Source organism: Gobio gobio (assembly GCF_949357685.1).
Source record: "Gobio gobio genome assembly, chromosome: 1".
Taxonomy (NCBI): Eukaryota; Metazoa; Chordata; class Actinopteri; order Cypriniformes; family Gobionidae; genus Gobio; species Gobio gobio.
The window spans coordinates 53137739-53209364 of NC_137097.1; the positions used below are offsets into that span (position 1 = coordinate 53137739).

Sequence of the window (71626 nt, forward strand, 5' to 3'; positions counted from 1 at the left end):
TATATTTGCTGAAGTCGACAAATGGGGACCACATGTAATTCTGATTGTATAGACTGCTACTAGTCTGCTCTTCATCTTTATGCTTGGTTATAGCAACTTTATACCTAAAAGAAAGAAAGTGAATGTGAGAGAAGCTAAAGCTATAAAAAGCACTTCTAAAATATGCATGTGTCTCAGTATTGTGTGCATGACTCAAGACACTAAGGCCTTACCGTGCCCAGGACATGGACCTCTCTACAGACTCACTTTCAGGGAGGTGATCTCCAGCAAAGCTCACCACCTGAAGCCTGTAAGAGCGCTGGTGGCCCCAGCGATTAGTCTGATTACTGGCTATATGAAGGTAACGGGGCGTTTTGGCGCTATGGAGCATCGCTGCTTCTCTCTCTGTCCTGATTTGCTGCTCCACCAATTGCGGTATCTTTGCTTTCTCTGAGGGCATCCATGGCAATGGCACCTCCTCATATACCATGTCTTTAGTCTGAAATATATTCTTCACACCTTCAAAAAAGAAAGAAAAGTTTTTAAACTTAAACTTTCAACAGTATTCTTGTGGTATTAACATAATTAACGTTTCTATATATCTCTGTGAGATATGTTTTATTATGACCAACATGCAGGAAGCTACAGCAGCCAGACACCTGTAGACCTTTGTGAGATTTTTAAAGAAGCCCCCCCCCAAAAAAAAAAAAAAATTAAACATTCTATATAATTTAATAAGAGTCATAATTTACTCACCTGTATGTTGTTCCAGACCTGTATGAAGTTCTTTAATAAAATATGAATGAAAAAAATATCTGTATTTGTCCATAAATTGACTATCTTTTTTTTTTATATCATATATTTAGGGCAAGATATATACATATATTTAGGCATTTAATATTAATATTTAGGTTCCATTTGATAGTATGAGCATTCTATTTATATATCCTCCTGGGACCCAGGAATAGACTTTTGTCCACTGTAGTAAACATTATATTTTAGTGAATTTCTCTGACATCATACATGTCACATGTCATAGCAGGGATACAAAATGTTTGGAGGTTTCACCAGGACAACAACTTCTTCTTGGTCTTTAAAAATGGCTGACATTAATGTTTAGCACTCTTATGGAAAAATGTCAATATTTTGTAATTATAATTTAAATCAGATTAATTTTCAATTTTTTTTGTTATAAATCAACATCACAGGAAAATGTCATGGGGTTTCTAATCAAAATATGACTTTCTGTTACAAAACAGGGCATTGCTTTCATAAATGTCCACTGTAGTGGCGCCAGGACTTAAACCATGTTTATCAGGCATTCTGGGAGACAGAACAAGTGAAAGGGGAAAGAAATTACAAATCAATATTCCTTTGAAATATTAGATATCATTATGAAAATGTTGCCAATTATTCCTCCCATTATTACACTTCTATTTTCATTACATTGCGCCAAGAATACATTAATATGATAATTAGACGCAGTGTATAGATACATTGTATGGAATGGAAAATCCAATCATGGCCATTTTACCCACATATTGCATAAAGTAAAATGGTATATCAATGCATTCCGTCATATCTTTTATAACATAGTTCAGAGTCATCTTTAAACAAAGTTTGTTTTAGAAAAATCCTGAAACCTAAAAATTGGTGAATTAAAAAGAAATCCCATTGTTTTTGCCTATACATGCAATTTCATGTCATTTTATTTCATGTCATTTTATTTGAGTCCTGGTGTCAACTACAGAGGACATCATAACATGAATAAAATATAATTTTTCAAAAATGTTTTTTCCCCCCATTTGTTTCTTATGCTCTAAACAAAATAATGACATGAAAAAATACTAAATAATAATAATAATAAAATAAATAAAAAATCTGGGTCCCAGGGGATATACATATTAAAAAAATCGTTGTACCATTATGTTTGATCATTAAATAAAACAGATTATGATTAAGAACTTGATGAATGAAAACATCATTAATATAACTCATTTGTCATCTTTAAATCTTGGAACACCTGGCTGTAAGCCAAGCAAAAAGTGCGCATGGCATTTCTAGGACTTTTGCATATTTTACAATTAGCTCTAATCTATTCATGCCCACAGTAAATATGAGCAACTTACAGACAAAAGACAGCTTATATATCAAAGCAACAATTTGGATCTTATCTAAAATGCATATCATGCAAGATTGGGCAAGTTAGGCTACCTGCAACTATTAGCCTAAAGGTTTGATATTTTTGTACTTTTAAGATTTTTTAATGAACTGTTTTAGTGCCTAAAGTTTGCTTAAAAAGCCTATAATATGCTGGTTCCTTTGTTACAAATCCACCATTATAATGTGACAACTCGCTATTGGGGCATGTTGTCACAAAAAAATGTCAACATGTATTAAACAGTACCTATAGTTTTTTTTTCCCTCTTCTTTTTTCTAAATGTTCAATAGCGTTTTGTAATAACCATTTATAAAATGCAATCCATGTGTCTGTAATTAAATATGATTCTATGTTATTGCAACCCTCAACTAAATGTGCTCGATTATTTTATGTAGCTACTTTTTATGTATTTATTATTTATTATGTTATGCACTTACCTAAGATATCCAGGTCCACTTTAAAGTTAATAAAATGTGTGTGGATATTTCCAAGGACATTCTCTGCAACCTGGTGCCCGTACTTCAGATTTCCATCAACCTTAAAGGAGGATGATATGTAGCCCGTGGCGTGAACTCTCGCCTCCACGGAGCCGCTTTGATAGAAAATGAAGTCCCACACGTAATCGTAGTTCCCTATAGCAGTAATTGTACGGAAAACCAGAGCGCTGTTTGCCATCCCACCGAAACCATTATGAAAGAAATCTGAGAAGTGTCGTCGCAGAGGTCGCCCGATGTCATGCTCAAAAACGCAGATGGAGTTTCTGTAACGCTGCGTGATGTTTGTGTCAATATAGCGGTACGTGTCTACATAGGTGGCCGCGTACGGACAGTCGATCCCACGCACGAGCTCGTGAGCGAAGCGGCCGATTCCGATGCTGGAGTCGAGGAACTTCGTGAGCATCATCCCAGGCGTTACAGAACCGTAGACAGACATCGCCTCTTGCACGCTGAGTTCGTACGCAATCCTTTCTCCTTTAAAACGAATATCAAACGCCCTCATCCCAGTCAGAGAGCTCAAGCCAAACGCAAAGCTCCAGTCCAGATAAATCACCTGGTTGTTTTTAACGCTGAAACGTTTACCTTTAAGATAATACTGCTGTGGTCCTAAACCAGAAGGTTTTTCCCTCGGCTTCAGCGAGGCGTAGTTTTTGATTTCTTTGTAGACTATCTTTTTTAATTTGTTCGCATCGTAAGCTTTAATAAAAGCGTCAATGCCTTCGAAATACTGGCCGTTGTACAACAACCTGTCAATCGTCCATTGTGATGTGTTGGCGCTTTCGTGGTTGATCAGCATCTCGAAGCCCACAGGATGGATGTACATGCCACTGAAATCGCGAAAGAAAGAAATCCAGGTCGTGCGTTGACCACGTCTGATGCCCCTCGGCATACCCTCAAACGGCAGGAGTTCCCTTTCTCTTGCGATATAACCAAAACTTTCGTGTAGAGGTTTTTCAAGTTTTTTGAAGACTCGATGAAGCAGTGTGAAAAGCTGCACATACTCCCCAATTGTCACTGTTCGGGCTGCGAAGGGCAACGTCGGCGTTTTGTACTTCTCCTGAGTAACATCTCGATGCTGCAGTGGACCAGGTAACGGTCCCACCACATATTCTTTCAGGTGACCGCTTTTGCCAAAAAACACCACGACGCTCGCTATGCGCGCGGGCTTCTGTCCGTTGGCATCCAAGTAGCGCAGCACATCAGCTTTCTTTGGGAGCGAGAGGTCAATTAAAAAGATAAAATTCTCCGAGGGCTCTGCTGTCAACGATTTGGAGATCTTTAAGTCTGGTTGTGCCCACATATAGTCGCGAACAGACTTGTACTCCTCTGCTGTCAGGTCCGCAAAAACCAGACTTTTATCTGAATGATTAACTTGTAGGTATTCCTGCGGCTGGGACATACATTTCGGAAGCCTATTCGAATTGAAGCATATCAACACAATGTTGATGATCACTGAGATAAGTCCCAGAAGTATCAATAAGTATTTTAACAGAGAATTCATTATTGTAGCGACCACCGTGTCTGAGGGCAACTGTCTCGAGCGTGAGTGCGGAATGGATCTTAATCTCATACTACAGTAGGGTAGTAAGTTTTAGAACCACACCCCTATAGAGTGCTCCCCTAAAGTTCACACACAACCCAGTGTTATAATTCTATCAGCCTATGTTTATTCATTTGATATCAGTTACTTTTTTAATGCGTTGTATTTCAATTAGCCTAATAAAGTTATAGCCCCACTTTGTGCGTATTTAGCCATTCTTCCATATTTCAGCAACGTTATAAATTTAATCTGCACCTTTTTTTAAAGCATGTCAGAAGTAAATTTTTGTTTAAACGCCTTTTGACAGATATCTAGAATCTAATATACTAGTAATGAGATAATCCTTACATTAACAGATAATAAAATATGAACTGTTAAAGGGTGCATTTTATATAACACTAGATTGGTACAAAGTCTAAGTGTCTAAGCAATGTTAACTGAATCTAAAAATGTAACTGCTTAAAATATTTGTGGAGCCAGTATAGCATTCCATATTTTCATCAAATTAATCTAACTTCATTTCAATTGAGGGGAGGAACAATTCCTCAACAGTTCTGAGGTATGCAGCATTTGTGCTTCAGGAAAATAAGTAGATTTCTTGATAAGGTGTAAGTAATGCAGAAGTCATACCCCGCCACCCCAAACGCCCCACCCCACCCTGCCCTTTTTTTAAAAGCCCCTTTTTTAAACAATAATTGCTCTGATTTGGCCTGTAGTTCTTAGAAACACATTTGAATGGCTGGAAAACAGGATACAGGAAATGCCTTTGTGTAGAAAGAAAATGAATGCGACCATTCCAGAGTTTGCCTTATTGGAGGGTAATAATATAATGCAAATACGCTCTCACGCAGACAATTTTCATAAAGTAGTACGTTTCTATAGTATTTGTATGTATTTTGGATTTATGATATCTACCAATGCAAAAAGTCGTTGAGAGTCAATGAAAGTTTCATGCCTGAGGAAGATCGAAAGATCAAAAAGTTACAATGATAAAATAAAGCATTTTTAATTGCAAGTTGATAGTGTGCGGGACTTTTTGCATTGGTTGATAATTGGACTTTTTTGTCCTGCTCTCCTACGCACCTATCACACACAGGTGTGCAACGTTTATGAGATTTGATTTATGATATCTGCCAACCGAGTTCCTACACCTTCTCAAAACCTTCCTAAAACAAGACATTGAAGAACTTTTAAAGATAACGTTGAAAGCTCATCTTACTTATTTGTGAGTAAACCTCATTAAATTTGGTTTTAGAATGGTAATAACAACCCCAAGGTCAAAATTCCCAGGTATTGGAGATCCTGATAAGACAAAAATGTAGTAACAAATGCACTGTACTTCATAAAAGCAACTGTCAAATGCAAAGCATAAAATATAAGTCTTGTTTTAAGGATTTTTAAAAGCAGATAAATCCAGAGGATTCCCCCGAGAAATTCACTTCAACTACATTTTTGCACGGTCACCTTTTTACATAAATGTCTACTGAACATGTCTACTTTGATCCTATTCTGACAATTATCAGATAAACGGTACAGTACCTTTGTCCATTTAAATTTCAATCACAAATGTGGTAGAACAGAATTAAGATTCCTTGATAATCTTGATCGATTTCTGATAGATTTGTACACTATTTCTCTTCATAAAACGTAGAAATCAGGAAACATTTCTTTTTAAATCATAGTCAAGGTAGGGACTGTTGAAGTTAGAATATGTTTTACATTATTAACTGAATAGTGGTCAGCACACTGACCTTACAATTCCTTGTTTATTGCCAGCAGGAAAAGATTTCTCTTCCTGAATCTGCTTTTTGTTTGCAGCTTAATTACTCCATGCTCTAATGCCCCAGGGCTTTCTACAACAATGCTTTTTTTTATGAAGGCCTATTACTGTCCACTTGCAGCTCGAGCAGACTTAAGGTTAAACTCACAGGCTCAGATGTTCTGTGTGCCAACCGCTTCGCAGAGTCACCTTTCCTGAGACGTATCTGATTGCGTCACAATTGTTTAGAATTCATCTCTAAACATCTCTTGTGTGAACTCTTTGTCAATGGGCTGTGTTGTTTCCTCTATCACAAGGGGGAGCAGGAAAGAGCAGGATATCTTGTTGGGTAAAAAAGCATATTCATTGGCTCTGTTCTGAGTTCATCAACAAATACAGCCATAAAAAGTACAGAAAATATCAGTGCAAAATTATATTCACTATCCTGTTCTCCTGATGTGGAGTTTATGATTGTGAAATGCAGACCTTCTTATATACCATGTGAACTGTAAAGCAGGCGATGGGAGAACTTTATAACACTCTGAGTCAGTTACAGACTGCCCATCCTGATGCAGTTCATATCGTTGCTGGGGACCTTAACAAGGCTAACCTAAAGTCTGTTCTACCTTATTTCTTCCAGCATGTTACATGTGCAACAAGAGGGAATAATACACTGGATCATTTATACACAAATATCAAGAATGCTTACACTGCAGCCCCTTTATCTCACATTGGCAGTTCTGATCACCTGACTATCCTGATGAAGCCTGCCTACAGGCCCAGAGTGAGACAAGAGCCACAAGTGGTCAAGGACATTAGAGTGTGGCCACAGGAGGCATTTCCATCCTTTACAGGGCTGCAATGGGGTGTACGCAAAGGTGCATCTTCAAGAAGGCAGCAATGTCTGGGGACTGTATAGGGCTTGAGGAATATACAGAGATTGTGTTGGGATTTATTGGCAAATGCATTGGTGATATTACAAAAACTGTCAAGGTGCATCCCACTGATAAGTCTTGGCTTACATCAAAGGTTCGCTTCTGCATCTCTTCCTGGTAGAGGAGAGAAATAAACTGAAGTGAGAACCACTGAAAAAAAATCATTGGTGCCGCGTCTGCAGGACATCTACACAGAGCACTGCTTGCGCAGAGCAAATGGCATCATAAAGGACTCCACTCATTTCTCTCAAGGCATGTTCACACACTTCTGCAGTCCGGTAAAAGATTCAGAAGTATCATATCAAGGATGACTCAGCTGTTAAACAGCTTCTTTCCCACAGCTATCAGACTTCTCAATCAGAGAGTGTTGAACTGCACTTAAGAGACTTGTAATGGACAGCACATTCCAGGGCCCAGTTTATGGCCGGGCTATAAACAAGGTGGACAAAGGTTTGCTACATTTTGATTGGATATTGGTTGACTAACACAAACAAACTCTCCAACGCCATCAGATAAAGATACTAGGACAACAGCCAGACACCTCTTCGAGGGCAAGAAGAAGACCTCTGGTACCAAGCCCAGGAAGGAAAGGACTTCTCATTGGTCCACATACAGTTTCTGCCCTTCACCTATAGAGACTAATATCCTGAGCTGCGTTTCAACCACAACTATCCCCAGGAACTAGGAACTTTGGGGTGGTATTTGGTGTGTTTTGAACGCAGGAACCAGGGTCTAAATGAAGTTCCGGGTAAAGAGGTGGTACTTTTTCAAAGTTACGGAACTTCCGGGGGTGGGACTTGGGCGCTGAACATGCTGATCGGTTGAGCTCACGCAGCATTTTATTTCAACCGCCATTTTTTGAAGTCTTGCGAGGTTCGTTTTGCGTTCAGTAAATATCAGTCTTGCTCTTTCTGTCCGATGGCGCACGTTGTCTCAGCAATCCCACGGTCAATGTTTGCTAGCTTTACGAGCTTTCAGAATACGCTTTAGTATCAGTGCTCGTCTCTTTTCCGCCGTTTTGTTAATGACATATTAGTAAACCACATAACTAGCTAAAGCAGTGCTGCTTGAATCTCCTCCACACTTGTTATTGTTGCAGACAGTGTCGCACAAAAATGATTACTGTCCGTCGCTGACTGGGAGGAGCAGCCGCGCGGAGTCCCACGTCTCTGGACTAATTTGCCTAATCTTCACGGTACTTTAGACCGCAGTGGAAATGCAGACAGTAGCAGGTCTGGGGGAAAAAAGTTCCTGTAAAAGAAGTTCTGGTACAAATTGTTCCGGGTAATTTCTGTGGAAACGGGGCTCTGGTCTGTGACTGCCATAAAAATTCCTTAGGACCTCAGCAGTAGTTGGTGAAACAAAGAAAGACCACAATGATCCATCCAAATCCATTCGAAACTATGTTTGGGAACCTTAAGACTGATGTAAACTACACACATCCATTACTTATTCAGAGAAATAAGTATTCTCAGTGACAGCTATTTGTAATGCAACATCTTACACAGAATCAGCTGTTAATGCATAAATGAATGAACGCATGACAGTTTAATCTTTTTCCATCATGGTTGGTGTCTATTTGTTTAGAATATTGCCAAGGGTATTCTGATGGTGGTTTGGAAAGTGAGAAATGCATTGGTAAACTTTAAATACACTTTAAAGACTTCTAACTATATGCAAATGAGTTCCACAGGGGAAAGAAGGGTGTGCCCTCTCTGATGCCAGTAGCCAATCGCAACACTGGAATGGAGAAGCGCCAAATTGCAATCTCCTTCTTGTCGGAAAGGGATAAAGTTACCCTTTCAACAGACACTCCTTGTTCTGGGCCTCTCCTCGAAAGAGACAAACAGTTCACCAAGTTCTGAGTCTGTCCACCAAGGATGAGACATATCAGATACACCGTAACATTCTGAGCCTCTGGTTCATCCAGAGAGACAACAAAAGATCCGAAGATCTGAGTTTATGAGGCAGCAACAGATACGACCACGTTCTGAGCCTCCAGCCTGTGAGGAAAGAGACATTAACAAACACGTTCAGAGTTTTAGTCCAGCGAGACGACTACAGCACGTCCCGAGTCTCCATGCCAGAGAGACAAAAGCGGATTGACCAAGTCCTGAGTGTCTGACCTAGAGAGGCAGAAGACACACAGAGACATTTGCAACGAGGTTAAGCACAGGAGAGCAAACCTTCGCTTCAAGGTTCCTTCGTCTGCGTGTTCCAGATTAAGGATCTTTCTGCACCTACTTCAGGGCCTCATCTGCGTGTTCCAGAATTTAGGACCCTTTGGTGCTCCAGGAGATCAGCATCCCACAGATCTTCGTGTTCAAGACTGTTGAAACGGATTCCAGCTCCTTTTCCCACTGCATTGTCACCCAGCACAACCAGTGGATGAAGTCACTCCATCGGACTGCTTACTCAACTACGTGGAACGTAAATATCACTTAACCAAACCTCTTTCTAGAGACCTTGGCATTGATGTATATTATCAGTATATGATTTTACTGAATCATATAGTGCTAGTTAATGCTAGTTAATAACAAATAGTTAATAACAATGATGCTAGTTAATAACAAATAATCTTTTGTTTATTTGTTTGATGCATAATAAGGTTCTTCACCTTATTTTCAGAGAAACAACAGTTTATCTTATAAGATAACGCAACTCTTCCATAGCCAGACCATCAGACACTCAACTTAATCACATCCATCTTATGCACTTTATTCCTTTATCATTCATTGTATTCATTTAGTAGTTGTGTTAGTTATTCTTGTTTATCTTTGTTAATAAAATGTATTTTATTACAATTATGTCTTCCTTGTGCTCATAATACAGAAGAGGCTCTACAAGTTAGAAATCTCACCAATCTTTCAGATAAATCAGCTGACCAACTATCCCCACTTTACATTCATTCTAAATGATTGAACAGCCTCCTGTTTGGAGTGTTCTCATAGGGCCAAGGTAAAAGACCTTGACTAGTGTCCCAAACTAAGAGAGTGGGAAGGTGGTCATCTGATGTACTCATAACCACACCTTAAGTGACGGGTGATCTAAAAATCACAACGTCAGTGGTGACGTGAGTACCAGAGGTGGACAGTAACTAAGTACATTTACTTTAGTACTGTACTTAAGTACACTTTTTGAGTATCTGTACTTTACTTGAGTATTATTTCTTCTGGAAACTTATTATTTTAACTTCACTACATTTGAAAGACAAATATCTTACTTTTTACTCCACTACATTTCTATCAAGGTCCTCAAAGTCGAAAGTCGTTTCTCTAGCAGCTTTGAAAGTCAGAGGGTGATATTTTTCCTTCTTTAAAAGGTTTTTAAAGAAGGTTTGTTTTGTTTTTTTGTTGTTTTTTTTTGCAGACAGCCTATCAGTAATCACTCTTATAGGGTCATGTGAAGTTTCCCAACATTTTTTGAACACTGATCAGTTTAGAGCAAAATGAAAGAATACGGTTCCTCTGCACAGTGTGTGCACCCATGGCCATACTTAGAAAGTGTGTTTCAGTTTTACTTAAGTAAAAATCTGTTTTTAGAACTTTCACTTGTAACAGAGTAATATTTGACCAGTAGTACTTTTACTTTTACTCAAGTAATAGAGTTGTGTACTTTGTCCACCTTTGGTGAGTATACTTAGCGTCCTTGGATGGATGAAAGTAAAATCACTACAGACTGTTCCTTTAAAAATCTTTTAAAATTATAACTATTTTATTCTATTCTGTGTACTTCAGCTTAGTTATTAGTATTCTTATTACATTTTTTCCTTTTCTTTTTACCAATTGTTTTGCATTTAATTACTGAGAGATGGATGTGTGAAACACAATTTAGTTTTAATGTGGAGCATAAAAATGACAAATAAAGGAATCTGAAATGTATTCATTTACAAAACACAAAATTGTGCAATCAGAAAAATCCATAAAAATCCGACCAAAGAGCCAATGGAAATGGTGCCCTCTGCAGGTCAGAGAATTTACTTCCACGGAATTTACTTGGAAAACAATTCTGTTTTTTTTTTTCCTCAGGAAAAGTCTAAAATAGACACAAATGGGAAAATAAGCATACAGACACAGAGTAATACTACATTTACTTAAATTGATCAGATGAATGAATTACTGAATTGATTAGTGATCAACAAAGTAATAAAAACAGGCAGACATTGGTAACACTTAACAATAAGGTTCATTAGTTAACATTAGTTAACATTAACTAATAATGAACTTCACTTATACAGCATTTATTTATCTTTTTTAATTTCAACATTTACTAATACATTATTAAAATCTTGTTAACATTAGTTAAAGGTATAGTTCACCAAAAAATGAAAATTATGTGTTCATTTACTCACCCTCAAGTTGTTCCAAACCTGTATGAGTTTCTTTTTTCTGCTGAACACAAAAGAAGATATTTTGAAGAATGTTTGTAACCAAGCAGATAAAGCAACCATTGACTACCATAGTAGGGGGGAAAAAATACTATGGTAGTCAATGGTTGCTTTATCTGCTTTGTTAACAAACATTCTTCTAAATGTCTTCTTTTGTGTTCAGCAGAACAAAGAAACTCATACAGGTTTGGAACAACTTGAGGGTGAGTAAATGATGACAGAATTTTCATTTTTGAGTGAACTATCCCTTTAAGGCACTGTGCACTAACACGAACAAACCATGAACAGCTGTATTTTTATTCACCAACGTTAACAAAGATTAACTTATGCTGAACAGAGGTGTTGTTCATGGTTAGTTCTTGTTGGATTAACTAATGTTAACCTTATTGTAAAGTGTTCCCAAGATATTTTACAAAGGGGTAGATAAACTGGATAGATCACATAATTAATCTCTCAGTCTCACATAATATTCTTGTTGACAAAGAGCGACGCAAAAACATTGGTATGCTACTAAAAAGCATTATATTCCCTGACGTAGATCGTGCGTTGCTATGCAACAAAAACAAAAAAAAACTATGGGTGCTGCTACACAGAGATATGTTTCACGTCATAGCTGTTACCATCACTCTGTATTGACCAATCAGAAGCCTGGAAAGGAACTATCCTTTTTAAAATAACTAACTCATTTCAGACCTAGAAAGTACATTTATGTAAATATTTCGCGTTAACACAAGTTTGACCTATGCCCATTACAATTCGCTTTGAATGACGTCAGGCATTTTCCTGTCAGCTGATGCAGTGGGCGTGTCTACGTCGCTGATGTAAACAAAAAGGACCATTTTGATCAGAGAAATCTAGAAGACAGGGCACACTAACTCATCAAAGCTTTTCTGATTTCACCTATGCAACGCCTTAAATAATACTAGCGCCATGGACTTCTATATCAACCTGAAGGTGAATTTCCGAGGGAATGCGAAGAGTTTCTTGCTGTCTGGCTCAGAGACGAAGAGTTGGGAGTCTATGGAGGCCATGGTAAGCAGAGGAGGATGGGGTGATGTCAGTCTGAACACTCACCTTGATGCCGCAAAGCCTTTCTCCCAGAAGTCATCCGATGCCTGGCTCTTGCGATTAGTGTAGACGTCTGTCGTGATATTCGCTACTCCGTTTGCTGCTTCGACTAGCGCTTAATCAGAGAGAATGGGCCAAGCGACCATTTTGCCGAAAGCTCACGAATTACACAGCAGCCATATTTATATGTAATAAAGAATATTGTACCTGACGTGCGCAGGTCTTCCACCAATTAGACCATAATTACCAAGGTTTTTGGTACACTGTGAGGAAAGGGAACGCATGTCACGTCTGTAACTTATATCCCATCACTAAACTCTTGGTTAATGTTGACTCACTGACTGTATCTCAAAACCTAATAAGCTCCCTTACTAGACAGCATGATAGCCGCGTAGATACCCAGAATGGTATGCTGCTCAGGTTTTGAATCCGACATTGACTGGCCGTGTAATCGTGTCAGTTTGGACAGATGTACAGTCAGCCCTTCGCCATCGCAATTTAAACCTCGATAGGGCATTCGGGGTAACGTTATACCTATCGCCCTGAGGGGGTTTTCAGTACTACTGTACGTTGACCCTTATTACAATGCTACTAAGTACATTAGTATTATTAAATTATGATTTGAGTTGAAATTCATTTACTTGTGGAGACGGAGATGTGTAGAACAAATGTAGAATAACAAGGGTTCCCGGATGAGAGTTCGGTTTATAGCCTAGCCTTGTCGTGGATAACGGTCGTTATGTCACGATTGGCCAATCAGAATCAATCAAATTATTTGCAATTGCAAAGCTGGCATTGTGTTGACTTGATATCTTCCCCCTTTCAGGTGAAGAGGTCATTTGGCTTGTGTAATTTACAACTGACTTATTTCGATGAGGAAAACGAAGAGGTGAGAATGAAGTGCATATTTGCAATGTTAATTACTTTACTTTTGTCAAAGAAAACATCTGACATGCATCATAATGAATTATTAATATTGTTAGTTAATATTTGTTTGTGTGTGACTTTGTTCCAGGTATCAATCAACAGCCAATGTAAGTAAAAGGTCTTAATCTGTGTATAATTATACATTTATATTTAAATCATCAAGAAGAGGTAAATGCACAGACACTGACTGGAACTAGTTTTCTCTTTTTAGTGGAATATGAAGAAGCCCTGAAGGTAAATAATTATTGATTTCTCAATGTTTTTGTTGTTGTTGTTGTTGTTGCATATAATGTATTTAGAGCAGCGGTCCTCAACCAGGGGGCCGCAGCAACCCTTTAAATGTTGATATATGAACACAAACCTAATTAAAATTCTAAAATGCGATACAATAAATAAAGATGTACAACATTATACAGACATTATATTTTTAGTTTATTTTGATTACAACAGAAGTAAGTTGCTGTTGTTTGGAATTGTAGAGTGCAGCACGACAGGGGAACAGACTACAAATGAATGTGTATGAAACAAGGGGCAATAGAGCCACAGTGCCAGGGCCGGGCCCACCACCAGGGTCAGGGGTGGGCTTGGGCCAAGTGAAACCTGGTACTGTTGGAGAACCCAAGAAGGGATTCAGGCCTCCTCAGCACTGCCCTACTTTGGCACAAGTGGTGAGTCGCAAAGTTCAGGCCGCAGTCCCAGAGGAAGGATTGGTAAGATTTTATAACCCAATGGTTTTGCTTAATTACAGACGTAGCCACTATTGTTGTTTCAAATTCTAGACTGCAATTTATTAAGAATGGTGCATAATATTATAAATAATATTGCATGCAGTGTGATATACATCTGTTAACAGTGTCCAGATTGATCACCACAATTTTTCACTATTGTTAAGTTAGTTACTGGTATGTCACATGTTCTATTTTAATATCCTGCCTTTGTTTTAAAGGTAATTGTAAATGAACTCAAAGGTGGGAAAGCAGAGGATAAGACACCTCCAGCTTGGTTCACTTCATATATGGAAAAGGTATGAAAAACAAGACATTAAAGTAGGCATTTCTGCCCTTTCTTAAAATCAACTGCAAACTCATATTCAGATATACCTCCATCCAATCAACAGCCAATAGACAGAACCAAGTATTTACACCCTATATATACACCCTACTAATTTTTAAAACATTTGTATTATAATCTGTTTCTCTCAGATGTATGTCGCAATACAGAAAAAAAGATCTGTCGCTACTTTCATTTCGTTGTAAACTGACAAATGTTGTCCTGTGCCATAGTATTTAAGTTTCATACTGAAAGTTTTAGCAGTGGAGGCAAATCCTAATATTGCTAAGGAAACATTTGTCTCTCCATTTTTCTTCTTTCAAAAATACCATAACTGCCACAGTTTAAGGATCAGGTGGTTAGGGAGGCAGTAGAGAAGATTTGTAGGGAGTTCTCTGGACAATGCTGCATCCATAAGCCAGTGGGACCAGAAGTTCAGGTTCCTGAGGTCACCTCATCCACTCTGCCAGGAGCCCCAAGTTCAGCTCCAGCCTGCAGCAGCTGCCGGGGCCAGACCGCAGGCGGCGGATACCAATGCAGGTGAGAGAGATCTCTGTGAGGTGGATGTCTATATAAATATCTGCTCCTGTGGTGCATTTCAAAGGGAAACACATATTATGATTGAATGAGAGATATAATTTATTACTGGATGCCTGGTTTATTGGGCACCTTTCATTTTGTTGTTTCCCTTTGTATGTTTCATTTTGTTCGGTTTCTTTCTGCACAGTGTGTGTACCTCCTGCACTCTGTGTGAGCCTTGTAGCTTCTCACATGATCCAAGCCACAACCTTGTGAGAGCCAGAACTCCCCTGTCTATTCCTGAGCACGGCTCCCCAGCACCAGACCACAGCAGGTGGGCCTTTGTCCTCTGCTGTTTGGGATGTCTTGCTGTTAAAGTTCAGAATTGGCTAAGTTTTGCTCTCTCTCTCTCTCTCTCTTGCTCTCTCTGAAGGTTCTACAGAAGGGGTGACCGGAGCTTTCGCAAGGCAGAGAAGCAGCGTCTTAAAGCGGAGAAGCGTCAGCTCAAGGCGGAGGTGAAGGAGATCAGGAAGCAGCTGAGGATGGAGAGGAGAGGGCTGCAGTGGAGCACTGCCGGAGAAGGGAGCTCTTCACCCGTCCTGCTGCAGCCACGCGCCACACAGGCAAACAGCCCCGAGTAAGACTCCATTGCACTCCATTACCACCTGAGGAAGAGCATATTAAAGAGATAGTTCACCCAGACACCCTATGCTGTTATTTATTTCTGTGGAACACAATCTTTTATTATTTTGTTTTGGAAGAATAATTTCTGACATGATGCTTTGTCCCAAATGTGAGAACTGATGCATAACATGTTTTTCTGGTGTTCGAGAATAATATAATCTATTGTACTGATATCAGAGAGTTCTTTTTATTAAGAATTAATTACATGTAATAATTTATTAATAAATAATATGGCAATTAAAAACTTTTATTTTATTCGTTTGGGGTCAGTAGATGTTTTTTGGAATATATATATATATATATATATATATATATATATTACATATACACAGTATATATAGTAAATGTCTTCACCGTCACATTTGATACATTTAATGTACTAAAAAAAGTTAAATAAAATCCCTCACATTTTTATAAATATAAAAATGCTGTTCTCTTGAAAAGTTCAACTATGTCAGTCCCACAAAGAAATAACACCGCACCATATTAATTGGCTGAACTGATCACATCAGTTTAAAATGCAGTTAGTGATGATAAGATGCCATTTAATTTATACTGTCTTGCTTGCAGTCGCCCTAAACGTCCATGCCCGCTGGCTGTGCCAGCTATGACAGCTCTGCTCCTGGATGAAAACTTGCCTGATGGATCACGTCTGCGTCCTGGGACCAAGTTCATTAAATACTGGAAAATGAAGAACAGTGGCAGAGTGTGCTGGGACTCTGAGACCAAGGTACACTTTGACTCTTCAACAGACACTCACAAATTCCTAAACGCACACAATAATAATATGAACCTGATTTTGTCCCATTTCGTTCACAGTTGAAGTTCATGTGGGGAAACCTGGCAGTGGGCTCGGGTGAAAGATGGCGGGAGGTCGCAGTACCCACACTACAGCCAGGTCAGGTGGGTGTGGTCAGCGTGGCACTTTGTGCTCCAACATTGGAGGGCACCTATACGTCCCATTGGCGCCTGGCACACAGAGGAGAGCAGTTTGGGCCACGTGTTTGGTGCAGCATCGTTGTGGATCCACATGCTCCTACAGCCATCTGTGCTGACGGACTGCTGGTGTCTCCATGTGTCACCCCGCAGGTAAGACAATAGTCCGGAGACACCCTCAGCCACCACACAAATCTTTTATATGTGCAGCTATTCTAATGTACAAATTAGGGATGCACCGAATATTCGGCCACCGAAAATTTTCAGCCGAAAATGGCATTTTCTTTTATTATTTTGCATTTTGCATTTTCGGTTTTCGGCCGAAAGACTTTTATCACCGAAACAATACGGCCGAAATGTTGTGATGACGCAAACAGAAACCACGACCTGCACGTGCTTGTCTGAAGCAACATGTCTGCGTATTTCAGTATATCTGAGAAACACCCACGTCTGCTCCATGCACAAGCACTGACAGCGAGAGCTGTTCAGCAGCTCATGTTCTCGATGAGAAGAGGACCAGACTTCACTGTGAAACCGAACGGTTTCCGAATGCAATCTTTAACAGTGGGCATGTTTTAAGCGCGGAACACACTTCAATCTGAGTTCCCACACCAACATCGATCCACATGTATCAAGAAATTCAAACGATAAATGCCGTTTTGACACTCTTTAATGTGGCATCACTGATCACATCACAGTTCAAGCGGCGGCGCGTGCGCGTGAACGCGATCATCTGTGAGCACGATCGATCATCTCTTCCTTAAGAATAAACATGAATGAACATCTAAGGTGTGTTGAGGATACATTACAACTTACTGTCATGTATGTATGTGGTGTAATCGCTAAATCAGTGTTTCAACAGCGAAAAGACGTCAATATAATTGCTTGTAAACTAAACAATGTCATGTAACTTTAGCATCACATTTACCTCAGGCAGTCATTCAGTGTCCACAGAATTTTATTCACTAGAGTAAATCAACTTTCACTAAATATATGACCTATATTAGCTGTTATATTCATTATATTCTACTTAACCTGTTAATGATTTCTTGATTATTTCATGTATGTTTAAATAAACCTGTCATGAAAATGACAGACACTTTGTATAAATGATTATATTTCAACAACGAATTGGATAAAAAAATGTTATAATTAGATTTAGAAGTTATTGCAAATAGTACCTTATGTGAAGTTTACATGTTTGCGTACTATGTTATTTGAGTGTTGATTATTAGACCTAAAAATAAGTAGCAACTGAATTTAGGCTAATAGTTTGGGCTCTGTTGTTAACCTTTAATATTAATGTGCAAGTTAGGGCTCCCTATATAGTTTACAACAATATCTTCAATACACTTTTAGTTATAATTTAATTCATTTAAGGACAGATACTTTTTTTTTTTTCAGTAAACCAATACAAATGAATAAAAAGCCATTTTGTAAAACTGCTGTACCAAACCCTTACCGAACCGTCAGTTTTGTGTACAGTTACACCCCTATTCTACTGTTAACATATGGGCTATTGCAGTCTTTGTTTTGATACACTATTATGTTGAAGGCCTACAGAGAAAATAGTTGTATCTTTAAGCAAATGCATTTTCTTGTAGTAGTCCTACAGAGAAAAAAATTAAAATGCACTAGACCTAAATGCACTTTGTTTTTATGAGAGAACATTTAATTTTAAAACCTTTCTGTAGGCCTGTACACATGAGTGGGGTCAAGTTAAACATTTTAGTTTGAATTTTATTTTATACTATGCATTGTTGCAATGTGCTAAATAAATATTGTCATAATTTGTAATTGATTTATTCTTTGAAACTTTAATATTAATTTATGCAATTGCAATGCCTTGATTTTAGTAAATTTTATATTAATTTATGCAATTGCAATGCCTTGATTTTAGTAAAGTTAGTACACAGTCATAGCCATAAATGCAATGGTACTAATAATTGGCATAATTTCTTTCGGTGTTTCGGTTTTCGGTTTTCGGCCTTGGTTTCCTCTTTTTCGGTTTTCGGTTTCGGCCAAGAATTTTCATTTCGGTGCATCCCTAGTACAAATATGTAAATGGATCATATCAGTGTTGTTAATGTTTGCAAAAACTAAATGAAAGCATTTCTGTTAACTGAAATGAAAAACTAATGTAACAGAAGAAACACAAAAACTGCACTAAAATGCATTTTCATGACTCAATACTAACTAAAATATAAAATGGGCACACATTAGTAAGTTTGTTTTGATACGTGATATATTACACCACAACATACAACTTGAAACCTTTGGAAGCCCTGAAATGATTAAATTACTAAAACTAAAATGACATGAAACTACAAAACTGGCCATTTTCACCCTCGTTGGTCGTTTCAGGAGAAGTCTTCACGCACTCTTGAGAGAGAGGAGAAATGCCGGGCCTCAAGGGACCAACTAGTTTTGTCCGTGAACCAGGACTGTGATCAGGAATTCTACATTCCATCTGTTGATCTACTAACAGCTCAGGTATGAGCTATCGGCATGGACCACTAATTCCAACACGTTTCTCATTATGTTTCATGAAAACTTGCATACTCTCTTTTGCCTTTTACTTAGGACTTACTGTCTTTTGAGCTGCTGGATATCAACATTGTGCAGGAGCTGGAGAGCGTGCCCAACAACACTCCTGCAGGTCACTTTAAAACTGGAATAATTCTATCCAATGTGTTCCTAATAATTAGCATGGATGCCCTTTATTGGTTATGCTTATTAATTAAAACCATTATATTTTATTTTAATGTTCTCTCTTTTTGTCTGTAAATGTAAAAAGACATTACTCCATGTATATCGCCTTTGCCCCACGATGGACCTCTTCAGGAGAAACCAACATTGGGGCTGATCCAAGAAGAAACAGAAGCCCAAGGAGTCAGCAGCATCCTGGGTAAAATTTACAGCAGAACATTTCTGCACTTTTGTCTGTATATTTCTGTTGGTGATTTTTATAGCTGTTAACATTTCTGTACTTTCTCTGATGTGCTATTCACAGATGTGGCTCAGGGGACAGAGTTAGAGGGAGTCCCAGCACAAGAGAAAGGGCAGGAGAGCATCATTGGGCCTCAGTTTGTCAGTCCATCTGTTATCCGCTCTCTCACCCTTGAAGTGGCAGAGCATGGGATGCTTTGTGGGAGATTCCCAGCTAAAGGTTTGTGGTGTGAATATTTTCATAATAACTGCAAACCAGTCAATTTATGCGTGGCTCACTTGAAGTCAGACTTTGATTACAGCACATTTAGTTGGAACTCTGTACAACCAATAATGTAGGAAATATAATTGTTTACTTTTTTATTTTTACCTGGCAGTACTTTGAATATGTATAGTACGCATTTTATATTACATTTGACATCTATTACATCAAATCAGCATTTTAAAATTATTTATTAAAGGGATAGTTCACCCTGAAATGAAAATGGTCATCTTTTTTTCTCATCCTGCTGTTGTTCCAATCATTTTTGGACCTCAAAATGAGAATTTTGAAAAACGTCCTGCACGCGCTCCTCCATATAATGGCAGTGAATGGTGACCAGGTTAAAACTAAAACTTTACAAAAAGGATACAAAGAGACACGCGCCATATATGGAAAGTGTTCAGGAGGCATACTATAAGGTTTTGCGAGAAAGAAACCGTATTATTCAATCAAAATACTGAGCCCGGCCGTTACTCTGTCCTGTGAGTGTGTGAGCTGTCAGTCAGCAGCCGCTCGTGCTTACTCGCAATGTTGTCATGACAACCGGTACACAAGGAGGTTTACCTTATTATTAGTATTATTATATTATTTACCTTATAGAAGAGACGAGAGTCACGTTTGTTTCTATTGAGCCTGATTTCTCAAAATGGTGCGTATGTGGAAGCTAGATATTTTACTTTGAGTTTTAAATATGGATATTTTCCCTACACAAACACATCGCTTCGCTTCAGAAGGCCTTTATTAACCCCTCGGAGCTTTGTGGAGCAGTTTTATGGTGGATAGATGCACTTTTATGGACTTCAAAAATGACAATTCACTGTCATTATAAAGCTTGGAAGGGTCAGGACTTTTTAAATAACTCAGATTTTATTCGTCTGAAAGAAGAATGTCATGTACACCTAGGATGACTTGAGGGTGAGTAAATCATGGGTTAATTTTCATTTTTGGGTGAACTAACCCTTTAAACTGGGTGCCATGACAACAGTGCTAGTTATAGTAAGCATGAGCGGCTGCTGACTGACGGCTCACACACACTCACAGGACAGAGTAACCAAGCTCAGTATTTTGACTAAATAATAAGGTTTCTTTCTCGCAAAACCTTATAGTATGCCTCCTGAACATTTTCCAATAATGGAACACATCTCACTGTATCATTATATGATACTTTTGTATCCTTTTTGTACATTTTGAGCCTGGTTGCCATTAGGCCTATATGGAGGAGCGCATGCAGGATGTTTTTCAAAATTTCTCCTTTTGAGGTCTGTTCATTTCAGGGTGAACTATCCCTTTCAGGTTCATTGCAAACTGGAGTAATGATGCTGAAAATTCAGCTTTACCATCACAGGAACAAATGACATTTTAAAAGATATATAAAACAGTTATAGTTAAAATAGTTATTATAAATTGTAATAATATTTCACAATATTACTGTTTTTACTGTAGCATAAGAGCATAAAAGACGTTTAAGTTGTGTGTGAAAATATATACGATTATTTACCTTTACATTTTTAATGTTTTTTTTTTTTTGTTGCAATTTTAAGTGGTGCGGCCAGCCCCCCAAGGTTCAATGTCGCTTTGTGAGAGGAAATCAGAAAAAGTTCCAGAAACAGGAAACATGTTAATATCTGCTCCAGCCCCACTGAAAGTAGAGACAACACAAATCGCCGGCCCTGCTTCACCACAGACAGAGAATGTTGAGATGGCTGCTCCCCTGCTGAGGCTCCCAACAGAACTCCTTAGCACAGGTAACAAGGGATTGAGAATATTTATTTATTTATTTATTTATTTATTTATTTATTTATTTATTTATTTATTTATTTATTTATTTATTTATTTATTTATTTATTTATTTATTTATTTATTTATTTATTTATTTATTTATTTATTTATTTATTTATTTATTTATTTATTTCTGACCAATGTATAATCAGACAGTGTATTTGTATTGTCAGATCTTTTTTTCTTTTTTTGTGTGTAAATTTTGTATTTGCTTGAAGGTGATTCAAGTAGTAAATTGTCCAGTCATTAAAGTGATTTTTTTTTTTCTTATGTTCAGATGAGGGTCACGAGTCTGACATCGAGCAGATCCTGGTGGAACCTGCAGGTGGAGAACTGGTAGAGGAGGGAGAGGAGGAAGTGGATAAGAAAGAGCAAGTTAAGGAGACAGAAGCAGCCAAGGAAACTCGCAGCAGGACTTCATCTGCATCTTCAGAAGACTACATCATCATCCTCCCTGATTGCTTTGACACCAGCCGTCCACTAGGAGAGTCCATGTACAGCTCAGCCCTGTCGCAGCCTGAAGAAGAGCCTGCAGAGGGAGACAAACTAGAATCAGTGGAGACCGCAGAGCTTCAGAGCCCTGTTGCTGCGGCTGTTAGTGTGGATGCTAATGACATGCTCTGTGCCTCCCAGACTCTGGACGCTGTGCCACTCACCCCTGTGATTGTAGTGGCACCCCGGCCCTCGGTCAAAACCTGGTGAGTTTACACAGGGGACATGTGAGCAGTCAGAGGTCATTTAAACTAAACTAGTGATGCACCGAGATTCAGTAACTAAAAATATTTGGCCGATAATTTTGGACGGTTGTACACAATGGTCGAAACACTGACGTTTAAGTAGCACTTCTCCGATGATGCGTTTTGACCATGTCAGCGTCTATTTTGTGCCCACAATGAGAATAAGGTACAACAGGTAAACACAAACCGTGTGGACGCACTTCACTGTGACCAAAAAGCATGTTAACATAGAAACATGAACAATTTGTTAGGGCTGAAATACTATTTGGCTATGACTGGTTTAATTTCACCTGAGAACGACACTATGAAAAAATGTTTCACCATTTTTCAGCAAGATGTAAACTTTAATTTCGTTTTTGGTGTTTCTATAAAACTTAACTTCGGTGCTTCACTAATTTAACCTGGAAATAACATTTTTAGGATTTTCAACAAAGAAACGTTATGATGTGAAATGAATAAGATTACAATTCTGCACTATATCTTCCATTAAATTTGTGACATTGATTATGTGGCCATGTGATCAAGTTCTTGTTTCCATTTGAAGCACACAGATGTAGCTTGTTCCCTCACAGTATCCTGCCCTCGAACTCTATATGCACACATTCCTTCACTAATTAATTTCTGTCTAGATCTCTTTTACCATATTTTATAGTTCAAAGCTTAATGTCATTGATGTGTTAAATTTAGCTTTATTAATATGAAATCACTTCAGCACAGAGACACAAAAGCAGACAGATAATGGAGCAGAGGAGCAGGAGGGGAGTGATCCTACGGAGCCAGGAGATAAGGAGAAAGGTGAATGAAACATCATGGGATATTAAAGTAATAATCCACCACAGGCCATGAATTAGTGATTTTTTTTTAATGATTATACATGTGTATATTTTTAAACATAGATTCTGAGCCTAATCAACCTGACCCTGAGAACTCATTAGCATCTGCCAAGTCTGAAACAGAAGAGCTCAGGTGAGTTACACAGCACAAAACTACTTGTTCAGTCTTGCAAGACCATGGAAGTGCACCCAGTTCAATCGTTGCATTGTGTGCTTTTCTTTCTATCTATTCTCACTCTCTCATTCATGTCTTTCCTCAGGGCTAATAGCATCACAGGTGGATTGGTGAAGGGTGCCCTGTCCGTGGCAGCATCTGCTTATAAAGCTCTTTTCACTGGTCAGACTGGGTCTGAGAAGGTGAGTTTGAGGGGCCATTCAACAAGTTGAACTTCTTTTAACTTCACACAGCATCCTTATGATAGCAGTGGCAATGGTGCGAGATGCTGAAAAATCTCCCCTTCTGTCCTCTATTAAAAGGAAAATCTAAATATTACTTCTATTGTTTATTTCATTACTTGTTTCATATTTAAAATAGTTTTAGCTTTACTTGATCTAATTTATATAAGATAAAAGTTTATGAATGATTGTTCTGCAGGAATGATTTTGTTCAAACTATGATCAACATTAATGAAGCACAAAGAAATAAGAACATTTTATTTCACATAAAAGTTAGAATTAAAAAAAAAAAAACATTTATCATACCATTAGTAGACATTGTTGGAGCAGTGCATGTTATTATAATTAACTTCAAATACCCGAATGATGCACTTAAAGGGTTAGTTCACCCAAAAATGAAAAATCTGTCATTAATTACTTACCCTCATGTCGTTCGACACCCGTAAGACCTCCGTTCATCTTCAGAACACAAATGAAGATATTTTAGTTGAAATCTGATGGCTCAGAAAGGCCTCCATTGGCACAATGCACGGTTCACTCTCAAGACCCTTAAAAAAGGTATTAGAGACGTCGTTACAAAGTCCATCTCACTACAGTGGTTCTACAATAACTTTATGGAGTGACGAGAATAGTTTTTGTGCGCAAAAAACCCTAAATAACGACTTGTATAGTGAGGACGATTTCAAAACACGGCCTCATGAAGCTTCGAAGCGTTATGAATCAGTGAGTCGAATCATGATTCGGATCGCGTGTCAAACCGCCAAACTGCTGAAATTTGGCGATCCAAACTGCTGATTCGACTCACTGATTCATAACGCTTCGAAGCTTCATGAGGCCGTGTTTTGAAATCGTCATCACTATACTATGTAAGTCGTTATTTAGGGTTTTTTTGCGCACAAAAACTATTGTCGCCGATTCATAAAGTTATTGTAGAACCACTGTAGTGAGATGGACTTTGTAACGATGTCTTTAGTACCTTTTTAAGGGTCTTGAGAGTATACCGTGCATTGTGCCAATGGAGGCCTTTCAGAGCCATCAGATTTCAACTAAAATATCTTCATTTGTGTTCTGAAGATGAACGGAGGTCTTACGAGTGTCGAACGACATGAGGGTAAGTAATTAATGACAGAATTTTCATTTTTGGGTGAACTAACCCTTTAACAAAGTGTCAAGTTACAGCTTTCCTTGTGTAGCGGAGGGGAAGGGGGGTATCAGACTCTGATGCTGGGTAACAAAATAACCTTATAAATTCATACACTAGAGTAGCCTACATAGTGCATAGTATACGTGCATACTGTATAATGTGTCATTTGGGACACAAGTCATGTGTTGCACTAGTAACAACCTTTTTTTTTTTGGGCTGTGTAGCTCCCAGAAGATGCAGCTTCTCATGACGCCATGATGGCTGTGCTGGTAGAGATGGGCTTTGGTGACCGGCCACTAAATCAACGTCTGCTTCAGAAACACAACCGAAACCTGCTGGATGTGGTAAACGAACTGGTGCAGATGACCGACAACGACTGGTACACAACACGCTACTGAGATGCTGGTCAACTATTTTGGTTCTCTTAATCTGTTTTTTTGTTTTTTTTGTTTTTTTGTTTCTCTTTCTCTGTGCGATCAGCAGTTCATTCCATGATACAGACTCTTTCGTTCCATTTGGGTTGTAAAGATAGTGTGTGTGAATCTGTCTGCTCCAATGTGTAACGGATAATCATTAGAGAAGCAGTTCATCACCATAATAACTGTGCTTGTTAAAGTTTGTTGTTAGTGGGCATTAATGTTTTCACAGAGATGATCATGGGTAGCTAATAAACACTAATATGTAATTATTATTTCCAAACTATCCAAGAAATATGTAATGCTTTTAATGAAAACTTCATTTGAAAGAACAGTGTATTTAACTACAAATTATTCTAATAGGCAAATATGAACAGTTCTGCAGTGTGACTGGATATTTTTCATATTTAAAGAGTATTCCCAGGTTTTGGAAAAGTGCAATAGATCTGGCTTTGTGTGGACCGTCTTAATCATCAGCCAAGACCAAATAGAGAAACTTTGAGGCTTCTTTAGAGTTTAAAGTAAATAATCATCTTAACATTATTCCTTACTGGAGAAGTCAAAATGAATACGTTTAATGTGTGAATGTGTTTTTTTTCCCAGTAATTTTAAGCTGTTATTAAATTATTATTATTTTAAAGACCATTGATTCATTTCTAAAGGTCCAAAAAATAGGGCACATACTGCACTTTGTGAATGCATTGCCATTTACATATCTGATAAACAACATCATGGCTTGACGTAGCAATGCATTTGAATAGTTAAATGGATTGAAATGGGCAGTGTAGAGTGTTTTAATTTATGCTTTAAATCGTTAAAGACCGCAAAGGCAATCATGACATATTTAGCTCCAATTTTAAATGTTGAGACACATTATAGTGCGAGGGAGAAAAAAAAAACAGCCTACTGTTCATTCCAAAACAAAATCGAATCATGCAAATGATATATTTTGATTATTAAATAGCTCTTGTATTAAGTGTGATGAAGAATGTATCAGCACTTTTCTTCAACGGGAGATTTTGAAACTAAATCCCTATAAATCATTGAGCGTCTCCTGATTTGCTCTCACAAGTGGTTAATCCATAATTTAACCAAACAATCACCTACTTGTTTTTCTAGAGCTAGGGTTCATCTATATGTTTTATCACATTCCTTAGGAAAGCTGTAGTTGGTCTTGGTGCTCGCAGCGATCCGATGAGGTTCTGGGTGAAATTGTTTGGATCATGTGATTTGTAAAGCATTATCAGTGGAGACAGATGCGCCTAACTCTGTGTATGATGCCTGAATGGAGTATTCATAGTGTCTCTGCATTTAATGTACACATCTGTCTGTAATAAATATCCTAATAAGTCTTACTTTTGCTCACTGTCTTCCATAACAGTCCACCACAAATTACGAAGTAATGGTATAACTTGTTTTATCTGGGTAAAACCATATTAAACACACTATACTTAATCCATGCTCTATGAATATAGACACTGACATGTGGCTTTTCTTACCAGGGTGTTAAGTTAGACAAATAAAATTAAAGACAAGTAAAATGTCACCGGTTTGGTGTGCTGGAGGTTAAGTGCGCCATCTGCATTTTTTTGTTGTGATTTTCTAGCAATCCAATGCGGTTTACAGTGGGGGGATTTTTTTTTTCATCCATTGCCACTAATTAAGTTGAAAATGTGTTGAATAACAGACAAAAGCGAGTTCAATGAAACTAAAGAGTAAAAGTAATGTTTTTTGTATTCAATTTAAATGTATTAAATGAACTAAGGTTAATCTGTGTATTTATATATATATATATATATATATATATAATGTATATATTATTTACTAAAATAAAGCTAAAATTGTCTTCTTTCAAAAGATACCACAACTATGCACATCTCCAAAGGGTTTAGGAAAAACAACCATTTAAGTTCAAGCATGTTATCTTCCTGTTTTGGCCTCAAGGGGTTAAAAATAAAATTCAGCTTAACTGCTATTTTTTTTTCTTCAATTCTAACTTTCCCAAAAACTTTTCTTAAGAATGAAACCGGTTTTGTTTTTTTGTTTTTTTATATTCTTAAGAAAACATTTGAACATGTTTCAAGAATTGCACATTGTTCCGAACTTTCCTAACTGCTTCCTTAAGAAGATTTTTGTGAATCCGGCCACTGGTTAATAAGTAGCTATGTGTTCTAAGATGATTTTCATGTTTTTTTTTTTAGCTGTATAACTGGAGTTTCTTGTTTTGTTCCCTCTTTCTGACTAAAAGTTATTCTTAACAGTCCTGAAGGTACTAACACATGACTCACAGATGGAGGAGATAACGCTTTAGTTCTATTAATGACAGATTGTGATTGAATGTAGTAAACAGGTTTGAGAGCTTGAGCATAACTTTTACTTTTCATAGGTCTCCCTTTAAATGATATTTGTTGTGAGAGCACACAGCTTTCTTTAGCACACATAACTGGGAATGGCCTCACTAAGGCCTGCAGGCAATTAAAATTTTTTTTTTGCATTGCTACTGATTCATTCTTGTACTAATGGGTTAAGAATGAAACTGAAACTAAAAACTGCTACAGTATTTGCACTTTATAATCCCAACTGTCAAACCTCCAGGCTAAAATATGCAAACCTGCATAAATTCCCATTTTGAAAATGATGTGTATAGGAGCACAAAAGATAGTGTAATCCCTGAATTTGTACCTGCAAAAGGCCCCAACACTAACACCCCTTCTTAGGCCTGAAAAACAGCTTCATAGTGAGCGTGGACGCAAAGCAAGGCACCTGTTTTTTGCCTATAGCCGAGAGATCCCTGCAGTTTCCAACATTGCGCAAGGAAACTCTCCTGTTGACAAACGAGCCATTTACAGTCTCACGGTGAGAGTAATATCCTTTAAAAGAAGAAGAAAACAATGTCAATGACATTTCTATGAAATCAAGGATGTAAATTCCACCAAAGCCAGTTCATAAAAGTAAACATTTAGCAAATCTTGGTAAATAAAGCATTTAAACTTAAAGTATTCACACTGACCTTCAGCCACTGAGTAGCACATAAGGAAGTCTGCTCCAGCTGGAAGGGTGTAGAGCACCCCCGCATCTACCGCCACGGTATTGACCGCTTGACTGTCCACCACATCCATTGGTGTCACAGGCTCATCATGTTTGTCACCACGACAAGCCTTGTGTTTAAAGAAGTTTACATGAGGCATACGATCTGGATTAATACCTCATTACTGTAAATACATTGCAAAAGATATTAAAGGCTAAATTACCTGCAAGATGAAGATCTTGGGTTTCCCTACAAGGCTATGGCACACATCCCCCTTGAACAAATCAGTGATTTCTTGAATGTCAATCTTGTCATCATAGGCATAGATGTGGCCATTTTCCCCATGACTTAAAAAGATGCAAACGAAACCGTCTGCATCCACATGGTTAGCAGCAGCAGCTGAAATCAAAGGAAAATTCTGGATTAAACAGAACCTAAACAAAAATCAAATCGTTGGCAGATCAGGCTGGGTTAACCCAGTCTAATTGTTTGTATGTCTGACTATCAATATGCAGAACTGATATTTAATCATTTATTTTTGCTTTTTTGCATGTTTTGTAACTAAATTAATTAGATTGTGAATTAGATTATACTACAATAAAATGCATTATGAATATTTAAAAAAAATGTAAATAAACATTAAAAAAAATTATTTAAGTAGCTTTTGCAAGAGCACACAGCTTTTTTTTAGCACAAATAACTGGGAATCGCCTCGCTAAAGCCGTCAGGCAATTAAATATTTGTTTTACATTGCTACTGATATTAAACCTGAAATTAAAACTACAAACTACTATTTGCACTTTGTAACCCCAACTGTCAACCCCCCAGGCTAAAATATGCAAACCTGCATACATTTCCATTTATAAAATAATGCACACCTGAGGTGTAACAGCCACTCCTTTTCGAGTCGTGGCCGCATTACTACCTTGAGTGTGCATTTTGTATATTTTTATATATAATTCAACGGTATGGAGTCACTTATTATGCTTATACTACGGTTACCAAACCTCATGACATTGTTCAGATGTTTTATTTAAATACATTTGTCAGTTTTTTTGTTACTTTAAAACGTTTGTGTGGAGGTATTGTGTACATCCTAAGCCTCCATTGCAAATTTCATTAAGTCAAGTCAACTTTATTTGTATAGCGCTTTTTACAATGGAGATTGTTTCAAAGCAGCTTCACAGTGTTAAACAGGAAAATAATACAACAGAATTTGATTCGGCTGTACAGCCGCTCCGGAGAAAACGGTGATGTCATCTAGCTCATTTCAATTATCATACAGTGACAATGTGGGCAGATCAGTTATTTAGTTGATGTATTTAATTTAGTTTAGTAATTACATTTATTTGGATATTTAGTTGAAAATGTGTCACGGCGTGAAGGGAGGACAAAAACGCAGAGGATGCGTATAACAGTTTATTAGGACAAACAGAAAGTCAAATAAACATCCGACGTGTGCAGGGACACACACGTAACAAAATAGACTGAAGAACAGAATCCAGAGCCGTCCGTACAGCGAACTGCGGACACAGGCTGTGGAAAACACCCCTGGTGCCAGCCCAAACGGGACGCAGAAAATCTCTTCGTCTAGGCGTCCTGAGCACAACAGCGGGAAACAGGTAAGACACGAGACACAGATAACACCGTACAGGACAATAACATTAATCTACTGACAACCAGGGAACGACACAGCTGGGAATATAAGGGAGGAAGGGAATAAGCGACAGGTGAGGGAAAACAGCTCGTGATCAGAACACACCTGCGCTGAATCTCAGCGCTGATTGCCCTGGCCACGAGCTGCCGAAATTGACAGGACAAACACAAACAACAGGAAGGCCGATGACACCCTGAAACCGTGACAAAATGTAGTGTCCCCAACTGATCAAGCCAAGCCAAAGGCGACAGTGGCAAGGAACCAAAACTCCATCAGGTGGCACAATGGAGAAAAATACACCTTGGGAGAAACCAGGCTCAGTCGGGGTGCCAGTTCTCCTCTGGCCAATTAACAAACAGCGTATGATTATTATTCTGGCAACTTTACAGCTCACAGGTCATATTAGATCGGAATATTCAAAAGATCGGAGTCATCACGCCAGAGACGGTTTTATTGAGGATGACGTGTCGATTAAACATTTATTAAATAGGAATATTCGAAAGATCATAGTCATCACGCCGGAGACGGGTTTATTGAGGATGCCGTGTCGATGAGGCAATTATTAAATAGGAATATTCGAAAGATCGGAGGCATCACGCCGGAGACGTATCAATTAAAAAATTATTAAATAGGAATATTCAAAAGATCGGAGTCATCACGTCAGAGACGGTTTTATTGAGGATGACGTGTCGATTAAACATTTATTAAATAGGAATATTCGAAAGATCGTAGTCATCACGCCGGAGACGGGTTTATTGAGGATGCCGTGTCGATGAGGCAATTATTAAATATGAATATTCGAAAGATCGGAGGCATCACGCCGGAGACGTATCAATTAAAAAATTATTAAATAGGAATATTCAAAAGATCGGAGTCATCACGCCAGAGATGGGTTTATTGAGGATGCCGTGTCGATGAGGCAATTATTAAATAGGAATATTCGAAAGATCGGAGGCATCACGCCGGAGACGTATCGATTAAAAAATTATTAAATAGGAATATTCAAAAGATCGGAGTCATCACGCCGGAGACGGGTTTATTGAGGATGCCGTGTCGATGAGGCAATTTCAGGGGGAGTCTAATTGACACGGTCTCTGCAGACACTTCAGGGTCATGCGTTGGTCATGTCTAGGCGCAGATCCACCATCTGATCTGGATCCGGCCCGGATCCGGCTGACTGCAGTAAACCTCGGGATAAACAGAGAGACTAACATTAGCGTAGATGCCATTCTTTTTATGATGTAACGAGTACACCAGGTGTTATGGGAAGTGTTCCCGGTTCCGGCTGACCTAGCTAATGCAGCCTAACAATCATTTAATTGAAAAAGTGTTTTATGTGTATGCCATAGTAAAGAGATGTGTTTGTAGTCTAGATTTAAACTGACAGAGTGTGTCTGCTTCCCGAACAATGCTAGGAAGTCTGTTCCAGAGTTTAGGTGCTAAATAGGAAAAGGATCGACCGCCTGCAGTTGATTTCGATATTCTCGATATTATCAAGTGGCCAGAATTTTGAGACCACAGTAGACATGATGGAATATAATGTGTTAAAAGCTCGCTCAAGTACTGGGGAGCTAAACCATTTAGTGCTTTGTAAGTAATAAGCAAGATTTTAAAATGTATGCAATGTTTAATAGGCAGCCAGTGCAGTGTTGACAGAACTGGGCTAATATGGTCATACTTCCTGGTTCTAGTAAGAACTCGAGCTGCTGCGTTTTGGACCGGCTGGAGTTTGTTTATTAGGCGAGCAGGGCAACCAGCCAGTAGAGCATTACAATAATCTAGCCTTGAGGTCATGAAAGCATGAACTAACTGTTCAGCATTTTGCATTGAGAGAATGTGCCCTAATTTAGATATATTTTTATGATGGTAGAATGCAGTTTTACAGATGCCAGAAACGTGTCTTTCAAATGAGAGATTGGTATCAAAGAGCACACCCAGGTTCCTCACTGACGACGAGGACTTGACAGAACAGCCATCAAGTGTTAGACAGTATTCTAGGTTACTACTTGTGGAGCTTTTTTGTCCAATAATTAAAAATAATTTTTTTCTGAATTAAGTTGCAGGAAATTACTAGTCATCCAATTTTTTATATCAGCAATGCATTCCGTTAATCTTGTTAAATGGTAAATTTCGTCAGGGCGTGAAGAAATATAGAGCTGAGTATCGTCAGCATTACAATGAAAACTAACGTCGTGCTTCCTAATGATATCTCCCAGTGGTAGCATGTACAGGGTGAAAAGCAACAGTTCAGTTTCTGAACCGTTCACAGTTCACCGAACTTGTGATCGGTGTGACATCTCTTCATTTATTGCTACAAACTGATAATGGTTAGATAAGTATGATTTAAACCATGCCAATGCAATTCCACTAATACCAACATAATGTTCGAGTCTATTCAAAAGAATGTTGTGGTCAATAGTATCAAATGCAGTGTTAAGATCGAGTGACCCTAAAAGAAAGATACAACCACGATCGGATGATAAGAGTAAATCATTTGTAACTCTGATGAGAGCAGTCTCAGTACTATGATACGGTCTAAATCCTGACTGGAAATCCTCACAGATACCATTTCTTTCTAAAAAGGAGCATAGTTGTGAGGACACTGCCTTTTCTAGTATTTTTGACAAAAAGGGTAGATTTGAGATTGGCCTGTAATTGAACAATTCTGTTGGATCAAGTTGCGTTTTTTTAATAAGTGGTTTAATAATAGCCAGCTTAAAAGTTTTCGGTACATATCCTAATGTCAAGGATGAATGAATGATATTAAGACGAGGATCTATGACCTCTGGAAGCATCTCTTTTAATAGCCTAGTCGGTATAGGGTCTAGCATACATGTTGTTGATTCTGATGATTTAACGAGTTTAGCCAATTCTTCTTCTGCTATTGCAGTGAATGAGTGTAATTTTTCCTTAGTGACACTACACTGTAAAAAACTTTCAGATCTCCAATTGAAAATGTTCTAGTGACCGATCACATCTAAATGTTTTAGTTGGCCTAATTGAATTTCTGTGAATTAAATTGCATCAATTCACAGAAATTCAATTTGCCCAACTGAAAAATGTAGATGTGATTGGTCACTAGAAAATTTTCAATTGGAGACCTGAATTTTTTTTTTTTACAGTTTACAATGCTCTGTCTGATGTAATACTGTAGTAGACGGCTGCATGGTTATCATTTTTTTCCTTATATTATCAATCTTACTCGTAAAGAAGTTCATAAAGTCATTACTGCTGTGCGGTTTACAAACATCAGAAGTTGAAGCTTTATTTTTGGTTAATTTAGCCACTGTATCAAATAAATACCACGGGTTGTGTTTGTTTTCTTCTAAGAGAGTCGATAAATAAGCAGATCTAGCAGTTTCATTACTTCATTTTAGAGCTAGTAACAGAGACTCAGGGGGCCATTCACACAGAACACTTTTTAATTCCTCTGCACTACTTTTCCATTGTTTTTCTATCTAAATATGCGCTTTGAAAAAACTGAAATCATTTGCCGTAGTGATGTTGAACTGTAATGCGGTCAAGACCTACCTGAAACTACTTTAGCTGTGCTTTTACCTGAAAATAATTGTACACCTTAGAACGTTCATCAACCAATCAGAATCAAGAATTCAACAGCCCTGTAGTATAATTACTTTTATTCTTTATGAAACAAGTGCAACATGTAGCAAAACTCAAGACAAAAAGGCAACAGTTCAAAAGGGCCTATTACACTATAACCAAAATATGTAATACATTAACAAAAGTGTAGTGTATCTTTGTGGCCGGATCTCTGAAAGTCACTCTTTTCAATATTTCAGACAAAAGCATGCAAGATTCACTGTGTAAAAAAAACTATAATACCTCATTTAATTATATAATCCCATTTATTTTAATAGAAGTGCATGCAGTCAAAGATACGGCAAAAAGTTCTATTTAAATTCAACACAACATTATCATTGCTAATTATCATTGTCAAGCATAAAAATCTACTAAGACTCGAGTTCCTAAACTTTTAATCAGTTGAACCCCAATAAGAACATACAGTACTTTATTTACCCCCTGTGAATCATTTACTAAAAAAAATTATTCATTAATTACTGGAAAACATTTTAAGTCCCTGTTTTAAGCAATCTAACAAAGTTTAGAGAGGTTTATGCTTAAAACAAGAAGGAAAAAAATCCCTCAATTTACCAGTTGGGAAAAAAATGCACCTGCACATCCAGCAAAAAAAAAAAGAAAGAAAGAAAAAGAAAAGAATCATACGCAGTTAATATTGCTCACATAGTGGAAATTATTACACATTATATTATGCTGTAAACACTCAATTTTTCCCAGTTATACATGTGCCTTCAGCTCAGAAAACCATTCTAGTCACATAACTAGTAAAGTAACACATTACTTTACAAAGAGGCCATGATTCACATTAAAAAGCTTGTTCAGACATTGAAAGTATAAATTTCATCCCATGTTAACAGAACTGAGTAAAGAATGTATAAAGACGTTCAGTTCAGGTCATTATGGCAAAGGCACCAATGGTGTGTGGACCTACAGGAATTGCTCCGTTTAAATATAATTACTTTTGTCATTTACGAAACATGTGCCACATGCAACAAAACTCAACAGGTTAAAAGGCAGATACAAAAACATGTAGTGTATATTTGGGTCCGGACCTCTAAAAGTCACTCATATCAACATTTAAGACAACAGAAACAAAAACCCATAATCCTTCATTTAATTCCATTATCTCAGAATTGTTAAAAAAAATGTATTGCAAAGCTGGTTAGTAATAAGTAGCTATGTGTTCTAAGATGATTTTCAAGTTTTTTTTTTTTAGCTGTATAACTGGAGTTTCTTGTTTTGTTCCCTCTTTCTGACTAAAAGTTATTCTTAACAGTCCTGAAGGTACTAACACATGACTCACAGATGGAGGAGATAACGCTTTAGTTCTATTAATGACAGATTGTGATTGAATGTAGTAAACAGGTTTGAGAGCTTGAGTATAACTTTTTACTTTTCATAGGTCTCCCTTTAAATGATATTTGTTGTGAGAGCACACAGCTTTCTTTAGCACACATAACTGGGAATGGCCTCACTAAGGCCTGCAGGCAATTACATTTTTTTTTTTGCATTGCTACTGATTCATTCTTGTACTAATGGGTTAAGAATGAAACTGAAACTAAAAACTGCTACAGTATTTGCACTTTATAATCCCAACTGTCAAACCTCCAGGCTAAAATATGCAAACCTGCATAAATTCCCATTTTGAAAATGATGTATATTGGAGCACAAAATAAAGTCAATTAAGATAGTGTAATCCCTGAATTTGTACCTGCAAAAGGCCCCAACACTAACACCCCTTCTTAGGCCTGAAAAACAGCTTCATAGTGAGCATGGACGCAAAGCAAGGCACTTGTTTTTTGCCTATAGCCGAGAGATCCCTGCAGTTTCCAACACTGCGCAAGGAAACTCTCCTGTTGACAAGCGTCAGGATTTCAGTGAACTCCAACGAGGAACCATAACGTCTCAGGATTTCACACAGATCCTGAATATACCACGAGCCATTTACAGTCTCACGGTGAGAGTAATATCCTTTAAAAGAAGAAGAAAATGTCAATGACTGTTTAAAATTACATTTCTATGAAATCAAGGATATCAATTCCATCAAAGCCAGTACATAAAAGTACACATTTAGCAAATCTTGGCAAATAAAGCAAAAGTATTCACACTGACCTTCAGCCACTGAGTAGCACATAAGGAAGTCTGCTCCAGCTGGAAGGGTGTAGAGCACCCCCGCATCTACCACCACGGTATTGACCGCTTGACTGTCCACCACATCCATTGGTGTCACAGGCTCATCATGTTTGTCACCACGACAAGCCTTGTGTTTAAAGAAGTTTACATGAGGCATACGATCTGGATTAATATCGCATTACTGTAAATACATTGCAAAAGATATTAAAGGCTAAATTACCTGCAAGATGAAGATCTTGGGTTTCCCTACAAGGCTATGGCACACATCCCCCTTGAACAAATCAGTGATTTCTTGAATGTCAATCTTGTCATCATAGGCATAGATGTGGCCATTTTCCCCATGACTTAAAAAGACGCAAACGAAACCGTCTGCATCCACATGGTTAGCAGCAGCAGCTGAAATCAAAGGAAAATTCTGGATTAAACAGAACCTAAACTCCATTCGGAGCGTGCTGTGACATACTGCCGATTATCACAGAAAAACCTTTTGACTTTCCCCCGGGTTATAAAAGCACATTGATGCACTTACATGATTATTGAGCGATTGATGTATATTTTTAATGTTTACACTGGTGCTGACTTCAGTTGTAAGTATATTAATGGAAATACTTTTCAAATTGTTGAAAGAGTCTACTTTTTGAGGTAATAAAGAGTAGACCTCGACCAGTATGGATTTTTTTTCTTTTTACAACTTATAATAATTGTTTGTTTGTTTGTTTGTTTGTATGTCTGACTACCGATATGCAGAACTGATATTTAATCACAGATTTATTTTTGCTTTTTTGCATGTATTTATTGCATTTGTAACTAAATTAATTAGATTGTGAATGAGATTATACCACAATGAAATACATTATGCATATGAATAAAAATTAAATAAAAAAACATAAAAAAAGAATAATTTAAGTAGTAAAGTGTAAATATTATTAACCATCTTTAATCAACAGAGTTCCAAAGATACTGCTGATAAGCCTCTGTATTTAACCTGGAATATTTAAGTTTGGCTCACATTTCTCAAAACATGTCTGAAAGAGAAAATATTGAGGTACCTTCTTTGATTATGGCCAAAACGTCATCCCGTTTGTAATCATTATAAGCCTTCACTTCAAAATCCAGCTCTTGAAATCTGACAGATATGAAAAAGAATGGACTAAGAAGGTTATTTGTTGTTCTGTTACTGTAATCTAAAAAAAAAAAAAAAAAAAAAAAAAAAACTTTCTTCATCAATCATCATCATGTTTTGCCAAATACCTTCTAACAAGGTTCTGCTTGTCTGCATTTGTGCCAGAACGGCTGTTCAATCTGAGTTGCCAGTAGAAATTTTCGTGGTTAAAGATCAGAGCCATTCCTCGCTTCTTGTGATTCATATTATACTCCACGTTAGGATCCAGACTATATACACTGACAAATGATATACAGAATTATACATTTAAAATGAGAAATATAAATGAATGTAAATAAATAAATAAACTGTAAAAATGTATATGTGGTTACAATGTATCTTCATTAAGGTGTTACCTCTGATTGAAGCCATCAGTCTCTGTTATGCTTTCTCCGACTGAAAGAAAAGACAAAATCATAATCAACACAAACACTAACATTTGGTTTGCAAAGCAAGCATATGAAAATGTTCAGAGGACGTATTCAAGCCACAAAGATTTAAACCACTCAGACAAAGATATTGGGCTAACTGTGGTCTAATGTGTGTGTTGTAGAAAGAAGATCTAAAGTTCAGTGAACATACACTGAGGTCATGCCTGTATTGTGTATTGAGCACCTGGTCAGGCTGGATTTCAATGGCTTTACAAACAGGTTGTCAAGCATAGCAGAATTAACATAAGCAAATACAATATTTACACTCTACACACATCCTTCTGTTTTCCTAATTCTGCAACTCGAGTCATAACCGAGTTATTAACAAGATTCGGTCCTACCTGTCCGTCCTGCTGAAGCGCTGTCCTTCTCCACAGCAGCTGCAACTAACAACAACAACAACAACAACAAATAAACATTTGTAAGCATTGGGACTTGAACGGCAAGTATGAATTCAGGTAGGCTATTCAACGATAGTTACTGTTAGTTCGGTAGAAAATCATGTATCCGTGTATGATCCGTGTACACCGCTGTATGATCATGAAACCTTATGATTCATGTTTAGACAAGTACTAAGGTCACCTACTTCAGGTGTTGGAATAAGGAAATGAAACCTTCTCATGAACAACATTCACGGTGTACAAATATTGAAGTTATTTTTCTTCCTGAGTAACCAGATAGAAACCTTACCGGATTCATCGCTCTTGATTTGACTTGCCATCGCTGAATCTGCAGAATGAATTTGTGTGAAATTGATGAGAGTTTAACTTCAAACTAAAGACAGCAAAAGCAGCCGTGACTGACTTCGCCGAAGACCGAACACAACACTTAACCTATCACAGTACACTAAAATGTTAACCAATCACAGGCCACTACAACGTTAACCAATCACAGGTCCCTAAAATGTTAACCAATCACAGGCAGTCTGTCGCGGTCGAACCTTTGGTCGGACTGGTTGGACCCTGTGGGTTGGGCTCGGTTAAATTGGTTACAACTTCCGCTTTGAATTCATTCTTTGTTTCTTTCTTTGTTTAAAAATATGTCATTGCAACTTACATTCACAATTATTAGGCTATATTGTATTATAATAATAATTATTATATTATACTAGCCTATATTATATTAATTATTATATTATACTAGCTTTTATTATATTAATTATTATATTATACTAGCTTTTATTATATTAATTATTATATTATAATACTAGCTTTTATTATATTAATTATTATATTATACTAGCTTTTATTAGGCAAGGCAAGTTTATTTGTATAGCACATTTCATACACAGTGGCAATTCAAAGTGCTTTACACAGAAATTAAGTTAAAATAGTTATAAGTGAATAAAATAAAAAATATATATAGTATAATAGTTATAAAAGGAATTAAAAGGAAATTAAAAGGAAATAAAAATAAAGATGAAATCCTATCTGGGGTGGAAGAAAATGGAGAGTCAGGTTTACTTTAAAAATATTTGTCAGGTAACTGCGTTTAGACAGTACCCTTACAGACAAATCTTCTTGGCCTAACTTGAGGGTGTTCTCTAGATGTTTTACCCGCCAGAGCAGATCTAAACGGGTCTTCCTCGCACCAGAGCGAGTACTCCAAAAATATTTGTCAGGTAACTGTGCATTTAAACATTACCCTTACAGACAAATCTTCCTGGACCGGAACACCAGGGCTATCTCTACTTTGTTCGACCGTCAGAGCGGATCTACACGGTCCTTCCTCTTACCACCAAGGCTATACAGATCTATCCGTCAGAGCAGATCTAAACGGATCGTCCTCGCACCTATGTGGACTCGAACCACAATAACATTTATTCAGTGATGCCACTAATCAGGTAGTCAAAACCAAATTCATGTCTTACCTGATCAGAGACATCACGTCGGGGTCTAAATTGAGGATAACTATGTGGACTCGAACCACAATAATATTATATTAATTATTATATTAATTATTATATTATACTAGCCTATATTATTTTAATTATTTTATTATACTATATTATATTATATTAATTATTATATTATACTATATTATATTAATTAGCATATGATAATATATTATATTAATTATTATATTATACTAGTCTATATTATATTAATTATTTTATTATACTATATTATATTAATTATTATATTATACTAGCCTATATTATATTAATTATTTTATTATACTAAATTATATTAATTATTTTATTATACTATATTATATTATATGAATTATTATATTATACTAGCCTATATTATATTAATTATTTTATTATACTTAATTATATGAATTATTTTATTATACTATATTATATTAATTATTATATTATACTATATTAATTATATTATATTATATTATATTATATTATGTGAATTATTATATTATATTAATTATTATATTACACTATATTATATTAATTATTATATTATATTATATTATTTTATATTATATAATATTATATGATGTGAATTATTATATTATATTAATTATTATATTACACTATATTATATTATATTAATTATTATATTATATTATATTATATTATATTTGAATTACTGTAAGTCAACTTTATTTATACACCACTTTTTACAATAAAGATTCAAAGCAGCTTTACAGTGATAACAGGAAAACAATGCAACAAAGTTTGTTTTGGCTGTAACAGCAGCTCTCGAAGGAAATAGTGTCATTGTCCAGCTTAAGTAGCCTAAGTTCAGTCTTGATTCATTTCCACTGTAAAAATCATTAGTTATTAATTTAGTTAATTTATCTATAAAGCAGCTATGAAGAAAACAGTGATGTCATCGTCAAGCTCAGTTCAGTTCTCAATGGTGTCAGTGCAGTCAAATCAGTAATATTGCTGAATATTAAGTGTCCCCGACTAAGCAAGCCAGAGGTGGCAGCGGCAAGGAACCCAAACTCCATCAGGTGACAGAATGGAGGAGGAAAAACCTTGGGAGAAACCAGGTCAAACGAACACTATATGATTATGATTCAGGCTGCATCACAGCTCAGAAGTCAGATTGGATTCCAGTTCCATCTGGTTGAAGATCGGATTCATCACGCCGTTATGGGGAAGAGTTTGTTGAGGATATGTGCCACTGGCTGTCGTGTTGATAAGGCCTTCACAGGGGACAGTCTAGTTGACACAATCTCTGCTGACTTTTCAGGGCTGCGTTATGGTCGTGTCAGGTCCTCCATTCGATCTGGATACGGCCCGGATCCGGCAGATCCGATTTATGCAGCCTAACAGTCATTTAATTGATTTAAAAAATAGCAATTGATAATGTGTTGTGTGTATGCCAGGTTAAAGAGATTAGTCTAGATTTAAACTGACAGAGTGTGTCTGCTATATACTACCGAACAATGCTAGGAAGACTGTTCCAATGTTTAGGTGCTAAATAGGAAAAGGATCTAATGCCTGCAGTTTATTTTGATATTATAGGGATTGTCAATTGGACAGAATTTTGTGATTAAAGGACTATAATGCATTACGATCTGGGGAGGTAAACCATTTAGTGCTTTGTAAGTAATAAGCAAGATTTTAAAATGTATGCGTATAAAACAAAAGTAAATAAAAGTACACACACGCCCACTCACGTCAACCGCCCCGCCCACGATCCGATGCGGTTAACAGGCTGTTGCCACAATTGATAAAATTACATTTACAGAATTTCACTTGGGCCAATTGAAAACTTTAGATGTGACCAGTCACTAGAAAATTTTGAGTTGGGAAGATTATACATTTTTTACAGTGTAGTCATCCATTTTTTTTCATTTTTCATTAGCTATTTGCATTCCATTAATTTTGTGAATTGTCAAGTTTCGTCAGGGCAAAAAGAAATATAGAGCTGAGTACATCATCAGTATCTCTTCATTTACTGCTATTAACTAGTGGTCAGATATTTAAACCATGCCAATGCAATTCCACTAATGCCAACATAATTTTCGAGTCTATTCAAAAGAATGTTGTGGTCAATAGTATCAAATGCAGCACTAAGATCCAGTGACACTAAAAGAGAGACACTAAAAAAATCATTACTGCTGTGCTGTTTGGAAACTGCAGATAGTCGCTTTTAAGGCATTTCAATAATGCTTTCTTTCCACGAAATGCTAGTTTTGTTTTCTTCCAGCTGCGCTCCATTTTTCTGGCTGCTCTCTTAAGAGCCCAAGTGTGCTGGATGTAGTGTCCGTGACGTCACCCATAAGATTCTGATGAGCAGTTTTGAAGCGTAAAGTAGGGTCGAGCTGGCCGTTGCCATCTTGGCAGCGTGTCATCTGGCGTCACTCCCGGATAACAGAAAATGGGCAAAAAGGCGGGACGTGGGTGGAGCTGAAGTGACGCGATGACTAACAGACAGCAGATAAATGGCTATCCACCTGTCACTCAAAGTGGCCGCGCCCTTAATTTTGCAGAACTTTAATGCTTTATATAATGTAAACGAATGAGTTATAAAAAAATTCAGCCCCCTCACAGTTGTCATGAAGGGCAAAATTAGGCGTATAGAACAAAACCACAATTTGTACCAGGCTGTAAACATGTTTTTTTCTGCTGTAAAGTTGGGCATTTTAACATGGAGCTCAATGAGATTCTGCTCCCTTCTGGAGCCTGTCCCTAGCGGCCAGTCGATGAATTGCAGTATATGTCACTTCCGTATTGGCTTCAAGAGAAACTGCGGGAGGTTGCCGCTTGGTTGTACCACGGTGTTGGACTATTTTCCTTAATCTTCTTTAAGCACAAAGGACAATATATTATATTATAGCCCATATATTATATTATATAGGCCTATATTATTTAGTATGCTTATTATGTTTGGATGTCTTATTTGGGGTTAAAAGAATTTTCTTTATGGAGGTAAAGGACTTTTAACAAAAAATAATTAAAATGAACAAAAAATATTGAAACCTACATTCTGTAATCAGTTCAATTTCAGCCTAAGCAATGTATAGTGAGTTTATCAACACAGACAGGTTCATCAAGAAATTATTTCAGAGAGTGTAATAAAGTACAGTAAAATAATACAAAAAGCACTCTCTACGTTTAATATAACTTCCCATTTTAAAATATATATATCATTTATGATTATATTATTGGTATAGCCTATAAAATCTAATTTTAAACTATTTTTGTTTTTGTGTAGGCCTAATTGTCCATTTGAGTTAAATTAGCATAATTTAAAGAAATTAAATTAAAAGATTTAAGGGAATAAAAAAAGAAGAAAAACAATACAATGAATGTGAAGTAATCCATTTTAAACATTTCCTAATTATTTTATTTTTCTGAAAGGCTTCAAATAAAGCCAGGTAACCACGTTTGCAACTTATGAACTATTTTGCAGTGTGCCCAAGATCCTAATAATTGAACATATTACGCTATTTAGCTCTGACAAATGTATTCATTATTTACAGTCCCCCTGCAGTACCTCAGTGGCCCACTGGGGGTTTAGAGCACAGGTTGAAAACTGGCAACAAAACTGAAAATGAAAGCACTTAAAGGGATAGTTCACCCAAAAATGTAAATTCTGTCATTAATTACTTACCCTCATGTCGTTGGACACCCGTAAGACCTCCGTTCATATTCGGAACACAAATGAAGATATTTTAGTTGAAAGCTGATGGCTGAGAAAGGCTTCAGACAGGCCTCCATTGGCATTCAGTACATTGACACTTCCAAGATCCATGAAAGGCACTTAAAACGTTGTTACAAAGTCTATCTCACCACAGTGGCTCTACAATAATTTTACGATGCGACGACAATAGTTTTTGTGCGAAAAAAAAAATCAAAATAACACCTTTATCCAACTTGTTCTCGACTTCCGTGTGTGCCTCCACAACGCATGCGCGAGAATATGACGCAGATCCGGCGTTCGGGAATCTGCGTCATATTCTCGCGCATGCGTCGTGGAGGCACACACGGAAGTCGAGAACAAGTTGGATAAAGGTGTTATTTTGATTTTTTTTTGCGCACAAAAACTATTGTCGTCGCATTGTATGATTATTGTAGAGCCACTGTGGTGAGATAGACTTTGTAACAACGTTTTAAGTGCCTTTCATGGATCTTGGAAGTGTCAATGTACTGAATGCCAATGGAGGCCTGTCTGAAGCCTTTCTCAGCCATCAGCTTTCAACTAAAATATCTTCATTTGTGTTCCGAATATGAACGGAGGTCTTACGGGTGTCCAACGACATGAGGGTGAGTAATTAATGACAGAATTTTCATTTTTGGGTGAACTAACCCTTTAAACTCCTCTTAGCCGTAGTATTAAACAACGCCCTGTTGAGTTTGTTCATTTTTTTATATATCTATATATATATATATATATATATATCTATATATATCTATATATATATATATATATTTGACTCATATATGTCATATAATAGCATGTTTCTTTATTGTATTGTCTGAAAACAATCCTCATTAGTAAAAAATCAGTGAGACCAAACAAAGATTTGACTATCATTCAATTTCAACTACTCGGCTGTCATATTTCATCTGTTTGGAGACTCATGAATTATAGTATTTTGGGTTCACTCAGTGGGCCTATTTATAGCTTTCATAAATGTTATCATTAGATTTGTCTACCACACATTTATTCTCCGTAACATTCATATTGACATAGTCCTCTTCAGAGTCATCCGTGTCCACATTGACATAGTCCTCTTCAGAGTCACCATGAGCCATGCATTTATCATTCAATTCTACATTTTCATAATCAGCCTCATCATCATCTTCATTTTTGTTGTCATAGGATGTACCGGCATACATATTAGCTGGACCTAAAGACATTGCAGAGATGAAGGGACATCGAGTAATTATTAAAGGAATTGATAATAAAATGAAAATCGACGTGTCAATGAAAATAAAATACAAAAACACCATCTGATAGTTTTTATGAAATGCTACAATACCTTTTTTATAAGAGCACTTAAAACGAGTTTCCTTATTCCTTTGCTTTTGTCTTCTCTTGACCAGGAGGATGATTACGAGGACAGACGATAAGAGCAGCACAGCTGACACCGAAGCACCAATGACAGGAAGCAGGGAGGCTGAGACAGACACATGTTTTTGAGTTAAACTTTCATTACCAGAAGTCCAGCTTGTTTTTAGACTCTTACACGTGAATACCTGTGATAGTGATGACCAGCAGTTCAGAGGCAGATGAACGGAAGGTGCGTGAGGACAAACTGACTTCATAAACACAGCTGTAGTTTCCCTCGTGTGAATGATCTGCCTCAGGAAAGGAAAAGGAGGCAGAGAGATTGACAGCTGACTGAATGCTGGTAATATTTGATTCCCTAAACAGGTAGAAGGATCCTCCAGGATACTGAGATTCAGTGGAACAGATGATAGTGAAACTGTGGCCCCTGGTGATCACTGGCCCCTGAGGCCCCACGTCAAACCCTCCATCAGGAGCAATGTAGAGAATGCTGGGCTGCTGCAAGTGCACTAGAAAACAAAAAGAATACATGAATACATTTATTTACATATCCTTAAGCATTAAATTCAAACAGCTTTAAATAAAAATGGCTTGCTCTCATCAAAATTTAATTCACAGCCTTTTTACAAATCAGCAGCACAAACACACAAAAAAACATCAATACAGATTGAATTCACTTTCATGCAATGCATTTATATCATTTAGGCAATGAGACCAGATTAAACTCACCCACAGTGACTTTAACAGTATTACTCGAAGGCGACTTTATAGTCCCGGTTTGGTAGGAGTAATCACAGCTGTAGATGCCCTGATGAGAGACGTCTACATTAACAAGGTCAAAAGTCACACTAGATACATGTGTCTGGGAGGATATAGCTGGTCCGTTTATAAAGAGGTGGAATTCAGCATTTGCATTGCATCTTGGTTTAGGTGTTGTGCATCTGAACTGAATGTTTTCTCCAGGAGAAACGACTGCATGTGTGGAGATCAGGGAAAGAGTGGGCTTCTGCAGGTCACCTGCAAAATACACATGAATCTATTAAAAATGGCATAAGATGTGATGAAAATCATGAAATACACGAAGCTTGTAATTTCTATTGCTCACTTCTCCCAAAATAATGTCAAGATTCAAAAGATTTGACTTACCTGAACAAACAACACCAGCATCTTCCTCATGTTTACAGTTGTTAGTTCCCAGTCCACTGTGTGAACATTGTGTGAGGGCTCCTTCACCTCCTGAACATCCAACATCATCCAGCCAGATCGATTCACTGCCTTGACCAAAGGAGGCACTTTGAGGTGCACTGATGGCTGAGCCACACTGTAACTGTCTGCACACCACAGCAGCATCATTCATGTCCCAGGCATCATCACACACGGTTCCCCACTGGCTATTATGACGGATCTCCACTCTTCCACAGCATGAATCTGACCCACTGACCAATCTTATGTCTGGTAGCTTGTCTAAAAAATGTAAGTACAATGTAATTAAAAACAAATTTGTATTTGTATATATTCCAAGTGTTTGACATTGTTATGAGCTAAGCAACAAACTTTGACCAATCTTATGTCTGATAAGATATAAAAATGTAAGTATGTGATTAAAAACTATGTTTTAAGTATTTGTATATTGGATGTGTTTGACATTGTTATGAGCCAAATGTGCATAGCCCCTTTGCTTTCTCTCGTTTTTAAAAAGATATATAATTATCATGTAGGGCAAAACACCATAGGTTTATATTATTTTTAATCACTTTGGTATTCTTTTCATCACAAGCAAAACTGCAAATACAATGTAATTTTTGATCTGTGGAAACCATATAAACTCTTTACCCGTGCAGACGACACCTGCATCTTCATGATGACCGCAGTCATGTTCTCCAAAACCATTGTGTGAGCACTGTGTGAGGGATGATTCACTTCCTGAACATTTCACCTCATCCAACCAGATCGGATCACTTCCCTGGCCAAACTTAGCCCCTGAGTTTGCACTATCAGCTCCTCCACATCCCAACTGTCTGCACACCACAGCAGCATCTTTACTGTCCCAGGAATCATCACACACTGTTCCCCACGTGCCATTATAAAGGATCTCAACTCTCCCAGAGCAGTCATTATTACCATTCACCAGCCTGATACTATATCCACCTAAAAAATCCATTAAAATACAAACATCTTGCAACATGCTAAACTTGCAGACTAGCCAAAAGAGTCATCATGTCTCGTGATGCAACTAGTTTTAAAAGAGTCTATTACTTACCAGTTCCAGAAATTAGAGCAGTGGCTGTTGAGATGAAAAATAGCAACATTTAAAAACATTGCAGACTTACAACTAGATTTTATGACTGCAAATTCAGGTTAGTTAGGACACATTTCCCCATTTATCTCAATGGCAAAAACTGTCCAAATTAACCTGAATCCACCCATGATAGATAACAATTCAAATAAAAACTTTATTGCATATAAATGGTAAATATGTTAGAATGTTGTCTATGTAAATATACAGTAAACACTGAATTAGTTCCATGTGTGCCATAGCAGAACTGCTGGAGACTGGCAGGAAAGGCCCATTAAGACTCTGTGGCCGGATGTAGTTCTTCCTCTTAATGATCTCTTAAAAAAACTGGTGTGTTAAAATAATGACTGCATTCAAGTACAAAACAAAGGAATGTATATTTCTATCTGAGCCCTGTTATATAATTTTTGTCCATTTAACAGGTTATTTTCATGAGCAATCAGTGACAGTGAATTTTAATCAAATTTATGTTGGTTAATCAAAAATTAATAACAAAGAAACAGCGAGTAACAATTGAAACAAACATGATTTTTTAAAGTAAAAACATACTCCAATAATCTTTGTTTTATTTACAACTGAAAAAAAAAAAACTTTTTAAAGTGCATAAGCCACTAGTTTCAGTTTAGTTTCAGAAAGAACAAGTGGTAAAGACAATGATAAAACCTGAATGATGACTGAGAAACATACTTTATTCAAATGTGTAAGACCCCCAACATCTTACACAGTTAATACACTTTAACTAAAGTGTTTAAAGGATGAAGTACTATTGTAATATTAATATTGACATACATGAATCCATCATGAAATTGTAAACTTTAAATCTGTAATAAGAAAATGGGAAATGCAAAGACTGAAAATTGAATTTACCCAATATCAAAGTGAGAAGAGAAGGTCTTGGCATCCTTGTGTTGTTTCAAAATGCACTTAAGATGTGCAGCTAAATCTCTGCTTCTTTCAAGACATACAAAACCAAAACTGCAGTCACTTCCCCGTTTAACCATAAAATCCTTTTCTTGACCCTGCCTCTTCCGAAAATGTCTATTCACCAATTTTGCCTTTAAGACATTCTATGTTCACAATGACATGACAAGCTGAGCAGTATCTGTTCTTTTACCTAAATTACATAGACCTCCCCGCAAGCAATTTTGTATTTAAAAGACATCTAATAGCCATCTAAACACAGTCCTGATGTCTAGGCTAAAACAAGGCTGAATTTGGGCTGTCAGTGAACATTTAATAGACGTCTACCCTTAGCCCAAGAATAGAGTCATCAATTAGACCACTATTGAACGACTATCATGTCTAATACAGTGAAAATGGGACTAGGCTAAAACAAGGCTAAATTTGGGCTGTCAGTGAAAATTGAATAGACATAACGCCCAAGAAAGTCATCAATTAGAGTTAGACCACTATTGAAATACTACATCTATACATCTAATAGACAAAAAATATATATATATTTTTTTAAGATAGGATTTCAGTTAAAGGCTAATCGATTTTAATAACACAAGGCCTACAGTATAAACCTCAGAAGAGTATGCGAGTATATCTCTGTTGTGCTCAGGTCGTCAGGCAGAATTACAGTTCTTGCGTGAACTTTAGAGCAAATAATATATAGGCCTATAGGCTACCCAAATCAATGTATAATTATTTTATTTTTGTAATAGTATTAAAATGATTTAATTTAAAACTAATTTAATAATCAAAATATTGAGCATTTTATTTATAATGCATTGTTTAGCACTTGAGTGTGGCAAGGTATGGCTGCCTGCTCGGCACAAACGCCCATGGCTTACAGGGTTTGTTTGAAGATCAAGCGTGCAGTAGTTGTGGAGAGAGCACGCGGGCAGCTGTCGTTTCCGTCAGCTTGAGACTCCTTCTTTAAACTTAGTTTGGGCTTTCCAAAAAAGTCAGAAATGCGTTTTTGCGCCATTTGCATGTTTGTTGTTGGGTTAACGCTTGACGAGTGCGCGCTGTCACATCACGAGACAAGGCGTTTTTTTTTTTTCGTTCATTGCGCTACTTTCCTTGGCTTAGGCTACTTACTTTCATGTTTCAAATACATTTTAATGAATAGACTAATTAATAACATGAATTTACATGACTTTAATTTCTTTTTGTCTTTTTTTGTTTTTCGGGGGGTCAACACCAGGGGGTGCTGCAGCCCGCGGTGTTACCCTGAATCATTATTTATTTATTTATTTTATTATTTTTAGCAATTACAGATAAGTACAAAACAAATATAAAAGATTGTGGTACAGTTCAGTGTATGTAGGCCTAATAACAACAACTAAAATATGGAATGAACATAGCCTAGGCTATGTAAAAAATAAAAACTTCCCGCGGTTATGCTAATAAGATCCTAAGATCTGCGTGCTCTGCCTCATAAATCTCTGACAAGATCTGTCCATCAATCTGTTTTTCACTGAATTGAAGATTGCATCCCTAAACTACGCAAATTATTTTTATCGTGTTTGATTGTGTAAATCAAAAAGTTTTTTTTGTTTAACTGATTATATTTTTGTGGGCACAACTGTGATAGCTAGGCGGCCTATATATGCTATTATTCTACTGAACTGTGGTATAACATTAACAGTCTGTATAAAAGCACCTTTTGTGATGTATATGTACAAAACACAACAAATTTGAGTAATATTTGGCTTTTTAAACGATCGTCTGACTCTCGCTGATTTCATTTCATTGGTTGGGTTGGCATGCTGGTAGATGCTGTAACTACACTATGATGGTGGTGAAATCCATCCAATTTTTCGTTGACCGCAAATGCGATATAAAGCCGATGTTTTATGCAAAATGTTTGTTTATTAAAAACAAAACAAAAAAATGATAAAGAGATATATATAAATAGAAATGGCATATTCAAAATCTCAAATAATCTCTGCAAAGAAGTTAAATGAGCTGTTTAGCTATTGGTGAGAGAATTACTGTGATTAGTGTGATTTGGCAGGATCCAGAGAATAGCTCTGTTTTCAGAAAATAAAAGTTAACACACTGATAAAGCTGTGAAGCGAATTTGAGGAAGTATGCTTTTGGACATGCAGAGCACAGTCAGTGTGAAACATGGTGTCAGCATGTTCATCATTTCCTTGTATAGAACACAGAACTACTGAACTTACACTGTATTTGCAGTAATTTTATAACATGACTACATATTCTTAGGAAACCTAAATTATCATTGTGCAGAATACAAGCATATATTAGACTATGAACTGTATTTTAATTTAAATTAATGATTTATTTAACCAGTGAGCATCATGATACAAGGCAGACAGCACACAGTAACAGTAACTTATAAGCGGGTGACACAAGCAACAACAGAGAGAGGAAGACACGCACTAGAGCGGCAGTGGGTAAATGTGTCACACTTTAAATGGATACAGTATACTCTCTACTCTCTCTCTCTGAGGTTCCTTATTGGTTGCTTCTTTAGAGAACACACCATGCTGACAAAAAACTGTCAAAAAACAATATTATTCACAATTGCTAAATTGTTTGTGCCACAATTTTCAGGGAAGTAGACAAACATTCTTTGAATAGCGAATCTGCACTCACAATTCCAGATATTTATCATTCTAAGTATGGCTAAAGACAAGTCTGCAGTATTTTAATATTTAGGCCACAATTTTAATTTAAATAATGTTTACTGAGTCATACTGGGTATTATTTGTGAGATTAATTAATTCACTGCTGTGCTTGTTCCTTGTGTGGCGACTTCTGGCTCCATTTTTCCTCAAGAATCTTGTATGGTGTTCAGTGCTGTTATCATTCAGAAGTGTAAATAAGTAAGTATAGGTCCTGGTTCCTTTGAAAAAACATTGAAAATCGGTAATACCTTTCATCAAATAACTTTCACAAGTCTTCATAGTTATTGTCCAGCATACTTCTGTGTTCCCTAATATCGACATTGACATAGTCCTGTTCTGAATCATCTGTTTCTACATTGACATAGTCCTGTTCAGAGTCCTCCTGATCTACATTTACATAGTCTTGGTCAGAGTCAGAGTTGGCATCTTCATGATCTCCATCATCCATATCTACAGTCTCATAGTCATCATCAGCATTCCCTTCATTTTGGTCTCCATGGGGCACATCTAGCATATTAACAGCATCTTGGGAGAACATAAAAAAAGGTGTTATAATAGTATAATATTTGCAGGCTCTCAAAATAAACGTAAAGGACATCACGGAAATCCTTCTCACTGTTTGAACTGGGGCATATTTGGATTTTCCTTCGTTTTTTTCTCCTCCATACCAGGAAAATAATCAGCAGTGCAGACGATATGAGCAGTACAGCTGTTACCACAGCACCGATGATAACAACTGAAGAAGCTGTAAGAGAGATTAAATATTAACAACAGTCTTCCCTATATGTACAGAATGGCATAGGCTACTATTACATTTCTGCTGAACGAATCAGTATTTTTGAACAAATCGGTTGAATGAATTATTCAACTCTCTCATAAATCAAGGTGTGGTCACATTTATCATTAATCGGAAATTTTGACATGGAAAAATATTGAAAAATCCCCACCACTAATGCACAGACTAGCAGTGTCTGAAACGTGCAAACACAGACGTGATAGTGATACAAACAGAGAAAAATCCCAGTGCTGTTGTTATAAGCATACTTGCAAATAAACACTTTGATCAAGCCAGGTAAAACTGGAGTTCTCATACCTGAACACACGACTCCAACATCTTTATTGTGATCACAATCAGTTCCATTCTTATGAGAGCATTGTGCGATGGATGACTCATCTCCAAAACAACCGACCAGCCATACATGGCCACTCCCCATCCCAAAAAGAGCCTGGCCATGTGCACTAATAGCTCTTCCACATTCCAGCTCTCTGCACACCAAAACGGCATTATACATGTCCCACGAGTTATCACACACTGTTCCCCACTGGCCATTATACAAGACCTCAACTGTCCCAAAGCAGCCGTCTAAACCATTGACCAGTTTGACGTCTTTACCGCCTGTAAATGAAGCAAATTTTCAACTCATGTAAATGTATAGAGGACAATCTTTATTTCTGTATGTGATCCTCAAATTCAAACAGCTGATGTTTGCTTTAAGGGGATAGTTCACTCAAAATTAACATTCTTTCATCATTCATTTCACATATTCTAATGAACATCTCCAGGCCGTTGTGTTTAAAAATTTAGAAGTGAATGAAGACAGGCTGTCAAGCACCATAAAGGTATCAAAAAGCCCATACATCTTGTGCACCATATTCCAAGTCTTCGGAAGTCATATGATATAGCTTTCATGAGATTTCATGTGAGAGGTGGAGATTTGGGAATTATATGTCTTTGGAGTCTAATCATTTCAATGAATCGATTGATTCACAAAACCGATTTGAATGATTAATTCACAAATCTGACTTATGATCCAGTTCTCAAGTTCTGACATCAGTTAACAGCTCACTGGACGTCAATGATATCAGTGGATATTGACTTAAATTTCAGTATGTTCCACACACAAATGTATCATATGGTTTCAGACTTGGACTACAGCACACAAGTTGTATGGACTACTTTTATGAAATTAGGCTTGAAAACTTCAGTCCCCTTTCATTGTAATTGCATGTAAAAAGCAACCAGCACAGTCTTTAACATTTTGTATTCCACAGAAGAAAATAATTTAGGTTGGGAACATGATGTTTAATTGCTATGAAGACATTCTTTGAGTGAACTATAGCTTTAAAAACAAAATAGTCAAGTTTAGCAAAGCTTGTGCGGTATAACTTACCAACAAACAGGTAATTGTTTAAAACCACAGCTGTCAAAGAGAAAACATAGGGAGCTGCTTTATTAAAATTTATCACAAAGAGTTTATGTAAACAAATAGTTTAGTGGTATCTTACACTTTCATTGGTGACCTAAATAAAAACTGCTTTTTTATGTCTGACCACACTCCTACCAATGTCCCAGATATGGGGAGAGCGGGGCACAACCTAACGCTTTTTGACTTTCTCAGTTTGTGTAAATCCACTTGGGGTTCAGAGTATTTATTTTTTTCCACATTAATTGCACACATGCATAGTACAATTACGTGGTTTTGTTTCATTAATACAGTGTATACTTTTTTCTTGATTTACCCCGAAAGAATGGAAGTGAAATGTGACAACATGCCCCATAGGTGGGGTACATTGTAACATGTGGTGGGGCACAATGTAACATGACCAAATGACAGCTTAAAATGTTACCTGAAAAAAATATATAAAAAAAATATACAAGGCAAACTAAAATATTTTGTCAACAAAATACAATTATTCACTTTTAAGAATAAAATAATGGCATTTTTTAATCATTAAAAATAAAAGCATTTTTGAGTTTGACTACAAACACGTACAGCTATACAGCAGAGTTCAAAACATAATAATAATTAATAACTTCTGAACATTAACTCTCAGTCATTATTCACCCTTTTCTCATGGTTTCTCAAAATAATTCATAAAAGTATAGAATATAATGGCATATTTCTAATAGGTGCTCATTGTAACGCAGTGTTACAACACACCCCATCTGCACAACTGGGATGTTAAACCGCGGCTTGTGTCTTCTGCTGTTAGATCAGCATTAAAGAACCATCTCAACTGTTAAATAACAGATATATGATTAAAATAATATCAGATTTGTCTTATTTTAAATAAACACAAAAACAGAGATGGAAACTAAACTTAAGTAAGAAATTTACTTTTGCTATGGTTAAATAAATGTTCAGTAATATCTTCCACAGATTTTTTAATTTTGCCGCTTTTTTTTCTCTAAATAATGTTGATATGGCAACTAGTAAATACACTGAGTTTCGTCATTCTGGCATGTGTGGAAAGGGTTAAAACATGAGCGTTACAACTAACCCCGCGTTAGGTTGTGCCCCGCGCTCCCTTATAGAAGGCACATGTTGTGAAAAGCCAAAATGGGAACCCTTTTAACTATTATTAATGATAATTGAATCACTTTAAACAGCAAAATATAAATCAATATTATAATAAATACATTTAAAAGGGTTTACCTAATGTGAAATCAAGCAGTGGTCTCAGCATTTTGGTTCGTTCATTGATTGCTGTGTGTGAGATGTGTATCTCCGCTGCTCTTCACATGTCTATATAAGACTCTATGAGTCACACAGACACTTCCGTTTTTTTTTCACTGCTACAACACTACAGCTTCTGAGAAAGTAAATCAGAAGAAATGGCTTAGTATAATTTTGTTTATTTAGAAATAATCCTCAGTATGTAACCACTGAAAGCTGAAAAATATGAGGCGCCACGTAGGATTTAAATCAAACTTCGCTTATCAATACATAACACAGGTGCATATACACCTATAAATTACTTGCATATACATGTATACTATTGGATGTTCAAAATACATATATGAAATACACGTGCACACTAATATGAAATCCACACCAATACATATTATGTTAGTAATGAATGCATACACACTCGTGAATAACTTGCATATACATATAAACTTGACGCACGCATGGACCTATAAATACTCGCATATACATATAAACTTCCATGCATATACACCTATAAACACTCGCACATACATATACACTCACTGCACGCAGACACACCTATACACACTCGCACATACATATAAACTTCCATGCATATACACCTATAAACACTCGCACATACATATAAACTCGATGCGCGCATACACATCCATAAAACACTCGCGCACACATACAGAATAAAACGTGGATGCATGCTTTAGTTGTGTATATATGTATATGCGAGTGATTTCATTTGTAGATGTGCGTGAACTTTTCAGTGCAAACGGAAGGCATTTCAGTGTAAAAGGAAGTCATTTCAGTGTAAAAGGAAGTCATTTCAGTGTAAAAGGAAGTCATTTGTCACCTGCCTATTTACCGCATTTGCAACTTTGCAATCATGGAGAGAGATCGTGCTACAACTGAAGCAATTGGCATTTTGCGAAATGTGCTTGCTTCGCCCACTATTATTAACAATTGCTAATTCAGTTGAATCGAATGTGTCGCCTTCTGCTCAACTGCAGTCAGAATCAGAAACTGAATTGCGCACTTTGTTTCGGCCATGGGCGCCTGCTGTACAAAGCATCAATAACAGCCAGGCCAACATCATCTGCCGTATATATATCGCAGGGCTCTCAAGTCTCACACACGCATTTCAACCTGCTCACACGCCACTCCTTGTATTTCTCACGCAGAGAAATTTCCAGGATAATGCCCACCAAATTGCGCTGCTATTAGAGAGGAATCAAGTGAGTTCTACATAGAGTTCAGAAGTCCCTGCCACGCACCAGCCAATCAAATAGAAAATACAGCTACCGAACAGCCAATCAGAAAATAGCATTGCTGTATCCGGGTAAGATTTATGCTGCGTCCCAATTCGCATACTATCCGTACTAAATAGTATTCGAAAAAAGAATTAGTATGTCCCAAATCGTAGTATGTTGAAAAAAGTATTCCAAAGATTCCCGGATGGTTTACTATTTCCGGTCAGAATCCGAAGTGCAGATCGATGCGCACTCTAACGGCTGATATTGCCCACAACCCATTGCGAGATGGACGAGGATTCGATTAGAACTACAAACGCGGATAAAAAGTGTTTAAAAAACTACAAACATGAAGGTTACGCGAGTCTGACGGTTAAGTGGAGTGGTGATAAAGTGGTTTGAGTGAGCAATTATCAGTATTTAACCTGACGAAAAGATATTTATTCAATATTATCAACATTATATTTCACCTGCAGCAGCATTGAGAACTTTTGTAATGATACGTTTGGCCATTAACTTTGCAAACACATGAGAGGAGTCTAAAGACCCACGAAAGGCAGATCAACGAGCAACTACATTTCTCTCCGATACGGTAGGAAATTAAATTTAAAGTGGGGGATTTGAACTGTGGGGCAGTTTAAACGGTGACGGGACTCACGTAAGAGTGACGAAGTAGTATGTCCCAAAGCTTGCATACTCTTCTGCTACACACTCAAAAGTATGTACTTTTTCTTCACAAAAAGAGTACATACTTTTAGGACGTAGTATAAGTAGGCGAATTGGGACGCAGCCTTAGAAATTCCCGCAACAACAAAGTTTACATTCTGCCACCTACTGGTGGTTTAGTTTAGTGTTTTCTTTCCAACATTTCTTAATTGTATATTCAAAAATATTCTTAATTGTATATTCAAAAATATTTAAAACAATCTCATAACATTTTTCAGTGTTAATGATTTAATTTGATTGGCAACAGCCCTACAGTGTCTTATTTATAGATCAAATTTAAGAATATAAAAATTAAAGCTGAATCATAGGCTATATTTAATACAATTATGGGAAAATGCACTTCATAAAAGGTAAAAATATCAAAGATATGCAGATTTAAATATCTCAAAGCTGATTGAACACTGGTGAGACTATTGCTTCAGAATAAATTATATTTACAACACAGTAAATTCTGAAAAGAAATATTCCAAATTATTATGGATTATTAATTTGCCTCTTCCCTGACATATTTCTTGGAAATAGAGAAATGCAATAATTAATACTATGCACACACACACACACACACACACACACACACACACACACACACACACACACACACACACACACACACACACACACACACACACACACACACACACACACACACACACACACACACACACACACACACACACACACACACACACACACACACACACACACACACACACACACACACACACACACACACACACACACACACACACACACACACACAGAAATGTTAAATTAAATTAAAAAAAATATCATTATTTATTTATACAAATTAGTGTCATTTTACAGATCAGAACCTCGTCCCCACCCAATCCCCTGCTGCCGTCGCCAAAATCTCACTCTGAACTCAGTTCAAAACTTAAGAGGCCTGATATCGTCTTCATTGCACCTTGAACAAGCAAATAAAACACTTCGTAACAGCTATTAAGGTCACTCTGAAATTCATGTCGATCTGCATGAGGAAGACAGACCCCATTAATGACTTCCTTTTAAACTGAAATGCCTTCCGTTTGCACTGAAAAGTTCACGCACATCTACATATGAAATCACTCGCATATACATATATACACAACTAAAGCATGCATCCACGTTTTATTTTGTATGTGTGCGCGAGTGTTTTATGGATGTGTATGCGCGCATCAAGTTTATATGTATGTGCGAGTGTTTATAGGTGTATATGCATGGAAGTTTATATGTATATGCGAGTATTTATAGGTCTATGCGTGCGTCAAGTTTATATGTATATGCAAGTTATTCACAAGTGTGTATGCATTGTAACATCCTGATGTTATTAATGCCTCAGTTACACTGAGTACGATATATGTGTGACGTCATTATCGCGAGACTAGCGGATGGTGGAAAAACCCTGTGTGTGAAGAACATGAAGCTTGAGTAAACAGTGATTGAAACTACACTAGTCTCTTCTCTTTATTACATATAAAGCTAGAAAACCTGCCAAAGGGCAAATACAACATGGTGTCAGAGTAACGAAGACCCACGCACAGCGAAGATCATGAAAACGTATGGCATTCCCGCACCGCGGATGGATTGGAATTCAGCCAACTTGCCCGAAGCATGGAGGCGGTTCAGACAACAAGCCGAGCTGATGTTTTCTGGCCCATTGCGGGAGAAACGCGAATCAGAGAAGTGCAGTTACCTTCTTTTATGGATCGGGGAGAAGGGACAGGACATATACAACACCTGGACACTTTCAGAAGACGAAGCTCAAAAGCTACAGACATACTACGATAAGTATGCAGCTTATATTACTCCCAAATCCAACCCAATATATGCCAGATATCGCTTCCATGATAAAATGCAGGCCGACGGCGAAACATTTGAACATTTTATAACTGAGCTGAAGCTACTCGTGAAAGACTGTGGCTACCCAAACAGTGACGAAATGGTCAGGGACCGCATTGTGTTCGCCACGAACTCCCCAAGGGTCCGTGAAAAGCTGTTAAGTCAGGGAGCCGAACTAACATTAGAGAAGGCCATAGATATCGCCCGCTCCCACGAGCTTGCACAGATGCAATTAAAAGAGATGACTGGATCAAAAGACGCCCAAAAAATTGATGCTGTGAATGCAACAAGACAACGACAAAATGCACACAGATACATTAAAACGAAAGATCATAAACCAATGCACAGAGAATGTGACAGATGTGCAGGCTCACACAGCCCAAGGGAAACGTGCCCAGCTCAAGGCAGACAGTGTATGAAATGTAAAAAGTACAACCATTTTGCAAAAGCCTGCAAGACCAAGAATGCCGCTCCATCAAAGCCTCAGAGGAGACCTGTGCATGCTATTGAGCAAAATAATGAAGAAGAGCAGTGTGAATTGTTTATTGACAGCATCACAACGGTGAATACAAACAAAAGCAATGTACAGGCTTATGCAGACATTAAAGTTGGACCTAGCCAGCAAACAATCAGGTTCAAAATAGACTCGGGTGCGGAAATTAATGCAATACCAAATAACACTTTTAATGCATTATTTAAAAGAGTGCCCATAGCACCACCCGCACAATCTGTTACAGCCTATGGAGGCAACGCATTGGAAATCCGAGGCACCTGCACGCTAGAATGTGAGCACGACAAGCACTCAGCGCTGCTAGAGTTCCACATTGTCAAGGCCAAAGCACCGCCCATTTTAGGTTTAAGTGCCAGTTTAGACCTAAACCTCATTAAACTAATAATGGGAGTAAGTAAAGAGGAAACAAATACGTACAACGACCCGGAGACCATACTAAAGGAGTATGCAGATGTTTTCCAGGGCATTGGAGAATTCGCTGGAGAATGTACATTCCGGGTCAGCCCACATGCAACGCCAGTGGTCTACCCTCCACGCAGAGTCCCCATCGCACTACGAGCTCGGCTGAAGGAGGAGCTCGACAAAATGGAGGACAACAACATCATTGTCAAGGTAACGGAACCCACTGAATGGGTTAATGCCCTAGTGGTAGTCGAGAAACCTAAAAGCAAAAATCTGCGAGTGTGTCTAGACCCCAGAGACCTCAATAAGGCTATTCAGCGGCCCCACTATCCACTCCCCACACTTGAAGATGTCACCACAAAGCTCACGGGAGCCCGCTACTTCAGTGTCCGAGACGCAAGGTCAGGCTACTGGGCCATTAAGTTAAGCACAGAATCATCAATGCTGACCACATTTAATACACCATTTGGCAGGTACAGGTTCCTCCGACTGCCCTTTGGGATCAATTCGGCACAGGACGAATTCCAGAGGCGCGTAAATGAAACGTACGAAGGCCTCAAAGGTGTTGCTGCCATAGTTGACGACATCCTTGTATTCGGTAAGGACAAAGAGGAACATGACACTAACCTAAGAGCCATGCTACAACGCACAAGAGAAAGAGGACTAAAACTGAACCCCGACAAATGCCGTGTTGGAGTCCAAGAGGTTAGCTATTTTGGCCACAGGCTCTCACGTGAAGGCATCAGCCCAGACCCACAAAAGGTAAAAGCCATACAAGAGATGGAGCCACCACAGTCCAAACCTGAGCTAGAAACCTTGCTAGGCATGGTCAACTACTTGGCCAGATTCACGCCACACCTCTCAGAGGTGAACGCACCGCTCAGACAATTGCTAAAACAAGATTGCGAGTTCATATGGGATGCTATCCACGACAAAGCGTTCAAGCAGATCAAAGAACTGATCACAAATCACCCAGTATTGGCATACTTCGACCCAAAGAAGGAACTCACATTGCAAGTAGATGCCTCAAAGAGTGGCCTAGGTGCAGTTCTACTCCAGCACGATAAGCCTGTCGCCTACGCATCCAAATCACTTAACAGTACAGAACAGAATTACGCCCAAATAGAAAAGGAGCTGTATGCTGTACTGTTCAGGTGTAAGCGTTTCCATGAGTACATGTACGGTAGAACAGTAACTGTAGAATCCGACCACAAGCCACTGGAGGCGATACTCAGGAAGCCTCTCGCCTCAGCCCCCCCTCGTCTCCAGAGGATGATACTCCAACTCCAAAAGTACAATATTCACATCCTCCACAAACCTGGGAAACAGATACCAGTGGCCGACACTCTGTCACGCAAAGCCATCGAATATCATGACGACAGCTTAAGCGAAGGCATGGATGCGCAGATACACACCCTGATAACCAACCTCCAAGTAAGTGACAACAAACTGAAGGAAATAATAGCAGCGACAGTACAAGACACCCAGCTTATGGCACTGAAGCAGGCCACAAAGACCGGTTGGCCCGACAAAGGCAAACAATGCCCACTACTCATTCGGGAGTATTGGAACCACCGATGTGAAATTTCCGAAATCGACGGCATAATGTTCAAAGGAGAAAAAATCATAGTCCCCCAGAGCTTACGAAAGGACATGCTAGACCGCATTCACATGGGACATATGGGCATGGAGAAATGCAAGAACAGAGCACGAGACCTTTTATTCTGGCCGCGAATGGGACAGGAGATTGAAACAATGGTGGGACAATGTAACATTTGTCAGGAACGACGCAGTGCCAACACCAAAGAACCCTTAATATCACACATCATCCCTGAAAGAACATGGCAAGTGGTAGGAACTGACCTGTTCACGTGGAACGAACAGAACTACATCGTCATAGTAGACTACTATAGTCGATACTTTGAGATGGAAGGGCTCCACAGCTGCACTGCAACAGCTGTCTTCACCAAACTCAAGGCAGCCTTTGCGCGCCATGGCATACCCGAGCGTGTCATCAGCGACAACGGCCCCTGCTACAGCGCAGAGGAGTTTCACAGATTTGCAGCGGCATGGGATTTCAAACATACCACCACAAGCCCCAGGTATCCTCAAAGCAACGGCCTAGCGGAGAAAACCGTCCAAACTGCAAAGCGCATCCTTGGAAAAGCGAGAGCTGATGACAAGGACTACTATCTTGGACTCTTAGAATACCGCAACACTCCCGTGGATAACCTAAATTCCCCAGCTCAACTCTTGATGAGCCGCAGGTTACGATCAATTCTTCCCATAACTGCTGCACGACTCCAGCGCCAAGTCACCCCTCAGCATGTATTCCGGAACCGCAGAGGAGCATGTCAGCGCAGACAACAGTTATACTACAACAGGTCTGTCAAAGCTCTACCCCCTTTAACAGCAGGGACACACATCCGTTTCCATCAACAGGATGGCTCATGGCAGCCAGCCAAGATAACACAACCTGCTAGCACACCCAGGAGTTACCATATCCAAACCGGAGACGGACAAATGCTTCGACGCAACAGACGACACCTCCGCAAGACAAGCGAGAGCCCAAGTACACCAGAGAACCACCAGCATACACCACCCCACAGTGATACCCCAGACCCGCAACCTGAACTCGTTCAACAGCCAATTAGCCAGCCACGACAGGAACAACCTGGCTATATCACAAGATTCGGCCGTGCAATTAAGCCCAGACAAATTCTTGACCTATGACCACAAGACTAACCAGTCATGCAGAACGAAATCGCTATTATACGTTCAAGCTAGGTTAACATGAATCGTTCATGCTGTACTGCCCTTAAGCAATACGAAAGTGGAAAGTTATGTTTCCAAGTTTTTCTACCAGGTTGGCATCTAAATGCATCCAACGCCATAAGGAGCCTAAGGGAGTATTTCATACCCTTGTTGTTATATCAGACGCATTTGATTTAACCATTTGAGGATTTTCATTTCTATCAAGGGTTGTTAATAATTCAAACCCAATTTGATGTTGAGTCATGTTTAAAGTTTGTTTGCGTTCTGTAAAATTGCTTTAGTCAGGATCTGCACACTTAGAGATCATGCCATGTTTCTTTAAAGAGGGAGATGTAACATCCTGATGTTATTAATGCCTCAGTTACACTGAGTACGATATATGTGTGACGTCATTATCGCGAGACTAGCGGATGGTGGAAAAACCCTGTGTGTGAAGAACATGAAGCTTGAGTAAACAGTGATTGAAACTACACTAGTCTCTTCTCTTTATTGCATATAAAGCTAGAAAACCTGCCAAAGGGCAAATACAACATGCATTCATTACTAACATAATATGTATTGGTGTGGATTTCATATTAGTGTGCACGTGTATTTCATATATGTATTTTGAACATCCAATAGTATACATGTATATGCGAGTAATTTATAGGTGTATATGCACGTGTGTTATGTATGTATTGATAAGCGAAGTTTGATTTAAATCCTACGTGGCGCCTCATAGTATTACCTGATACTCTCCTCTACCAAATGCGCAGGACTTGCCCACATCATTCTGCCCATTGACATGAACTTTAACATGCTAGTCAGTGTGCACTAGACTTGTGTTTTTTTGCAAATAATTAATTCTGTCAGGTTATTTTGTTGTTCTTTATAATGCTAACACAACTTGTTTCCTCAAACGTGAGTGCTTGAAATGTCTTTGAGGATTTGTGCTCTTAATGGGTTGCTGCACTTTGACATCTGCATATGGTTCACACATTTTGAGTTTCTAAACTTGTGGTTAAATGTGTATAAATGTGCTGAATGTCTACAGGCCTGTTAAAAAAAACCACCACACTGGCCACTAAAGACTATTAGAAACCATCAGAAAGTACAGCGTATTTTACTATTTTTGTTCAGCAGAACTGTATTGTCAGTCCAACTCAGTCTACTTTTGAGTTAAAGACTCAGATTTGTAACCATTAGGCCACACCACTGTACATGGAGGAGCCATCAGAAAACTGTTGAGCTGCTGTTGTATTGAAATCCTGACATAAATAGTATATAATTGTTGTATATATATATATATATATATATATATATATATATATATATATATATATATATATATATATATATATATATATATATATATATATATATATATATATATATATATATATATATATATATACTTTATGTGTAAAATGTATGATTTTTCTTTTCTTTAAAGCAGAATCAAGTGAAACAGACAGTACTGAGCAACTGGATGAGGCTTGAGATTTCCTCAACAGATAAAAGTGAATAGACTTGAGTTCTGCATGTAGTGTGCATAGCTGCAGTGAAAAGGTTCACACCCCACTCTCAGGCGAACATGTTAAGGAGGAAGTCATTTCGGCCCACCGCACTGGCCAAAGGTTCAGCAGACGTGATGCAGAGGCAGAGCTGTTGTAAACCGGTACAATTAGTGATGGGTGACCTCCTACCATTCTGAAATGAATTATAGAAACAAATTAAAATTGTTTATTTAAAGTTCATCACCCATGGTGTTGCAGGTGCCTTGTGTCCCTGTGAATTGTGGTGTTTTCTTGCATATTTGTTCTATTATTCAGAACCATCTCTCAATTCATGCTGTATGCCTGTGAATTGTGATATTCTGTGCATTGAACTCTGAGGCTAGCTTCTAACATATGGAAACAAAATATCCCAAGGCACTCACGTGGTGAAGTAAACAGCCTTTGATAAACTGGGCTAAATACATTTTTAGTTGTGTAATGCTACCAAGAGGCTTGTCTTATAGCCACACCCACATACCGACCAGCTGTCTTTGATGATCCATTAATCACCACTAGTTTAGGAATACCTGTTTGAACAATTGATATGTGTCCTGAAGAAGGCTTTGTTGCCGAATCACTTTCAGAATATCCATCAGTTAAACCTATGAATATACTTCATTACAATATTTTGGTGAGTATTGTAGCCTTTTTTGTGCCCTTACTGTTGGGTTTTGATAGAGGCCTGCTAGTGCTAGGTATGTTTGCGTACTGGTGAGAGGCTTGATTTACCCTTCACTGCTGTTTGCACTCTGGCCTTACCAGTGCTGCGTTCCACTCCAGTTTTAGACACGCACTTGCGAACTTCCCTAAGCACTTCCCCTCAGAATCCCCTCCGCCATTTTAAAGTGTGTTCCACTTCGTGAAGTGGACGATGGAAGTTTATACAGACCCTTGCTCCCTCGATTTTGACCTGTGACCTTTGATTTTCTACTTCATATGTACACTTCAGGCAGCTTCATATACCACAATGCAACACGAATGTGACGTCACCGCATATCACGTTTCATTTACCCCACCACAAACAACTGATATTTTAATGATTTTTTTAAAACATTTAAAACAACCCAAACACAACTATATACATATAGAGTGCTGCATTAAACAATTTCGTAAAGGAAAAAAATAGATAATAAATCAACACCATAGTGGATTCCAGGTGATCAGGACGTTCCAGTTCAGTCCATAGTAAATGTTCCGCCAGTAGTGGGCACTCATGTAATGTAAGCAATGACGCACATCCGAGTGAACGAGTAAAGGGCATAATAAAAACTAATTGGAATGCAGCACTGGTCAAGGCAAAGAGCAAGGCTATCTTAAAGGACAGCAACTTTTAGGGAAATATTACCCAGAGGCTCAAAAGGGAATTGAGACAGAGCTGCCAGCACCATTGAGAGGTCTCATTCAGGGATCTAACTCCTAATGACTGGCAACAAGCGACGGGCACCCGTCATAAATCTGCGGATTAGAGGATGTTTCCCAACCGTTGAGCCCTAAAAACCCACATGACAAGCAGAGATAGCTGCCAGATAGACCTTAATAGTGGGAAAAGACCTCCCTTTATCCATAGGGTCTTGGAGGAAACACAAAATATCAGAAACTGAACACTGATATGAAGTGAGACCCGGCCCATCACACCACTCCTCGAACACTTGCCACTTACAGCCATATAAGGACCGTGTAGAAACGGCCCTGGCATTCTGTATAGTAGCCACATCGTGCGGGGGAAGCCCTAACGCACTTAGGTTCATCCTCTCACAGGCCAACCTACCCGTGAGAGCTACCCTGTCCGGGTTTGGGTGATAAATCTCTGTTCGCTTGAGAAAATAGGTCTGTGCGGAGGGGGAGGCCCCACGGCTGGGCATGTAACAGAGGGATTATCTCCGCTAGCCATGGTGCTTTGGGCAACCTGGGTGCTATCAGAATGAGAGACAGGCTCCCCTCTCTCACCCTGGCCAGTGTAGGAATTATCAGGCACAGGGGAGGAAAAGCATACAGCAGCACTCTGGGCCATGGGTGGGCCAGTGCATCTAACCCGAGGGGCGTCCAAATCCTTTAGTGAGAAGAACATAGGACAATGGCTGTTTTCGAGCGAAGTGAATAGATCTATGGATGCCTGTCCGAATCTCATCCATATCATGTCTGCTATCTGAGGATGGAGGCGCCAATCTCCGAAGAGCGGATTCCCCCTCGATAACGACAGGAAACGACAGGAAAAATCGCCTGCTCCATACCAAAAGCTTGTAAGCTAGAGCATGAAGTTTCGACGAGCACACGCCGCCTTGACGGTTGGAATAAGCCACTGCCGTGGTATTGTCGCAGCGTACGAGCACATGGTGTCCCTGCAGATGAGGCAGAAAATGATTCAGAGCATTCCAAATGGTCAGAAGCTCTGAATAATTGATGTGCTCTGAACGTAGTTTGCTCGGCCTCAAATCAATTACAGTTCTGCCCTCTTGGGTGGCACACCAGTCTGTTAACGACGCATCCGTCGTCACAACTTTCCGCAACATAACAAGAGGGGTGCCCTGTAGGGACCGAAAAGTCCACTCTCTTCCAGTATCCCTCTCCTGGTCGGTGGCGCTCTGTGGAGCCAGGCACTCAATGTTGAGACGATGTCGATATTTTGGGGAACTCAGGATTGGGCTGGTCAGCCCAGACAAGAGCAGTCGCGCCCCGGGAGGTCCCTGGTGGCGCGCTATCGTCACCGTGTCTCACATCTGAGTCGCCGCACTGGGTATTAGCAACTTTAAGGCGGCATCGCAGGAGTTTCTTAGGCAGCACTAGGCAGTGACTGCAGTTCTCTGGATTCTCTATGGCCTCTTCCGCGTGCTTGAGGCCCAAGCAAACCACGCAGAACGGGTAAAGATTGTTAGCGGCGATAAGAGCACCACACGCGCAGGCCCGTGATAAGTTAGTACCGGAAGAAGCAGGAATAGAGAGCGACATACCGCTGGAAAAATCTGTGGTGGCAGAATAGAACTGTCACGCCCGGCGGAGGCTGATCTGAAGATATTTCCTCCTGCAGACAATAAGTGAGCAGTGCAAATTCGACCGAACTGTGTCAGTGCAGAGATTGCGAGAAGCGAATGTCAACTGGAGTACAGTAGCACATGCAGGCTATATATGCCCGCTGATAAGGGGTGGGACCCCGGGCATTGGCTGCGCGCTCCTGCCTGTCTTGTTAGACTTGGTGCAATTGGATGCTTCTGCAGAGGTCAGGTATGGATTCCTTTCCCATAAGTGGATCGAACACGAGATGATGAAATAGAACCACTTTTACTTTCTATCAGTTTCAAAAATGTGTCCACAAACTAAATTGTTTCTTTAGTGTAAGCTCACAACCTAAACCGAATCTGACTCTCGAATCTGAGTGGACGTGACGTGTTGCTGCTCATGTGGCTGATCGTTGGCTTGTAGAGTAACATAACTAATGGTTTTGGTGTTTGTTTGTTTGTTTTTGTATACTGAGTTCATATTTTATTCAGACAGTTCACATTATCTTTTTTTAGAAGACATTTAACATTTTTAGCCTGAACGTAGACTCAGCATGGCTACATGTGCATTTTATGGCGATCAATATGGATTACAGAAGACTTTTTTGGTCACTGGTCTTTTTACATTTTTGGAGCATGTATTCTGCTCATCAACTGGATACAATCTCCCGGAGAATCTGCGACTTGTATACTCAAGAGATTTTCTGCTGCAGCTGCAATTCCACCCTCATCAGGCTACTGTTAACAAATAAAGTGTTGAATGAACGAATTAACTTTCAGGACACACAAGATTTTTAAAAAGCAGTTTTATTCATTTTCTTTAAAAGTAGCCATATCACAATCTTTATATTTCAACATTGAACTTTAAGCCTTGACAATGATTTTGAATCAGTATTTAAAGCCCACGCGCAGTACCTCTATGACCCACTGCCTATACCCATAATACTGTATCTCCTTATATCTTCTTATATTAAACTGAAACTTATCTTAAGCTTACCATTAAAAGAGCTGTGAGTTTTTGCTAATATTTTAATTTCAAAACAATCCTTGTTAAAAAAAAATACATGAATACAGTGAGACTAAATATGTTCTGTTAAGCTCCCTTTCACCTGTTATTAGATGTGATCATAAGACTGATATCACTGGGAAATCACTTGCACCACTGGGTACAATAAACAAAATATAGTCCTATCAGTTGGAACATGTGCAGCAGACTGTGATGAACACTAAAGCCCCAGAATGGATGGACTGTATTAGTATCACTCATATTTAGCACAAAAGCTTTGCAAGATTGTAGTCCTCTTTTGTCTCACTGTTCAATCATCTGTTTGGAACCTCATTATTATAGTATTTTGGGTTCACTCATTATTCATCACTTTCATAAATGTTATCATCAAATTTGTCTACCACACTTTTATTCTCCATAACATTCACATTGACATAGTCCTCTTCATCCGTGTCCACATTGACATAGTCCTCTTCAGAGTCATCCGTGTCCACATTGACATGTTCAGAATGGTCTATTTTAATATAGTCCTGCTCAGAATCATCATGATCCAAGTTTTCATCAAATTGTGCATTTTCATAATCAGCCTCATCATCATCTTCATTTTTGTTGTCATGAGATCCACCTGCATACGTATTAGCTGCACCTAGAGACATTGCCGAGATGAAGGGACATATAGGAATTATTAAAGGAATTGATAATAAAGATGGGTAACTATAACTGTTTTTATGAAATGCTACAATACCTTTTTTAAAAGAGCACTTAAAATGAGTTTCCTTATTCCTTTGCTTTTGTCTTCTCTTGACCAGGAGGATGATTAGGAGGACAGACGATAAGAGCAGCACAGCTGACACCGAAGCACCAATGACAGGAAGCAGGGAGGCTAAGACAGACACATGTTTTTGAGTTAAACTTACATTACCAGAAGTCCAGCTTGTTTTTAGACTCACTAGATTCATTACACATGAATACCTGTGATAGTAATGACCAGCAATTCAGAGGCAGATGAACGGAAGGTGCGTGAGGACAAACTGACTTCATAAACACAGCTGTAGTTTCCCTCGTGTGAATAATCTGCCTCAGGAAAAGAGAAGGAGGCAGAGAGATTGACAGCTGACTGAATGCTGGTAATATTTGATTCCCTGAACAGGTAGAAGGATCCTCCAGGATACTGAGATTCAGTGGAACAGATGATAGTGAAACTGTGGCCCCTGGTGATCAATGGCCCCTGAGGCCCCACGTCAAACCCTCCATCAGGAGCAATGTAGAGAATGTTGGGCTGCTGCAAGTGTACTGGAAAACAAAAAGAATACACAAAGCATTAAATTCAAGCAGTTTTAAACAAATAAAAAAGTCTTCAAAAACTGCATCTTCTCAGGATAAAAATTTAATTCACAGTTGATTTACAAATCAACAGCAAAAAAAAACAACAACAAAAAAATCAATGCAGATGGAATTCACTTTCATGCAATGCATTTATATGATGTAGGCAATGAGACCAGATTAAACACACTCACCCACAGTGACTTTAACAGTATTACTTGAAGGCGACTTTATAGTGCCGGTTTGGTAGGAGTAATCACAGCTGTAGGCCATTAAAAGTACAACCACATAGCGGCAAATCTTTGTACAAGAAGTATGGTCACCTTAAAAGGAAAAAAAAGTTTTTCCATCAAACAGCAAATAACACAAATCGACATAAATCATTAAGATAATTAAAGATTCCACATACCTCTGGAATCATCATAATTTCAAATATGTAGTTCAGGTTTTCAAGATCTTCATCTGCATCCACTGCTCTCTTTATCTTATCTGCAAGTTTGATGAGCTATTAAATATGAGAAATTTAGGATAATAAGGAACCTCTTGTAGTAATATAATACAATATACTGTAACTAAAATATGAAAAGCTTTTAACAATAAGCTTTTTTTTCTCACATCACTTTCGCTGAAAAATCACTGTTTTGGCTTGAAGTGCTGCTTGAATTTCAGTGATGTCTCTGGATGTTTCCACAGATAAAACTGACAGGATTTGATGTCTTCATTGTTAAAAGCTTCATGTAAAGCCTGTTGGAACAGAATATGTGAAAAAAAATGGTATACACATTATGATTTGATAGTACTCACTTGTATTTCTTGATCTGAGATTATGTTTTCAATCCCAAGTCTCAGAGCCTTCTGAGTGCTACAAAGAAACAATCATGTAAATTGTATCAACATCAGGTAATTACATAACAAAAAAGGCTATAGAATAGTTGCTGATTATTAAAGGGCATATTGCAGGTTAAATTTTTTTCGAGATTAATAACCTTGTATGAAAATACCATATGAAAAGGTAGTTTTTTAAAAAAGACATAAGAGCACAAATTTTGTAGATAAAGTGGCCTTTTCGTTGGCCGCTTGGAAAAAGCGTTTTTTTTTCCAACATCGCGTCATATTACGTCACGAGAGGGAGTGGTTCGCCGAGCTCTGCGTTGGCTCAGTGCAGAATAGGTTGGTATTCAGTAGAGTCTGTGTATTTTCGGTAGTTTTTCTATTCCAATTTATCATTGTCATGGTAACTTATTATCCAGCCTGTCAGGGCATCGAGTCCACAGGTTTCCTAAAAAAAAAAAGTTAGGAATTCTGCATGGTGGCGTTTTGTGCAGGTGAAGAAACGGGCTTCCCTTCGCGCATCTGCTTCAAAACACACGGTGGTGTGTATAGTGCTTTAGACCGGAGGATTATCATCCCGGCGATATGATGGAGTCAAACATTGTTATACTCATGTAAGGCCGGCTACACACTGGCTGCGTGACGTGAGCGTGGCGTTTTCTATCTGTAGACCGGCTACGTTTTCTGTGTCTTTGCACACCAGAAGCGTGTCTGATGCGGCGCCGCTGCTGCTATGTGACGTAGTGGAAGGCCTATAGGCCTACATCATGTTAAACATAAAATATATAAATAAATATTTATATAAATATATAGCCTACTGATACAGCAAAGACAACGTCAGCACTCGGCAGTATTGACGGCCGAATAGGCTACAAAATATTTTGTTCTGCATTGGCAGGTGCAATATTTGAAAATCGATATTATATAGATTTTTTTAAATTACAATTATATCTGCATTTATGTCAAAACTTTCACACATAAAAATGTCATTTATTAATATGTATTTGTGTCAAAATGACAAACAGCTTTTCCTATTCTATTTTGCCTGGAAACGCTTCCAACACTCTTGCGTGTCACATCGGTTCTGTTTCTAGCATGTGCTTTCGGCTCGAGCCGCGCGTGTCTCACGCAGACAGTGTGTACCTTGCCTAAAGGATGAATAAACATCCACACGCGATGCTTCTTTGCCGTCGTGTTTACATTAATGAATACAAAGTATGTACATTAACACAAATGAATACAGTCTCACACTTTTTCGAAAAAAAGTTCTGAATTATGTAATATTTTATTCATGCCATGCACATTCAAGTTCACTCAAATACATACTCATAACGTCATATACATCCTCACACTAGCGGTGAATCGGCACGAAATAAACCCATAATACAGAATTAATGAATAAAGGATAAACACAATAACACAACATACTGTCTGTGGTTCGGCGGCCGGCGGGAGATGTGACGGTCCCGGATCCGGCGGGAGATGTGACGGTCCCGGATCCGTCAGAGATGTAGCTCGGAGAAAACGTGAACTGTGCACCGTGGCGTGAGTCTGGTAAGTTACCAAATCAGTCGTGATGAGAAACCGCTAACGTTATATCACATAACGTTTAGTGTGGACGGATATTAACGAGTGTGACTTTTCCTGATGGTCAAAGCCTATAAGTTTCTGTAATTGGTAAGTAAATCAATAACTTACTAGATGACAACGTTACCAGCTTTGCTATTGCCTGATACATGATAATAATCAGTAGCCTACAGTGTTGTGATCTGAGCACAGTGATCATATCGTTAGCTAGCTTTATCTAGCTAACACTGGTCTCTCTCCGAGACACCTGCTGCTGTTCTCCACTGTTTCTCCTCACATAAATACTCAATATGTCTCCTAGTAATCGTTGTTCTGTCTAATCCTGGTCTGTCCCTAATTGTGTGTCATAATTGTATGGCTGTGGTTGTAGAAGATTTTATTTATTTAGAAATTAGCAATTTAAGGCTAATTCAAAGACACTATTATGTTTAACTGTGTGCTGAGTATGTGCATTGACTTTGAGAAAGTCCTGTAGGATGACAAGCATAGGATTTGTGTCCTCCAGAAAAAGAACTTGGAATACAGTGAAATGTGAGCCAGGTGCTTAAAGCTTGTTACCATAATAGGAAGACAACTATGGTATATATGTGACAGAAAGTCCAAAGAGGGGTGTGGTCCTTGCAAGCACCCCCAGGCTTTGTTGTGTGGTTGGTGTGAATAAAGCCTTTTCTGAAATCCTTGATCCTTTGCGAAGTAATTTTTATGGAAAGAGAATTCTTCAACATGGTCTGCCATATGAGTATTAATAAACATTTATAATGTCCTCAGCGTCCGAGCTGTCATTGCGATCCATTGTTTTCCTATCGTTGAAATTCACTTCTTCCGCTTTATCCAGGGCCGGGTCGCGGGGGCAGCAGTCTAAGCAGAGATGCCCAGACTTCCCTCTCCCTAGACACTTCCTCTAGCTCTTCCGGGGTACACCGAGGCGTTCCCAGGCCAGCCGGAAGACATAGTCCCTCCAGCATGTCCTTGGTCTTCCCCGGGGCCTCCTCCCGGTTGGACATGCCCGAAACACCTTCCCGGGAAGGCGTTCAGGAGGCATCCGGAACAGATGCCCGAGCCACCTCAGCTGGCTCCTCTCGATGTGGAGGAGCAGCGGCTCTACTCCGAGTTCCTCCCGAGTGACTGAGCTTCTCACCCTATCTCTAAGGGAGCGCCCAGCCACCCTGCGGAGAAAGCTCATTTCGGCCGGCTGTATCCGGGATCTTGTCCTTTCAGTCATGACCCAAAGCTCATAACCATAGGTGAGAGTAGGAACGTAGATTGACCGGTAAATCGAGAGCTTCGCCTTACGGCTTAGCTCTTTCTTCACCACGACAGACCAGTACATCGACCGCATTACTGCAGAAGCTGCACTGATCCGTCTGTCAATCTCCCGTTCCATCCTCCCCTCACTCGTGAACAAGACCCCTAGATACTTGAACTCCTCCACTTGAGGCAGGAACTCGCCACCAACCTGAAGTGGGTAAACCACCCTTTTCCGACTGAGGACCATGGCCTCGGATTTGGAGGTACTGATCCTCATCCCAGCCGCTTCACACTCGGCTGCAAACCGTCACAGTGCACGCTGAAGGTCCTGGTTAGAAGGGGCCAACACGTCAACGTC

General features: G+C 38.3%; 6 protein-coding genes across 13 annotated transcripts in view; 1 reads left to right on the forward strand and 5 right to left on the reverse strand.

Moving 5' to 3' along the window:
* aoc2 (amine oxidase copper containing 2) overlaps nucleotides 1-4179 on the reverse strand; it is a 5018-nt gene extending 839 nt beyond the window's left edge. Inside the window, exons 1-3 of the mRNA XM_079822722.1 lie at nucleotides 2578-4179; nucleotides 213-498; nucleotides 1-104 (exon numbers count right to left, since the gene is read on the reverse strand). The exon at nucleotides 1-104 is cut by the window's left edge and continues 29 nt beyond it. Of these exons, the coding sequence (XP_079678848.1) occupies nucleotides 1-104; nucleotides 213-498; nucleotides 2578-4138 (1951 nt within the window). The 5' untranslated portion in view covers nucleotides 4139-4179. The remainder of the gene's footprint in view (nucleotides 105-212; nucleotides 499-2577) is intronic.
* Nucleotides 4180-12050: 7871 nt separating this feature from the next.
* nbr1b (NBR1 autophagy cargo receptor b) lies at nucleotides 12051-26411 on the forward strand. 5 transcript variants are annotated; one of them, XM_079822735.1, is made up of 21 exons: nucleotides 12103-12290; nucleotides 13153-13215; nucleotides 13342-13360; nucleotides 13465-13487; nucleotides 13733-13963; nucleotides 14200-14277; nucleotides 14647-14843; nucleotides 15031-15156; nucleotides 15256-15459; nucleotides 16077-16236; nucleotides 16326-16595; nucleotides 18807-18935; nucleotides 19026-19101; nucleotides 19240-19350; nucleotides 19456-19611; nucleotides 21195-21398; nucleotides 21710-22130; nucleotides 22882-22964; nucleotides 23066-23135; nucleotides 23263-23359; nucleotides 24767-26411. In XM_079822735.1, exons 1-21 carry the CDS (start codon nucleotides 12189-12191, stop codon nucleotides 24938-24940), a joined length of 2994 nt encoding a protein of 997 aa, XP_079678861.1. In that variant the 5' UTR covers nucleotides 12103-12188; the 3' UTR covers nucleotides 24941-26411. The 5 variants fall into 5 exon arrangements, with proteins under 5 accessions (XP_079678863.1, XP_079678860.1, XP_079678864.1 ...); XM_079822736.1 differs by having other exon boundaries at nucleotides 13733-13921; XM_079822734.1 differs by lacking the exon at nucleotides 13342-13360 and having other exon boundaries at nucleotides 12054-12290; nucleotides 13153-13226; nucleotides 13451-13487.
* Nucleotides 26412-27658: 1247 nt separating this feature from the next.
* LOC307122634 (caspase-6-like) lies at nucleotides 27659-28840 on the reverse strand (the record flags this gene model as incomplete). Its single annotated transcript, XM_079810773.1, has 4 exons — nucleotides 27659-27828; nucleotides 27969-28116; nucleotides 28210-28385; nucleotides 28831-28840. 4 exons carry the CDS (start codon nucleotides 28838-28840, stop codon nucleotides 27659-27661), a joined length of 504 nt encoding a protein of 167 aa, XP_079666899.1.
* A 4423-nt stretch (nucleotides 28841-33263) lies between these two features.
* On the reverse strand, nucleotides 33264-37814 carry LOC307137728 (caspase-6-like). 3 transcript variants are annotated; one of them, XM_079835586.1, is made up of 8 exons: nucleotides 37660-37814; nucleotides 37311-37355; nucleotides 36895-36934; nucleotides 36628-36777; nucleotides 36426-36502; nucleotides 35597-35772; nucleotides 35356-35503; nucleotides 33264-35214 (listed from the first exon to the last, which is right to left on the reverse strand). In XM_079835586.1, the coding sequence occupies exons 1-8, from the start codon at nucleotides 37688-37690 to the stop codon at nucleotides 34973-34975; spliced, it is 909 nt and encodes a 302-aa protein (XP_079691712.1). In that variant the 5' UTR covers nucleotides 37691-37814; the 3' UTR covers nucleotides 33264-34972. The 3 variants fall into 3 exon arrangements, with proteins under 3 accessions (XP_079691712.1, XP_079691713.1, XP_079691714.1); XM_079835587.1 differs by having other exon boundaries at nucleotides 37311-37349; nucleotides 37660-37787; XM_079835588.1 differs by lacking the exon at nucleotides 37660-37814 and adding an exon at nucleotides 37451-37562.
* Nucleotides 37815-43332: 5518 nt separating this feature from the next.
* Nucleotides 43333-47186, reverse strand: LOC307127523 (uncharacterized protein). 2 transcript variants are annotated; one of them, XM_079818789.1, is made up of 8 exons: nucleotides 47065-47186; nucleotides 46162-46185; nucleotides 45735-46049; nucleotides 45048-45365; nucleotides 44631-44918; nucleotides 44090-44410; nucleotides 43873-44010; nucleotides 43333-43740 (listed from the first exon to the last, which is right to left on the reverse strand). In XM_079818789.1, the coding sequence occupies exons 1-8, from the start codon at nucleotides 47096-47098 to the stop codon at nucleotides 43505-43507; spliced, it is 1674 nt and encodes a 557-aa protein (XP_079674915.1). In that variant the 5' UTR covers nucleotides 47099-47186; the 3' UTR covers nucleotides 43333-43504. The 2 variants fall into 2 exon arrangements, with proteins under 2 accessions (XP_079674915.1, XP_079674916.1); XM_079818790.1 differs by lacking the exon at nucleotides 45735-46049 and having other exon boundaries at nucleotides 47065-47174.
* Nucleotides 47187-49001: 1815 nt separating this feature from the next.
* Nucleotides 49002-53298, reverse strand: LOC307127773 (uncharacterized protein). The gene is made up of 5 exons (XM_079819201.1): nucleotides 53237-53298; nucleotides 51971-52000; nucleotides 50893-51195; nucleotides 50416-50544; nucleotides 49002-50324 (listed from the first exon to the last, which is right to left on the reverse strand). The coding sequence occupies exons 1-5, from the start codon at nucleotides 53265-53267 to the stop codon at nucleotides 50065-50067; spliced, it is 753 nt and encodes a 250-aa protein (XP_079675327.1). The 5' UTR covers nucleotides 53268-53298; the 3' UTR covers nucleotides 49002-50064.
* Nucleotides 53299-71626: the final 18328 nt, after the last annotated feature.

Bases quoted from the DNA above. Each gene is read 5' to 3' on its own strand.
- nbr1b (XM_079822734.1), top strand. From the start codon at position 12,189: ATGGACTTCTATATCAACCTGAAGGTGAATTTCCGAGGGAATGCGAAG. The intron at 15,460-16,076 runs GTAAGACTCCAT...TCTTGCTTGCAG, and splicing joins ACACAGGCAAACAGCCCCGA to TCGCCCTAAACGTCCATGCC. The intron at 22,131-22,881 runs GTGAGTTTACAC...AAATCACTTCAG, and splicing joins CGGCCCTCGGTCAAAACCTG to CACAGAGACACAAAAGCAGA.
- LOC307137728 (XM_079835588.1), bottom strand. From the start codon at position 37,511: ATGATCATACAGCGGTGTACACGGATCATACACGGATACATGATTTTC. The intron at 35,773-36,425 runs GTACCTCAATAT...CTTTGATTTCAG, and splicing joins TTTGGCCATAATCAAAGAAG to CTGCTGCTGCTAACCATGTG. The intron at 35,215-35,355 runs GTCAGTGTGAAT...CTTCTTTTAAAG, and splicing joins GTGCTACTCAGTGGCTGAAG to GATATTACTCTCACCGTGAG.
- LOC307127523 (XM_079818789.1), bottom strand. From the start codon at position 47,098: ATGCCAAGACCTTCTCTTCTCACTTTGATATTGG. The intron at 46,050-46,161 runs GTAAGTAATAGA...TGGATTTTTTAG, and splicing joins TGCTCTAATTTCTGGAACTG to GTGGATATAGTATCAGGCTG. The intron at 44,011-44,089 runs GTATTCACGTGT...TGTCTGTCTCAG, and splicing joins GCTGGTCATCACTATCACAG to CCTCCCTGCTTCCTGTCATT.
- LOC307127773 (XM_079819201.1), bottom strand. From the start codon at position 53,267: ATGCTGAGACCACTGCTTGATTTCACATTAG. The intron at 50,545-50,892 runs GTATGAGAACTC...TCTCTCTTACAG, and splicing joins TGTTGGAGTCGTGTGTTCAG to CTTCTTCAGTTGTTATCATC. The intron at 50,325-50,415 runs GTGAGAAGGATT...TGTTCTCCCAAG, and splicing joins AATATGCCCCAGTTCAAACA to ATGCTGTTAATATGCTAGAT.